This window comes from Solanum stenotomum, chromosome 11 (assembly GCF_019186545.1).
Source record: "Solanum stenotomum isolate F172 chromosome 11, ASM1918654v1, whole genome shotgun sequence".
Taxonomy (NCBI): domain Eukaryota; kingdom Viridiplantae; phylum Streptophyta; class Magnoliopsida; order Solanales; family Solanaceae; genus Solanum; species Solanum stenotomum.
In genome coordinates this window covers 14,256,938-14,313,174 of record NC_064292.1, presented here as the reverse complement: position 1 = coordinate 14,313,174, position 56,237 = coordinate 14,256,938, and the positions used below count along the sequence as shown (strand labels likewise).

Below are 56,237 nucleotides of genomic sequence, written 5' to 3'. Positions count from 1 at the left end.
CAAAAAAAAAAAAAAAGAGAAGAGTTTGGGCTTTTTTTTTTGGTTGACTTTTAGCCAAGTGGCGGCTATGCGCATCTGTCCCAAAGTGAGTAGTAGTAGTAAGACTTTCTCAGTGGAACTAAAAAAAAAATTGGGATCTTTGTTTTGGTTGACTTTTAGCCACGCGCGACGGTTATGCGCATGTGTCCCAAAGTGACATATATTTTTTGGTAATAGGTATACTTGAGAGAAAGTAGTAGTAGTAAGACTTTCTCAGTGGAACTAAAAAAAACAAGAGTTTGGGCTCTTTTTTTTTGGTTGACTTTTAGCCACGCGTGGCGGCTATGCGCATGTGTCCCAAAGTGACGTATATTTTTCGGTAATGGATAAACTCGAGAGAAAGGGTTTTAGTAGTAGTAGTAGATAAAATGTTGAAGTGAAATTACATCTACAATAAAAAAAAATATTCAAAAAATATTTTAATAGATAAAAGAAATAGAGGATCAAAAAATTACAATCAAGTTAAAATGAAGAAGGAAAAGGGTGTGAATATATGATGAAATTAACTTTCAATATCAAATGTATTGTATTATATAATTTGAAAAAAGATTAAAATAAAATAAAATAAATAAGTAACGAATTTAACAAATTTTTGGGGGTCGATAATCGCCACAAATAATATTAAATTGTGGTGATTTTCTAACCTCCTTAATAAAACCATCACAAAAAAATTTATATTGTGAGAGTCAGAAGAAAATGTCACAAAATGAATTATAAATGGGATTTCTAAAAACTCCCACAAATTAAGTATTTTTTTTTGTAGTGAATTCTGGACATAGGTATGAACTGTATGTAGTAATAAATTATTAATGGTGGACAGCTTGAAAATTAAATTTTGCACCTAACTTTCTATTTTCCCTGAAAGTAAAATATCTGGGAATATAATAGTTGTATTATAATTATCTAACAAGATATGAACAATATAGTACTATACATTTTTGAAATGAAGTGAAAAGGGATTAACACGTGGGTTGTGGTACGGTGGTGGAACTGCTTTACCCTTAACTAGAGGTCTCGAATTTGAACCCTGGGTATGGAGAAATTTTTGTTGGAAGCGTCACCCTCGATTAGACCCGTGCGCAATTCAAATTTAATCGAAGCTCCAATGCAGATTTTGAACCCTTAGTGAAAAACCAAAAAGAAATGAAGTGAAAAGGGAAGCTTTAATATTCGGTTGACTACTTGATTCTAAGCCGTCTTGGAGCTATAATGTGCTGCTATTCAATTCTTCCGTTCATATTAGTCATTACATATAAAAATGAAAAAATAAAACATTATTATTAATGGTGGACAACTTGTAAAAATTAATTTTTGCACCTAACTTTCTATTTGCCCTGAAAGTAAATATATGGGAATATATATAACACTATAATACTCCCTTCGTCCCATATTAGATGAACATCTTATTAAAAAAAATTATCTCACATTATCATTTATTAAATTAGGATAGAATTGATTTTTTTTTCTCATTTTATCCCTACAGGTATTATGGTCTTTGGATATTTAAAGAAATTTTGAAGATTCATAATTTATTTTTTCAATAGGCTAATTAATATACAAAGGGCGAAATAGTAAAGTTAATCAATCTATTAATGATTTCTTAATTATTATGTAAAATATAGAAAGTGCCCATCTAATATGAGATTGAGACAAAGATAGTAACTATCTAATTATCTATAAAAAATGAACAATAAAACTAGATATTGATATAAAGTGAAAAGGGAAGCTTTAATATTCAGTTGACCAGTTAATTCTAAGTCGTCTTAGAGTTAATTATAATGCTATTTCCATCCCATATTAGTCGTTGCATTTATAACTATGCATCGCATCCGTATATATCTCCTTTTTTCGTAACGTAGTTCATTTTGGAGTAATATAAAGGACATTGTTACCATACGATAGGAAAATAAAAATAATTTTATTAACTATATATGGTCATTTTCACAAGGACAACTAAGTTAATCTTATTTTAAGAATATAAAATATTAAAGGGTTAAATGGGATAAAAATAATTAATTTAATCTTGATTTTGAAAAAATAACAAGTTTGAATACTTATTCTTGATAATATTAATTTTACACCTAACTTTCTTTTTTCGTACTTAAAAGTAAAATATCGTAGAATATATAGTCATTCACTTGAGTCAGCGGATTTTTCAAAAACAATTATTGTCGGCCAAGAGCATTTTTATATTGAAAGGCCACAAAATAAAGTGTTGAATTGAATAAATTTATGTATAAAATATATTTTATATACTAAATTTGGAAATAATGATAATATTAAATATTTTATCTCGGATCTGGGGTGATGAAAATGACTACAAGTCAATAGGCAATTAATTTATTCATAAAGTCCCACCTCCTAAACCTATTAATATGCTACTAATCATATTGAAATTAAATTAGTTATAACATCTTGAATTACGATGTATTCTATTAATTTGATAGTTATAAGCTACAGGATATTAGATATCTTTCTTTTGATATGATTTAAAATTCTTTTATTAGATACTTAATTTTAATTGATTCAGTTCTTAAAATGAGTCTCTATTATTATTGTCGTCTTTTGTGTTCCCTTGATTCATCAATTTTAAATTGTAAAAGCGTTTAGAGAGTTTTTATCAAAATTCTACCAAAATATACTTAGTATTGTGGTCTACCTTCTACTTGTGACTCTTACATAATAACAACACAACATATGAGTTTTGGGCGGATAGAGTGTACACAAACCTAGCTTGCCTCTATCTCAAAGTTGAGATAAAGAGGTTATTTTCGATAAATTTTCGGCTCAAGATAAAAATAATTTAGAAGAAAAAGGTAATGAAAATTAAGTACAAGAGGCAATAATAGATAGGAAAAAAATAACAAATAGTATAGCAGAACAGTACAGTAAAATAATTCTGTAATTGAACTATATGAAACCATATAGAAAGCGAAAAATAAGAAACTACAAGAATAGTCCTACAACTACTAGTAACGACAACAAGAAAATGCAGTCCTTACTAGTATATATGGCCGCACTCCTACCTACTAACTTTTTTTCTTAATTTGTGTCCTCCACACCTTCTTACTATAACATTCTAACAAAAAATATATAAAAAATTAACTAAATCATATCGAAATCAAAGAGAATTCGAATGTCTAATTTTAATGATGTAAAGCAAAATGATAAAAAAATTTGATATGATACAAATTTTATAAAATAATTGATCGAACCTAACATTAACACCCCCTACCCTACACCTATATATCTAGATAGTATCTTTAATTATCTGTATTTCTTTTCTCTATTTTTCTCTATAATAGATACTTCACAGCAATGAAAAATCCAGGAGAAGCAAGAGTTGAGTAGAACAAAAGAAGAAACAGCCAAACCAAAGAGGTAATTTTGTTCACTTTCTGGTCTATGCTTAACACTATCAACTAATTAGAGTTCGGAGCCTAAAGGGCAAAAAAATTTGACAAAAAATTTAAAAGGGCACATCAATTTTTTTCAAAAGGACGCCGTTAACAGATCAAAATCACTACCCTATCAGCGATTTTGTCCAATTTTTTTTTTTCAGAAAATCGCTCCCCGTGCAGCGTTTTTGTGATTTTTTTTTCTTAAAAAAATTAAGTTTTATAAAAACGATTTTTTTTTTGGAAAGGCAGCAATTTTCGTTAATTTTTTTTTAAATCAATGTTGTTGCAGCGTTATTATAAATTTTGTGAAAACTTTTTAATTTTTCTTTAGAAATCGGTGGAACTTTTTTTAAAAAAAAAAAATCACTGCCAAGGCAGCGATTTTGGTGGAATTTTTTTTTTTATAAATATTGCTGCCAATTATAATTTTTTTAAAATCGTATTAAATATTATTTTTGATTTATCAACCAATTTATAAATCGCTGCTTGTCAGTGAAAAAAAATAATAATACGATTTTAAAAAAATATAATTGGCAGCGATATTTATAAAAAAAAAAAAAGGTTCCACCAAAATCTGTCAGCGATTTTTTTTTTTAAAAAAAATTGTTTTTATAAAAAAGCTTCCACAACAGCAATTTTAATTTTTTTAAAAAAAAAAATCACAAAAACGCTGCACAGGTAGCGAAATAAAAAAAAAGTTGGATAGAATCGCTGATAGGGCAACAATTTTGATCTGTTAACGGCGTCAGTAGCGATTTTTCCCTTTTGGTTAGAAAAAAAATTGAGGTACCCTTTTGGAATTTTTGTCAAATTTTTTTGTCCTTTAGGCTCCAAACTCCAATTAATTATAATATTTTGTACCTCAAATTAAAGAACATGTCGACTCAAATGAATAATTATTTTATTTATAAGATTCTTGGTCATTGTTATTTTATTTTTTTATTAATTGTCAATCCATATTTAATAATTTGATACTTACTTTATGAAGCCTTTAATTAACGAGGAAAAAGTAATTACACAATGTCCATATTATTTGATTCTCAACATAAAAATAGTTGTTAGAAGAAATTCACTTGATATTTTTTGTAGTTTTTATGGTTCTTTTCTTCAAAAGTAGATTCTGAAGAAATTTCGTCGATTTTTAAGAGCTCATGTGTTTTCAATTAATTTAATAAGTGTATCCTTTCTGATTTTTTTATTTTTAAAGTTCGATTTCAGTATTTTATGATATTTATTGGTTTGTTTTTTTTTCTTTTCGGATCAAATTCTGCAATGAATATAGTGCGTTAGATTAATAGTAAAATAATAGCCATGTTATTTAGGAATTGAAATTACAAATAACGTGTCTTTAGTAGGAATTAGGTTTGAAAATATAATAAAATTCGAGATGAGTTTCAAGTCGTTTTTTTCTACTAAAAATAAGTCAACTTTTTTTCAAATATTATATTACCACTACCCGTTTAATATTAACAACTTGTAATGTGAATATATTGCTTTGGAATAATAGTAAAATAATAGCCATGTTATTTAGGAATTGAAATTACAAAAATGTGTCTTTTTGTAGGAATTAGGGTTGAAAAAGGGGATGGAACACTCCATTGAGATTACCTCAACAGATAATCAAATTCCACTGCCTCTTCAAACTGAAATAGATGAGGTATCTTTCTCTCACAACTATATCAATTAGTTTTTGATTTCATTAGCCCACTTTAATTTTCTTTTGGTAATTAAATATATAATTTTTTAGACTCTTTAATTTTATGTACATATTCACTAACCATGGTTTTAAACCTTTTGGATTTTTTAATTTGAGTGGGGTCCAGAAAGGATAAAGAAAATGGGTTGGGTGAGGTAAGTTTTAAAGTCATATGGCATTTTTAAAATTTAAAAACCAGTTTTAAGCTATTGTTTTTAATTTATATTGTTAACGAAAAAGGTAAAGATAAATATGCATAATTTGTTAAACTATGAAGAATATGTAATTGTTTGCTTATTGCATAGTGCTTTTAATGAACATTTTAAAATTTCTTACACTCTTCCGTTATAGATAGAAGAAGGAAGGGAAGTGCATCAATTAAGCGACACAAATGATGAATATCCATTAGGTTCGCAAACAAAGAAATGTATTGATAAAATGTTCGAGGATTTGGACAAATTATCTTTTAAATCGTGTACCATATTTAAAGTAAATATGCGACTACGTGAATCAAATCCAGATGCTTATACACCAAAAATGGTCTCTATTGGTCCTTACCATAGGAAAAATGCTCAACTTCGTCCAATGGAAAAGTACAAACTGTTGTACCTACGACGGTTTCTGAAACGAAGTGAGGAGTTCGATGAGAAATTTTGCATCAGTATGTTGGAGTATATGAAGGAGGAAGCACTAATGTGCTACGATGATATAGAATACCTCGATACTGACGATAATCATGAATTTTACCAAATGTTGTTACTTGATGGTTGTTTTATAGTTGAGTTTATTCGAGAGTGTTCTAAAAAATATGCAGAAGACGGAGAAGACAAAATTATCAATTCAGTTGATTACAAATATAATCAAATACTCCGAGACTTGTTGTTACTAGAAAACCAACTTCCTTTCTTTATCCTCGACCGGCTTCATTTCTTGACAGCGAAAGATGATGAACCATTGGAAAAATTGGCGATCACATTGTTTAGCCAAGTTGTTAACTTGGGATATATGTCAGAACACAGTGATTCATGTGTGATGAATTTAAAGAAATTTGGTATTGAAAGACGTGATATGAAACATTTACTTCAAGTAGTACACGTTGTTTCATGTCCGATGAATTTCGAGAAATCGTCAAACGACAATGACACCAAGTGGAATAAGGTCATGCCAAATGCAACAGAGCTTTCCGAAGCTGGAGTTAGATTTGCAAAGGTCAATCAAACGACAAGTTTATTTGATATAAAGTTTGAGAATGGCGGATTGATGACAATACCTTCTATTGATGTGGTAGATAGTACTGAAACCCTCCTAAGAAATTTCATTGCTTATGAGCAACAATCAACTGATTTACAATATTTATATTTCAGCAATTATGCAATTTTTATGGATCATCTTATCGACTCAAATAAAGATGTAAGTTTGCTTCGCGGTAAAAAAATCATAGCAAATTGGATAGGAGAGGACAAAGAAGTGGCTAACCTCTTCAACAAAATTGGAAATGGAGTCACTACATATTCCAACTTTTATTACAGAAAAGTATTCTTAGTAGCAGCTAAACATTGTGATGAAAAACCATGGAATAGGATGATGGCAAATTTGAAGCACAATTATTTTAGTAGTCCTTGTGTAGGAGCTTCAACTGTGACAGTCATCATACTCCTCATACTCACAACTATACAGACTATTCTAGCTATCATAAGTGCCTTTAAGTAAGTAGTAATTCTAGTGTTTCCTCACAACTCCATTCATGTAATTTTCTTATGAGTTTTTCATTAATTCTATTTTGTATTGGGTTTTTATAGCTAAATGTTAATTTGTTTATTTCAAGTATCTATCAATCTTGGGGATTACTAATTTTATGTCTTAATTAAGGAATTAATTATAACTGAATTACAAAATGAATTGTCTAAATAATAGATAACTTTTTGTCACAAAATCCTTTGATTCCTATATTTGTAGTTGATTATTTTTCGAGCCCCAAACGTAGTTACTTTTTATCAAAATATATTTTGCAATTTAGAAAAATTGCAAAATGCATAAAGCTTTTAGCTTGTTTTCCCTTTTTGGTTGTTGTAAGTTGTAACTGATCTGAACAATGGAGGATAAAAGAAGATCAAATTTTGGGTTTAGAAGTTCAAAAAGTTGATTTGCTACAAACGAACTTCATTTTCGATGGTCATATCTCAGAAGAATAAGAATATCGAGGGGAGTTTGAATCTAAAATTTGAGCAAGAGTCAATCTAGTTTTGGCATCAAATTCAGTCACAGTTCGTTGAATTTTGAAGTAATAGTCAAATCATATCAAATTTGTATAATAATTATATGGTAAGTTACATTTATGTAGTCACAAAAACTCCATCATGTTTTCTTCCTCTTCAAAAATGTTAACTTCCCTCCCTATATCACTTGAGTGAGAACAAGAACAAATAACTCAAAGCCCGGACGACGAGCGGAGGTAGTTTTTTTATTTTTATTTTTTATGCTTTCTTACTTGTTAGTTGTGTCTATTTTTTTAATACCTTCTTACTTTTAATTTTCTATTATATTGTGCCTCCACATAAAACAATAGAAATAATTGAATAAATAGTACTCCCTCCGTTTCACAAAGAGTGACCTAGTTTGACTTGGCACGGAGTTTAAGAAAATAAAGAAGACTTTTGAATCTTGTGGCCCTAAATTAAAGTTATGTCAAATGTACAAAATTGTCTTTTAATCTTGTGGTCTTAAACATGCCACGTGTAAAGTTGAAAGTAAAATGTTACCAAAAAAGGAAAGAGGTAATTCTTTTTTAAACAAACTAAAAAGGAAAGGGGGTCATTCTTTTTTAAACGGAGAGAGTATTAACTTTGTGATAGGATTGGCTATAACTTCAACACAGTATTACCGAATACCATACCAAATCAAAGTTTAATTTAAAGGTAACCGAATTATCGAACCAAAATTTAATAAGTTGATAGTTGATATCTATTTTTAACTACTAATTACCGAATTACCAAATACAAAATTCGAAAATCCCAAATTGAATACTGAATGTCCACCCCTAAAGACAAGTATAGTGAAACAGAGCATATTGTCAATTCTTGGATCAGATTCTTAAAGAGGAAAATCAACTACACAAAATGGTGTCTTCTCTCCAATCTAAGAAAATATATCGTAGACCGTCCTTTTCAAAATAATGCACCTATTAAAATTTTGAATACGCCTATGCACGTACCAATCTCATAGTCCTCATCCCCACTACCCTCAAACATCCTTAACCCCCATGCCGATCTTAATTGTGCTTGCTCAAATTTTGTACAAATATTATATTTAACTTATTTATCAAATATTAAAAATAAATAAGAAAATCACATACTTTTTCAGAAAAAATAGCAAATCTTCCATCATACTGAACACACATTAAAAGTGTTGTTCTTCAATTAATCTTGATATCAAATTTTAGAATAAATAGTGGCTTGAACACACACTCAAAGTGTTATTCTATGATATGTTTTACCCTAAAAGTGTCGTTCTTCAATTATACTTGATATCAAATTTTAGAATAAATAGTGGCTTGAACACACACTCAAAAGTGTTATTCTATGATATGTTTTCTTAAATGTGATGTTTATATACACTTTATTTTATGATACTAAAGCTTAATTTATCCTAAGATACTTTTCTCAAAATGCACACTATTTCATGTTAGTAATATAGGCAGGTTTGCAATTACACAAATTAAAGAAAAATTAATCTATATATAGCATATCCATATAAGAATTTTATATTCACCATCTCTCATACTTCTTCACCTTCATAAAAGTTAAGCAGAGCAAAAGAATTTAAGAAACTCAAGTACACTCCAACTAGTCCATTTTGAATCAGGTAATTTTTAGATGTCTTATACAACATTCCATCAAATACACTATAACAAATAAATAATTTTGTGATAATACTATATTATATTTAGTGACAATAATATTATATAGGTATTTAGTAACCAACATTCTAGATAAATGCCGTTAAGTAAGTATATAGTGATTGTCTCAATTGTACCTAAAGTTCCATCTCCTAAACCTACTAATATGCTACTCATAATGAAACCAAATTAGTTCTTACCTATTGACTTACAAGGTATTCTATCAATTTGAGTATAATAAGCTGCAAGATATTTGATATCTTTCTTTTAATATGATTTAAATTTCTCTTATTCGATGGATACTTAATTTTAGTTTAACTCAGTTCTTAAGCCCCTTTGTTTCAATTTATTTATCTTCGTTTAACTCCATATTTTTACATTACTGTAAAATAGTGGAATATAACTTTATTATTTTCGTCTTTCATATCTCCTTGATTCATCACTTTTTAAATTTGTAAAAGCGTTTAGAGAGTTTTTATCAAATAAAAATTCTTTGAAAGTATACTTAGTATTGTGTGTTCTAACTTCTACTCATGACTCTTACATAACAACAAAAACACAACATATCCAGTGTAGTCCCACAAATTAAAATGGAGTCTGGGAGGATAGAGTGTACACAGACCTTGCCTAAGATAAATAGGCTATTTTTGATATATTTTCGATAGTATAGCAAAATAGTATTATAATTGAACCACATGAAATCATAGCTAGCAATAAACTAAAATCGAAGAACAAGAAATTACAAAAATATATAGGACTACTAGTAAGAGCAACAAGAAAATGTTGTCCTGCTTACTAGTACTAGTATGGTCGCACTCTTGCTTATTGATCTTCAATCCTGATTTGTATCCTACACACCTTCCTATCATAACGTTTTAACAAAAAATATAGAAACTTAACTAAACCATTTTCTTAAAAGAGTATCTTTGTTTTTCTTTTGTCCGCAAAGAAGTGTCTAATACTCCCTCAAACTACCATTAATTAATTTTAAAATACAGTCACACAGATATATCTAATTATCTAGATCGCAAAGTTAAATCATATTAAAAGAATATGTAATTAATTGCTTATTGCGTAGTGCTTTCTAATAAACATTTTAAAATTTCTTACTCTATTTAATTAGTTACAGATAGAAGAAGCTGGGAGGAATTAAAGTGCATAAATTAATGGACAAAAAGGAAACAAATCATGATGAAGATCCATCAGGGTCGCAAACAAAGAAGAAATGTGTAAATCAAATCTTTGCTAAAATGTTTGAGGATTTGAACAAATCATTTTACAAATCGAGTACCGTATTCAAAGTAAACGTGGGGCTACGTCAATCAAATCCAGATGCTTATACATCAAAGATAGTCTCTATTGGTCCTAACCATAGGAAAAATCCTCAAATTATTAATTGTACCTATAACGGTTTCTTCAACGAAGAGAGGGGTTAGATGTGAAATATTGGATCGGTATATTGGAGGATATGGAGGAGGAAGCATGAATGTATTACGACGATATAGAAGACCTCGATACTTATGAATTTTGCAAAATGTTATTGCTTGATGGTTGTTTTGTGGTTGAGTTTATTCGGGGGAGCGGGAGCGTTGTCAAATGTCTCCAGAAATATTATTTAAAATAATAGATTTTGTTGATTACAAATATAATCAAATACTCTGAGACTTGTTGTTACTAGAAAACCAACTTCCTTTCTTTATCCTCAACAAGCTGCATGACTTAACAGAGCAAGATGCTGGATTACGATTGGAAACACTAGCGATCACTTTGTTTAGCCATGTGGTTAAGTTAATTGGGATATATCTACAATAATCGGATGGAGTTAAAGATATTTGGTAATAAAATTAGCCGTGATGTGAAACATTTACTTGAAGTAGTACACGTTGCTTCATGTCCGATGAATTATATTGCATGAAATTGTCAAACAACATTAATGACACCAAGTGGAATAAGGTCATGCCAAATGCAACAGAGCTTTCCGAAGCTGGAGTTAGATTTGCAAAGGTCAATCATACGACGACAAGTTTATTTGATATAAAGTTTGAGAATGGATTGATGACAATACCTTCTATTGATGTGGTAGATAGTACATAAACCCTCTTGTGAAATTTCATTGCTTATGAGCAACAATCAACTGATTTACAATATTTATATTTCAGTGATTATGCATTTTTTATGAATCAACTAATCAACTCAGATAAAGATGTGAGTTTGCTTCGCTGTAAAAAAATCATAGCAAACTGGATAGGAGAGGACAAAGAAGTGGCTAGCCTCTTTAACATTACAACTTCTATTGCAGAAAAGTATTCTTAGAAGCAGCTAAACATTGTGATGAAAAACCATGGAATAGAATGATGGCAAATTTGAAGCACAATTATTTTAGTAATCCTTGGGTAGGAGCTTCAACTATGACAGCCGTTATACTCCTCATACTCACAGCTATACAGACTATTCTAGCTATCATAAGTGCCTTTAAAGGTAATAAGTAGTTGTCTCAATTGTAATGTTCATGAGCTTATACTTTCTCATTTTATATATGTTTAATTTGTCATTAATTCAAGAAATTGTTGTTTTTATATTGCATGACCAAAATTAATTAGCAATAATTAATAAATTATTCTTTTTCAAAGAAGTGGCTAGCCTCTTTAATTTAACAAATCGGAAATAGGGTCGGTATTTATTCCAACTTCTTTTAGTATGAAGAATGCTTAAAAGCAACAAATATGACTACAACCCAACTAAGCAACTTAACGAAAACTAGAACATTTAAAGATACGGAAGCAGGTTTAAATGACTACTTGAAATATGAAGTTTCCATAAACTCCGAAAGTTTAACAAATCAACTAACATAACTATTGCGGAAATTCAACCTCTAGAACTTGAAAGTCATTGTACCAAACCTCTGTAAATCAATAAATCTAAGGAAAAGGGGTGCACCCCTAAACTAACATACGCAAAGTCTAACTAGACAGTTTGAGTCCGAAAAGAGTGGACTAAACAAGAAAGGATCCATGTCAGCCTGGAAGAACAGGTCACCCTTGAATTTGGTCTTCGATCAATGATCCCCTAGATAAGGTCTATCAGTAGCCGCCTAAGATGCTCTGTACTCAACAAAAAAGGAGCAAGTGCAGTATCAGTACACAACCACAGTATACTGGTAGGATCACGCGGCCACCGCAGTAAGCGAAACATAGGCAAACAATTATTACAACACAGTAAACACACATAAACAAAATACATAGATCAATTATCATTTCAGGAATAACATAGAGTTCCCAATATCAACGACAAGTAGACATGAATGTAATAATCACAATGGTCCTCTCATGGTGTCTTAATTGTATCTTAATTTAAGAGCAATTGCTCAAAAATGAAAATATATCACTGACTCATACACATGAATTATGAATATTGTTGCTGGCTTAGCTCTCTTTTTCTTGATTACTTTTGATTTTCCTTTTACTATGATAATAAATTACTAATACTTTTGAAAATGTGGGCTAATTAATTATAGTAAGTAATTAGTAGTATCATTCCTCTTTTATATATAAGTTGTAACACTCATCCTTCAAGACAAGCAAGAGGAACAAATTAATAAGGAATTAAAGTGATAATCAGCCAAATTAAAATAGGTAAATTTCTGCCTTTCTTAGAAGGAAAAAAACTTAAGGAATTTTAATAATTTATTGTGGATTTTCATCTTCTTTTTTTTTTTTTTTAATTATTGGAATTACAGTCTCAAGAAGGTTATGGCTCATCATACTGAGATTGTGCCAATAGATCAACTTTCTCTAAGAGAAGCTACAAAAGATGAGGTATCTCTTTCTATGCTAACAATTTGTGTGTATGTTAAAGAACTTGAATATTTTATTTGTATTAGTTGTTTATGCTAAGGGAGTGTTCGGTATGACGGAAATTACGTAGGCTTATTACTTGTTTTCTTGTATTTGATATGCGCGTGATTTTGGGCATATTTATATGCCAAATTACTACAAATTACTCATCTTTAACGTTAGTTTTAGGACATTATCTAATCTAACTAGCATGTGTTAGTTTAAGATTGCGATGATTGCATACTAATATACATGATTAGTGATTTTGCAGGTTACTAAGGAAAGAGATCGATTAAAAGAAGGAAAAGGAATAAAAGAACGAAGAGCGACAACATGGGCGCAGCAAGGGCGCGCCGCGCCAGGCATCTTTTGACTGAGGCATGCTTTTGGCGCACTGCAGGCACGCCGTGCCAGACCTCTTTTGACTGAGGCCTGCTTTGGGCGCACTGCAGGCGCGCTGCGCCAGGCCTCTTTGCCTGAGTCCTGTTTTTGGCACACTGCATTCCATGCGCAATTTGGTTGCACTGCCCCATTCCTGTGCGGAGTTTTGGCGAAAGTTGAAGTAAAAAGGACTCCTAGTTGAAGTAGAATTTGACTCTATTTTTCCTAATTACTATAAATAGACCCTTAGGGCCCCATTATTAGGGTTCGAACTTTTATTATTGGTGTGCAAGAGCAAGTATCATCCATTGTAATAGGTTTTGATCTTCTAACTCTTTTATTCTCCGAAAATTGCATGAACAATAGTCTTTTGTGGTTTTCTAAGAACATGAGTAGCTAAACGCCCTTGTTCTGGGGTTGTAGCTATGAATTAAATGTTGAATATTATTGGTTTATGAATTGATTTTTGGTTGTCAACACAAGTTACTTCTATATTTTTGTTTTACTATTTTATGCTTGATCACCATAAGATAAACTTAGTGTCTATTCTTAAAATCAAAAGAGGAGGGATTAGATAGACTAGAAAATATAGAGAGCTTGATCGACCCATTAGATTGAGGTGATTTGTGTTCAGGAGTGACGCCCGAACGAACAACTCGCTTGGTTACAAAATAGGATGAAATATAAATGCTCGCCAACTAATTTACTTATCCCCGCTCAACGATGTAGTTAGGTATCTAATTGGGGTAGGCAACGAGAGGTGTGTAGCCCAACTCATATAATTAACCCTATAAACCAGTAACTTGAAAATCTAAATCAGTTCTAAGCCAATGCTATGATACATGAGGTTCAATATATGCTGCAGCCATGGAATTGTCTTTTACTTGCTTGTAACGTCATATTTAAGTCGTTCAATCTTTGTTACTTTTATTCATTGCTAAATTAATCGTAGTTAACAATCAATCATTAACTCTTGAATAAGTTACTTTTACTTTTAGTTGTACAATTAAACAAATATAAATTGATCATAAGTCCGTTGGGAACGATAACTCGTTTCTTAAAAGAATCTATACTACTTGAGCGACCACGTACACTTGCGTGTATATTGAGGAGCAACAAGTTTTTGTGCGCAAAAAAATATTATCTTGAAAATATGTATATATACTATGACTTATGAGAGGTGAAGATGGGGTAGGGGGTGTGGAGTGGTGGAGGTGAAGATGAGGTATTGGAAGGTGGGGAGGACACTATCAATGTGGAATGTCAGTTGTGTAACTTGATTTTCCTACTTCTTAAGGAAAGTCAGTTTCCTCATTTTGAAAGACTTCTCAGCTAATAAAAATAGAGAAAAACAGTTGCGTACAAATGACATTCCACATTGATTATTCTCTGTCCGAGTTATTATTTAGTACTCCACTAATTATGTTTGTTTAAAAAGCAAAATGTATTACAAACAATGAAATCCGCAAATCAAATCTTTGATGAAAAATTCAAGTATTTGGACAATACATGTATCAAATCCGTGACCATATTCAGAGTATATATAGGATTACGAAAATTAAATCCAGATGTTTATACGACAATGTTGATCTCCATTGGTCCATACCATAAAAGGACTCATGAACTTAGTTCGATGGAGAAGTACAAATTGTTATACCTACAACGATTTCTCCAACGAAAAGAGGGGCTTGATGTTGAAAGTTGTGTTAGTGCATTGGAGAAAAAGAAAGATGAAGCACTAAAATGTTATGATGATAACCTTGACAATGATATTGTTGACAACTTTTTAGAAATATTGTTACAATTGATGGTTGTTTTGTGGTTGAATTTATTCGAGAGTACTATGCAACTGAGGAAAAAGAAGAAGACGACAATGACAACATCATCATCAACTTGGAATGGATGAAGAAACAAGTATGTCAAGACATGGCCTAATAGAGAATTGTATGACAAACATTGCACGTCGAGATTTGTTGTTACTAGAAAACCTAACTTCCTCCTAAATAGAGTGTGTTCCATCTCTAATTAAATGGGATAATACATATTTTCCCTCCTAAACTTGTATGCTTATTCTAATTATGAGTAGTGTAATTTATCTCCTTGAAATATAAAACTTCAATAAATGAAAGGGCACAAATGAAAAAAATGTCAAACATCCATCTTGAACTTTGAACGATATAATTATTTTGAACAATGAAAAAATCCTCAAAAATTCAGTTAATATGAAATATACTGAGTATTATTTAGGTAGAATTTTATACTTTCAGAACTCACTTTCACTTCTATTTCTTTTCCTCCTTTATACCTCTCCTTTATTTTTTTTTTACTTTATTTTATAATTTCATTATATTAACTCCATTTTGAATCTCTTATTATACTTTAATTCAAGATCAGTCCTTAGATAAGTAATTTGAATCGATATGATAAATATGTATTATAGGCTATATTTCTAAAGCAAATTATCTAGTAAAGTAAAATATCGCTCTCTTATTACTTTTATATATATATAAATAAAAAGGAGATAGAGAAATAAAATAGTGGGAGCTTAAATAATATGTTTGTACTTTTGTTGTGAGATTAAATAACCAGATCAACTACCCTATTTTGTAATATTAATTTTTTACCTGACTTTCTATATAGATTGATAGTAAATTATCTAGTGAAGTAAAATTATATCGCTCTCTTATTACTTATATATATCAAAAGGAGACGGAGAAATAAAATAGTGGGAGCTTAAATAATATGCTAGACTTTTGTTGTGATATTAAATAACCTGCTCAACTATCCTATTTTGTAATATTAATTTTTTACCTAACTTTATATGAATTGATAGTAAATTATCTAGTAAAATAAAATATCGCTCTCTTATTACTTATATATATCAAAAGGAGACAGATAAATAAAATAGTGGGAGCTTAAATAATATGGTAGACTTTTGTTGTGATATTAAAAAACCTGCTCAACTATCCTATTTTGTAATATTAATTTTTTTCCTAACTTTCAATATGGATTGATAGGAAATTATCTAGTAAAGTAAAATATCGCTCTCTTATTACTTATATATATCAAAAGGAGATAGAGAAATAAAATAGTGGGAGCTTAAATAATATGTTTGTACTTTTGTTGTGATATTAAATAACCAGATCAACTACCATATTTTGTAATATTAATTTTTTACCTGACTTTCTATATAGATTGATAGTAAATTATCTAGTGAAGTAAAATTATATCGCTCTCTTATTACTTATATATATCAAAAGGAGACGGAGAAATAAAATAGTGGGAGCTTAAATAATATGCTAGACTTTTGTTGTGATATTAAATAACCTGCTCAACTATCCTATTTTGTAATATTAATTTTTTACCTAACTTTATATGAATTGATAGTAAATTATCTAGTAAAGTAAAATATCGCTCTCTTATTCCTTATATATATAAATATGATTTTTAAGTCATGTTTTAAATAGTTTTACAAGCTTTATACATATTGCATGTGTCTCATTGCTTTATATTGAGTTCAGTTATTCATGAGTCGAACAGAGCCAATGTAAGTTCTCTTTTGTATCCCTTTCAAGCTTAAGTTGTGGTTTAGCTTTTCAGCTCACATACTCGTACATTCCATGTACTGATGCCAGTTGGCCTGCATCTTGTCATGATGTAGACGCAGGTACCCAGGATCAGCATCCAGCACGCCGTTGATCCAGATGAGTACTCCAGAGTCAGTGGTGAGCCTCTTTGCATTCCGGAGGACTCAGTTATTTTGTTCTCTTAGTTTTGTTTTGTTAGGATGTTGCGGCATCCATCTCAGTATTGTAGAGGCTTCATAGACAGTTAGACAGTCAGTCAGTTAGTATTGAGTCTCTCATCTATGTATATATGTAAATATTCTATTTTGAGACTCGAGTTGCCTTTTTGGCCAGATTTTATCAGTTGAGTTGTTTTATGACCTTTCTTTGTATTGAGTTATTCTGTTGAGTTAGGTTTCCGCTGAGTTAAGAAAGCCAGGCCAAGGGTTCGCTTGGGGCCAGCAATGGTCTCCGAGTGCCGGTCCCGCCCAGGGTGTAGGCTCGGGGTGTGACAATTCGAACGTCTAATTTTAATGATCTTAAGCAAAATGATAAAAAAAAATTGATATGATATAAATTTTATAAAATAATCGATCGAACTTAACATTGACACCCCTACCCTACACGTATCTAGATAGTATCTTTAATTATCTGTATTTCTTTTCTCTATTTAATAGATACGTCATAGCAATGAAAAATCCAGGAGAAGCAAGAGGTGAGTAGAACAGAAGAAGAAACAGCCAAACCAAGGAGGTACTAATTTTGTTCATTTTCTCGTTCTATGCTAAACACAATCAATTAATTATATTATTTTGTACCTCAAATTGAAAAACATTACTCAAATGGATTATAATTTTATTTATAAGATTCTTAGTCATTGTTATTTTTTTTAATCGTCAATCAATATTTAATTTAATGCTTTAAAGTTTAATCAATTTGAATTTGCAATAGAATATCTCATTTTGAAAGGTGAGTTTATTTTTAGGACTTAAACTTGAAGCCTTTAATTAACGAGGAAGGAGTAATTACCACTTAACAACTTTTGTTGTTTACTCATAGTTAATTAGTTGTGTTCTTTTTTTTTTTATTTTGAAATGGTGTACCACCTACAATTTTAATTTTATTTTACACAATGTCCACCTTGTAGATTATACCTATTGAATACTTGAATTATGTTAAAATGTTCCTATTAAAAAATTCGCTCTCGTTATTTTTTTACTTCAAAAGTAGATTCGGAAGAAATTTCGTCGATTTTCAAGGGCTCATGTGTTTTCCATTAAATAATATGTGTATCCTTCCTGAACTTTTTATTTTTAAAGTTCAATTTCAATATTTTATGATATTTCTTGCTTTGTTTTTTTTCTTTTCGGATCAAATTCTGCAATGAATATAATGCTTTGGATTAATGATAAAATAATAGCCATGGTTTTTAGGCATTGAAATTACAAAGAATATGTAATTATTTGCTTATTGCATAGTGCTTTCTAATAAATATTTTAAAATTTCTTGCTCTATTCGGTTACAGATAGAAGAAGTGAGGAAAGTGCATCAATTAATGAACATAAATGAAGATCCATCAGGGTCGCAAACAAAGAAATGCATAAAACAAATCTTTAATAAAAAGTTTGAGGATTTGGACAAATCATCTATCAACTCGTGTAACATATTCAAAGTAAACGTGCGACTACATAAATCAAATCCAGATGCTTATACACCAAAGATGATCTCTATTGGTCCTTACCATAGGAAAAATCCTCAACTTCGTCCAATGGAAAAGTACAAATTATTGTACCTACGTCGATTTCTGAACGAAGAGAGGGGTTCGATGTGAAATATTGGGTGGGTATATTGGAGGATATGAAGAAGGAAGTACTAATGTGTTACGACGATATAGAAGACCTCGATACTGATGATAGTCATGAATTTTGCCAGATGTTATTGCTTGATAGTTGTTTTGTGGTTGAGTTTCTTCGAGAGCGTTGTCAAATGTGTCTAGGTGGAGAAAACAAAATAATAGATTTTGTTGATTACAAATATAGTCAAATACTCCGAGACTTGTTGTTACTAGAAAACCAGCTTCCTTTTTTTTATCCTGGACCGGCTTCATTTTATCACAGCGAAATATGGTGAATTATCATTGGAGAAACTGGCGATCACTTTGTTTAGCAATGTGGTTAACTTGGGATATATATACGGCATGAAGACATATGATCATTACAGATATGTGAAACATTTACTTGAAGTAGTACACACTGTTTCATGTCTGAAGAATTTCGAGAAAAGGTCAAACGATGACATAACCAAGTGGAATAAGGCCATGCCAAATGCAACAGAGCTTTCCGAAGCTGGAGTTAGCTTCATTAATGCTAAAATTTCAGACGAAAATCCGGATAAAACAAGTTTATTTGATGTAAAGTTTGATCATGGATCAATGACAATACCTTCTCTTGATGTGGTAGATAGTACGGAAATCCTCTTATGAAATCTCATTGCTTATGAGCAACAATCAATTGATTTAGAATATTCATATTTCAGTGATTATGCAACTTTCATGGATCATCTTATCGACACAGATAAAGATGTGAGTTTGCTTCGCCGTAAAGGAATCATAGTGAACTGGATAGGAGAGGACAAAGAAGTGGCTAACCTCTTCAACAAAATCGGAAATGGGGTCACTGTTTATTCCAACTTAAGGTACAGAAAAGTATTCTTAAGAGCAGCCGTCACTGTTTGAAGCACAATTATTTTAGTAGTCCTTGGGTAGGAGCTTCAACTATGACAGTCGTCACACTGCTCATACTCACAACTATACAAACTATTCTAGCTATCATAGGTGCCTTTAAGTAAGTAGTAATTCTAGTGTTTCCTCACAACTACATTCATGTAATTTGCTTATGAGTTTTTCATTAATTCTATTTTGTATTGGGTTTTTATAGCTAAATGTTAATTTGTTTATTTCAAGTATCTATCAATCTTGGGGATTACTAATTGTATGTCTTAATTAAGGAATTAATTATAACTGAATTACAAAATGAATTGTCTAAATAATAGATAACTTTTTGTCACAAAATCCTTTGATTCCTATATTTGTAGTTGATTATTTTTCGAGCCCCAAACGTAGTTACTTTTTATCAAAATATATTTTGCAATTTAGAAAAATTGCAAAATGCATAAAGCTTTTAGCTTGTTTTCCCTTTTTGGTTGTTGCAAGTTGTAACTGATCTGAACAATGGAGGATAAAAGAAGATCAAATTTTGGGTTTAGAAGTTCAAAAAGTTGATTTGCTACAAACGAACTTCATTTTCGATGGTCATATCTCAAAAGAATAGGAATATCGAGGGGAGTTTAATTTGAGTAAGAGTCAATCTAGTTTTGGCATCAAATTCAGTCACAGTTCATTGAATTTTGAAGTAATAGTCAAATCATATCAAATTTGTATAATTATTAGTATATGTTAAGGTACATTTATGTAGTCACAAAAACTCCATCATGTTTTCTTCCTCTTCAAAAATGTTAACTTCCCTCCCTATATCACTTGAGTGAGAATAAGAACAAATAACTCAAAATCCGGACGACTGAGCGGAGGTAATTTTTTTATTTATTTATGCCTTCATACTTGTTAGTTGTGTCTATTTTTTTTTTTAATACCTTCTTACTTTTAATCTTCTATTATATTGTGCCTTCACATAAAACAATAGAAATAATTGGATAAATTAAACAGTATCAACTTTGTGATAGAATTGGCTATAACTTCAATACGGTATTACCGAATACCATACCAAACCAAAGTTTAATTTAAAGGTAACCGAATTATCGAACCAAAATTTAAAAAGTTGATAGTTGATATCTATATTTAACTACTAATTACCGAATTACCAAATACAAAATTTAAAAATCCCAAATCGAATACTGAATGCCCACCCCCAAAGCAAGTATAGTGAAACGGAGCATATTGTCAATTCTTGGATCAGATTCTTAAAGAGGAAAATCAACTACACAAAATGGTGTCTTCTCTCCAATCTAAGAAAATATATCATAGATTGTCCTTTTCAAAATAATGCACCTATTAAAATTTTGAATATGCCTATGTACATACCAATCTCATAGTCCTCATCCCCACTACCCTCACATCCTTAACCCCATGCCGACCTTAATTGTGCTTGCTCAAATTTTATACAATTATTATATTCAACTTATTTATCAATTATTAAAAATAAATAAGAAAATCACATATTATTCAGAAAAAATAGCAAATCTTCCATCATACTGAACACACCTTAAAAGTGTTGTTCTTCAGTTATACTTGATATCAAATTTTAGAATAAATAGTGGCTTAAACACACACTCAAAGTGTTATTCTATGATATGTTTTACCCTAAAAGTGTTGTTCTTCAATTATACTTGATATCAAATTTTAGAATAAATAGTGGGTTGAACACACACTCAAAATGTTATTCTATAATATGTTTTCTTAAATGTAATGTCTATATACACTTTATTCTATGATACTAAAGCTTAATTTATTCTAAGATACTTTTCTCAAAATGCACACTATTTCATGTTAGTAATGTAGGCAGGTTTGCAATTACACAAATTAAAGAAAAATTAATCTATATATAGTATACCCATATAAGAATTTTATATTCACCATCTCTCATATTCCTTCATCTTCATAAAAGTTAAGCAGAGCAAAAGAATTTAAGAAGAAACTCATGTACACTCCAACTAGTCCATTTTGAATCAGGTAATTTTTAAATGTCTTATACAACATTCCATCCAATACACTATAACAAATAAATAATTTTGTGATAATACTATATTATATTTAGTGGCAATAATATAATATAGGTATTTAGTAACCAGCATTCTAGATAAATGTCGTTAAGTAAGTATATAGTAATTGTCTCAATTGTACCTAAAGTTCCATCTCCAAAACCTACTAATATGCTACTCATATTGAAACCAAATTAGTTCTTAACTATTGAGTTACAAGGTATTCTATCAATTTGAGTATAGTAAGCTGAAAGATATTTGATATCTTTCTTTTAATATGATTTAAATTTCTCTTATTGGATGGATACTTAATTTTAGTAGACTCAATTTTTGAGCTCCTCCGTTTTAATTTGTTTATCTTCGTTTAACTCCATATTTATACATTACTATAAAATAATGGAATAGAACTTTATTATTTTCGTCTTTCATATCTCCTTGATTCATCACTTCTTTAATTTGTAAAAGAGTTTAGAGAGTTTTTATCAAATTAAAATTCTACGAAAGTATACTTAGTATCGTGTTCTAACTTCTACTTCTGACTCTTACATAACAACAACAACACAATATACGTAGTTCCACAAAGTGGAGTCTGGGATGATAGAGTGTACACAGACCTTGCCTGAGATAAAGAGGCTATTTTCGATAGTATAGCAAAATAGTATTACAGTAAAATAATATTATCATTAAACTATATGAAATCATAAATAGCAATAAAAATCGAAGAACAAGAAACTACAAGAATATATATAGTCCTATGACTACTAGTAAGGGCAACAAGAAAATGCCCTTAAAATTTGTCCTATGTTTTTCATTTAAGTACTTATACTAAATATTATACCGATTGAATACTTGTATTATGTATAAAATGTTCCTACTAAACATGTTTTAGACAATAAAGTTTTTAATGGCTTGATTTTCACGTATTTGACATGAAAATTGTTGTTAGAAGAAATTCTATCGACATTTTTGTAGTTTTATTGAAATTAAAAAGAATGTGTTTTTTTTTTTGTAGGAATTAGAATTGAAGAAAGAGGGATGGCACACTCCATTGAGATTACCTCAATAGATAACCAAACTCCACTGCTTCTTCAAACTGAAAAAGATGAGGTATCTCTCTATCAATTTAGTTTTTTTATTTCATTAACCCACTTTTCTTTTGGCAATTAAATATAGAATTTTTTAGACTATTGTGATTTTAGGTCTACTTCATGATCCTAACATATTCACTAACTATGGATTTTTTTTAAAATTTGAGTCGGGTTTGGAGGGGTAAAGAAAATAGGTCGGGTGAAGTAAGTTTATAAAGTCTTGTTGACATTTTATAATTAAAAAAAGCAGTTTTAAGTTTTTTTTTTTTTTTTTAAAAGATCATCTTGTTAACAAAAAAGGTAAGTATAGATAATTTGTTAAACGATGAGGTATATATGCACAACTTCTTTAAATGTAGATCAAGGAAACAAATGATGAAGATCCATCAGGGTCGCAAACAAAGAAACGTGTAAATCAAATCTTTGATAAAATGTTTGATGATTTGGACAAATCATCTTTTAAATCGAATAGCATATTCAAAGTAAATGTGCGGCTACGTGAATCAAATCCAGATGCTTACACACCAAAGATGGTCTCTATTGGTCCTTACCATAGGAAAAATCCTCAACTTCGTCCAATGGAAAAGTACAAACTATTGTACCTACGGCGATTTCTTAAACGAAAAGAGGGGCTTGATGTGGAATTTTGCACCAGTGAATTGCAGATACTGAAGGAGGAAGCACTCAAGTGTTATGAAGATATAGAAGATAATAGTCATGAATTTTGCCAAATGTTGTTGCTTGATGGCTGTTTTGTGGTTGAGTTTATTCGAGAGCGTTGGTATGAGGTAGAGCAGCTTCCCAAAGAAAAAGACATGATTATCATTACTAATGATGCAAGTTACATATTCCGAGACTTGATGTTATTAGAAAATCAACTTCCTTTCTTTGTCCTCGACCAACTTTATCACTTGACAAAACAAGATTATGAATCACCACTGGCAGTACTGGTGAATAATGCGTTTACCCGTTTCGTAGACACGCTAAAAATATTTCGTGCATCCTTTAGACTGATAGGAAGTATCACAGGAGATATCAAACATTTACTTCATCTAGTACACATATTGTTATGTGATGGGAATCCACCGAAAAATGTAGACCATCACATAACGTATCATAAGGTCATGCCAAATGCAATAGAGCTTTCCGAAGCTGGAGTTAGCTTTGTAGACGTCAGCTCTGATACCACAAAATTATTGGATATAAAATTCGTTAATGGATTGATGAGAATTCCTTGTTTTCGAGTCGAACATGGTACAGAGACCCTCCTACGAAATCTCATTGCTTATGAGCAACAATCAAATGTACATCCTTCATATTTCAGTGATTATGCAATTTTCATGGATCATCTTATCGACTCAGACAAAGATGTGAATTTGCTTCGCCAGAAAGGAATCATAGTGAACTGTATTGCAGATGACAAAAGCGTGGCTAGCCTCTTCAACAAAATCGGAAATGGGGTCGTCCCGACGTATCCCAACTTCTATTACGATCTGGAATTCAGACAAGCAATTGAATATAGTGAAAAACCATGGAACAGAATGAAGGCAAATTTGAAGCATAATTATTTTAGTAGTCCTTGGGTAGGAGCTTCAACTATGACAGCCATCATACTCCTCCTACTCACAACTATACAGACTATTCTAGCTATCACAAGTGCCTTTAAAAGTAACAAGTAATTGTCTCAACTCATGTATTGGGTTTAATTTGTTGTTGAATGCTAATCCATCAGTTTAATTATTTCAAGCCTCTATTAATTTTGAGGTTTATTAATTATGTTTCTCTTAGTTTATTTTAATAGTAATTAATTATTTTTAGTTGAACATTTTTCAGTTAGTTTTCTATCGAAATATCACTCTGCAATCAAAACCAGAAAAATTAAGTGTATCAAAACAAATTGCAAAATATATAAAGGACTTTTCGTTTTCTTCCTCTCTTCAAAAATGTTAACTTCCCTATATCTATATTTTTGCTAAGTAAGTTCTGTTATTGTTGGTAGGGGTGTAAAAAGAATATGAAAAATCGATCGAACAAATCGAATCAAATCGATTTATGTTATTTTCTTCAATAAAATCGTGAACTTTTATTTAAGTATATAACCGTCCCGAACAATTGGGATGGTCGTTTTAATTTATGAAAAAAAATGAATAATTTCCGAACCGAACCGAATAATATGTAAATATATTTTATATATTAACAATATGTTAAATTTAATATATAAATATATTTTGTAATATTTTTTCAAATATAAATATAACTTAGGTCCTAAGCCTCTAGTGACTACAAGATTTTGGGTCTTTGCTCTTTAATTAGCCTTTACTTAATTAGGTTTAAAACTAAAAGATATTGTAATAGATACTCTATCGAACAATACCAAACACTCCTATTAAATGTTAAGATTAAACAATACGGTAACAACGTTTTACATTCTTGTTTTCTTGGTGAAGAATTAAAGTGCTTCTTCAAGAACATATTTGTGACAAAGATATTTTAATAGTAGTATATTTTGAGGTGATATTATAAAAGTAAAAAAAAACACAAAAATTAATCGAACAGTATCGATACCGAAGAGAACTGATATGATTGGGATGGTTTTAAAAAATTTAAGTAACTTTGGTTATACATTATATAATACCCGAAATATTGGGATGGTGTAGTTTTAAAAATATAACAGACCAAACGTCCCATTTACATATGTCCTTGGTATGTGGTAGAGCCACAGTCACTTAAGTCTAACAAGCATATAGCAAAAAGATAGAGAATACGATATGATTACTATTTGATATTTAATTAATTAAAATCTGAAATATGTATTGAAAATACCTCTAAATTTGGTATGAATTATTACTTTAGGCTCCCAACTATTCACAGCCTTAAAAACACCTCTCTATTTGATTACACGGATTTTAAAAACATCCCTCTTATGTCACTTATCATCCACCCATGCATCTATGTTAAATTATTTGCTGACGTGATATACAGTTATTCACCATTCGACCATAGAGACATACAGCTTGTGAGTATCACCAAAACCTTGAAATACAACGGAATACAAGTTGGAAAATGGGAGATAGACACTGAGTAGCAATAGACATAAAAGTAAGAACAAATAATCTGAAAAAAGAATTACGATTAGACAAGGCAAGAGGAAATGAAAGTTGCCATTATCAAAAAGGACAAAGATGTATTAAAGAATTCGAAATTTCCCACTAAGCCAAAGACTTTTTTTTTTTTTTTTTGGGAATATCTCACTGGCCCTTGATTGACGATATCTAATGTGGTGATTAAATATGATGATTCGTGATTGTGATGGTAATGGTAGTTAGGTATGAGCAGTAAGTTGGAAACCTGTATGCACAACGGAAGCATATCATAATCATACTGCTTACATAAATAATAGACAACAAATAGTTTATGCTAAAACATATAAACTTTCTAAAATTTAATTCAAGATTTACCTGTTGAAGCGTGAACAAATACCTTCAAGCGAATTACAAGCTAGTCCACAAACTGGACGGGAGTTCTGCGGTCTTCTACAGTTCACTTCCGAACTCTCAATAGTTGGGTGGACAAGTATCGTATATAAACTTATTCATTAGAAGAATTACAAGAAAAAGCACTGACATTTAGTGACGGATAAAAAATCTTGTCCCTTAAATGTATATGTAGATATTATTTTGGTCCCTAATTCTTGATATTATAACAAAAGGGCAAAATATGGTCTCGATACTCCAAATCAAATGGGACAGAGCATCATTTTATAAATTTGACTCTAAAAAAAGAGGGAGATAAATAAAGAAAAAAGGTAAAGGTAAACTTGAAGCGTGAAAAATTAAACCTACCTCGATGTCTCAAAACCCCTAAAATCAACACCACCTCTCAGATGAGCATTTTCAACAACGCTCCTCTGAGGTTCTCCACAAACACAACGCTCCGCTGAGGTTCTCCAAAAGCCTCTGTTCCTCATCCCTTCTACTTCTGGTCGAGATTGGAGCTATGTACAGACTGTACACCATTGATCTCTTCAAATCTCTCTGTTCGGTCAGATCTTTTGTTTATATCTACCTCAAATTTTTCTTTCTATTTTGTGTTTTTGCCTCATAGTTTTGTTACTCGTTGATCTTCAAGAGGAGTAAAGTGATATTCCATATTAAAATTATTTTAGATGATGTTTCTTATTTTCAAATGGCACTGATTCCTGAATTAGAGTTATCTTTGCTATTAAGATCTTTATTCTTCAAGAAAAAATTATTATATGAGTTAGGGTTATCTTTGAGATTATGATATTGATATTGAAGTGGGTGCACATGTTTAGTGTTTCAGAGAGATTAAACAATTGCAATTTCCTCAACTCATTTTTTGATTTATGTTGTTATTGAATGTTCGGCACTTTAGCAGTTATAGTGTTATTATATGTTCTCCACATGTTATAGCATTGTTATCTATACATATTGGTAAGTGATTTATTTGAGCTCTATGAATTTAGTGAGGTGGGGTTCAACATTATCAAGAATATTGTGGGAGTTTGCTCAAAAAAGTTGCAGTTATCCACAAAAAAAACTATTGAATGGGAAAAACAACAAAAATTAATAGAGGTAATTAGGACCGTTTATTCATTTCTGATTGTGTTTTAACAGAGGTAATTAGGATATGATTTTAGTAATAAAATTAGTCCACAAACTGTTATTTAATCAATACAAGTTAAAGAAAAGTTATATATGAGATTATATACTCTAATAGATTCAAAATTCACAATATGAGGTCAAAGAATTATTTAAGGATCTAACCTAGTGTTTTAACTACATTAGTGAACTCTTATTTTCTAGCCTTTCTTATTGCTATATACTTTTTCTTGTCTCTGTGTATCTTTTTATTGCTTGCAAGCTTATGAGCACTTCCATTTAGCAGTAACATTATCAAATTGTCTTCCTTTATTACGTATGGCGATAATTAATGTTCCTTGTTCAAGAATCATGTTTCTTCATGGTTAAAATTACATGTTCATGTGTGCTATGAAAGAGTATAAGATTACATGCTTTTTCATGGTTAAAATATACACATTTGTAGGAAAAAATAACTAGTTTCAAAGTTGGTTTTTTGATAGTTTATGCATTTATGATTGAAATCTAAAAATAACTAGTGTATATTTGCAAAACTTTTAAAGTAGAGATCACATCTTATTTGATAAATTTTAACCGAATAAAATCTCTTATAAAAAGAAACTACTTTTTGTTTTTTGGGAAATCTTGTGAGGTTTGGTCTAATTCATTTCCTTGGTTTTAATTTTATTAAGTGAAGATATGGATCTAGCATCCATTTATATGGTATAATAATCTTGTCATGTATAAAAGAATTAATGGTAGGACCAAAGCTTACTAGTTCTCTGCCCCACTTTAGCAATTGAAGATTATCATTGAGAATTTGGTTTACTACTCCAGAACAACTATGCACGAATATGAAAGAGATGTAATTTATGATCTCCACGATTTTTTCAGATCTTTCATCTTTTATTTTGCTATGACAATTTCGTTGTGTTCATTCAGGAGTATAAATATATGGATGAATATGAGGAGGAAGGTGAAGAACAAAAAGAGGATGAGTGTGGTAAAGAGGAATATGAGGAGGAAGAAACTGAAAAACTTCCAAAAGAGTTATTGGAGTACCAGGAACTCCGATAAATGACTGAAAAAGATATCAGGAAACAGAGGAAGACAAGAAATTAAGAAGGCATTGCCAAGGGACAAGTGAGTGCCACTAGTGTGTTTCTGTTTTTGAAAATTCTTATCTTTTTTTTTTGGAATCTAAGTAATTCATCATGACAATAAAATCAATCTACTATAATTACTTATCAATATTGTTCAACACTTGGTTGTATTCATAACTTCGGAAATAAACTTGATCAATAAACTAATGTTGTCATCTCGAGTTTCAAAAAAGAGGATGTTGAACCAGTTGTTCATATGATGATTGCTTCAAGCACAAGTGCCATTATAAAACTAATGAAACTAACTTGCACACATTTAAGTCAACCAGACAACTAATTGACTCAAGGTTCTGAAATTTTTTAAACAACTGGAGCATTGAGAATATAGCAAGAATTTGTAAGGATTTTCATAGAATTACTCAAAGAGAACGAGTCTTTCGATATAACTATAAATGCCTTTGATGTTTCTTTTCTTAAGAAGGCCCTTGATCTTTAATTCTCTCCAACTCTTTCTTTTGATATCATAACACAAACAACATAAAACACCTTACTTCAAGTTTAAGATGAAATGTAATAGCTTTTAAGTGTTAGACGTTTTATCTTGGGAAATAGAAATTGAAGATAACACAGAGAATATATGGACTTATTATTCACACTGCATATATGGAATGTTATATGTAGTCACGAAGACTAATGAATGTAGAGCAAGGGATAGCCTTACATAGATATAAAAAAGCGTAGCATTCGACCATTGAATTGTGTCTATTTTTATTATCTAGCTTATCATAATCGCAACTACTTGTGTCTGTCTCGGCTCTCCCCCAAACTGTAAACAATACAGACGGAGAAGAGCTTTTTTTTGCTGGTTATTATGAAGAGGAAATGGAAAGGTTTTTGGTGGTATGTGTCCTGCCACGAGCTACCCCCGAGACGCGGACACGGGACCTAGGACCACAAGTGATCCCAAGCTAACCCTGCTGGCATGATCATGAGCATACTAAATATAATAAACTGATGCGGAAGCTAAATCATAAATAAATCTGAAAAGATAGGGAATATCCATATACTATAACTGAGATAAATGAAAATTGATGAGTTTAATACAAAGAGGATATTAACTCAATATTAAGTTGAATCTAACTATGTCTGAAAATAGCCTCTAACTGACTAGAAATGTTGGGATAGGCCCCAGCTAAGTCTAGCAAAACTGAAACTAAAGGACTAAAATACTGAAAAGAAACTCATGACTATTGTCCTCGGAGAATGAGGACTCACCACTGATTCTGCTGAACTGGAGATCGGGAACCGATCTAAGCGTGATCTGGATGCTGAGAACCTCACATCACGAGAAGATGTAGCACACGTATGCATTAGTACTTGATAAGTACTGAGCATGTAGAATAGAGTAAAGCTGAAATAACATATAACTGAACAAATCAATAAAGCAATGAAATAATCTGAGCATGATATAGATACTGAATATTGAGCTAACTGAATGCAATGACCAATTTATAACACGCTGAGACTGAATACTGAATATACTGATAAATGGTCAATGCAATAGAATCTGACTGAGCTGTGGGAGCTACTAATAACCGACATAAAACCACATGAGCTAAATGTGGAGTCCGATGTATGCATCCCATCGAGAGGACCCAATATACCCTGCCAGAGGTATAGAGGCATACTGACATGATCACTAAACTGATGTTGCCCACAGAGGGGACTTACACCTACGTGGCTCGTAGTTCTGGGACTATATGGGTACGCTGAACCTTAGTATAACTCGGTATTATGCTACTCCCAATGAATTAAGTGGTTAACTGGTTATGACTGAATTTCTATAAATATTGGATAGCTCAAAACTGAACATGCAAACTGAGAATGCAACAATTAATCTGATAATGATGCATTAATAACTGAGGCATGTATAACTGAATAACTGAGATATCTAACCTAGCATGTGTAATTCAAGAACTAAAGAAATACATAGCCAGGGTTCTGAAATTCATTCAAGAAACGATGTAATAACATGATAATCTGATTTGGAACATGTTAATAACTAATTCATGGTGATCTGCTGTAATTCTAGAAACCCTAGGTCTATTCATAATAAGGGAATCAAGAAACCGATTGAATTCTAGGGACCTAATGAGCGAAAGGAACCCACTAGTGAAATCCCACATACCTGGTGACGAATTCCACGGAGAAATCTTTCGCTTTCGGGGCTGGAACTGATGGAACCTTGCTGCGTTCTTGAACTAGGGTTCTTGACCTTTTTTTCCTCTCTTGCTTCTAATTTTCTAAGTTTTGATTAATGATTTTGTCTCAAGTAAGTTCTAGTTATATTTCTAGGCTTAAACTGACTAAAACCTCATGATTTAAGGTCTAAACGACGTATCTTAGGGGTTAAACGAAATAGGAAAAGACCAAAAGACCCCTGACTTAACTGTTGTCGGAGTGACTGACGAACGGGACTGACGAGCCGTCATTCAATCGACGGTCCGTCGATTGGAATCGTCGGTTGAGTCTGCCCGACAGGGGTTCACTAAAATGGGATTAATATTTTACTCGGAGGTCGAAATTTAGCAAACTTGGTGGCGTTGGAAAGAGGATTCAATTATCTATCTTACCATAGGTCATGGGACACCTAATTCATTTTGTGCTAAGAGTTATGACCATCTGAAGTTGACCCATCAATAATTTTCAGCTAACTAGCTGCTAACCCTCATCTACAGTCAGACCTACGGACCGTGGATCGAATGACTGTCCGTGCTAGTCGACTGTAGTTTGTGTCAGAGGCTGGGTAAAGGAGGTCTCGATCCACGGACATAGACCACGGACCGTGGTATGATCTACGGACCGTGGGTCTGTCCGTGAGTCGGGACTTAGCCAATTTTCTGAGCTGGTTTGGGGAGGGGTTGCAGTGGTGAACCACGGACCACCAGCACGGGCCGTGGTCTGACCTACGGTCCGTGGATGGCAACCGTGGGTTGCACCTGCAACTTCTCAAAATCTTTATTTTTGGTCTGTTTCGGATACGGGGTGTTACAGTATGTTCGAGTTGGGGGAGGGGGACAATATATGCATGTGCTATCATTATTTGGGCTACGGATATATGTTTTGAGAATATAAACCAAAAGGATTTCCAGAATTGCAATGGTGAGAACATATATAGATGGGGTACCACCACGACTGCTGTTATGTCCCCCCTCCCCCCTCAATCTCAAGAGTTCCAATTCTTGCTGAAGCTTTTCATTTTGCTGCATGACAAAAAATTTCTCATCTGTCAGCTTTGAAATTAGTGCCTTTGTCTCCAACGAGTTGTCTTGTTGCTCATTATACGACCTTGATATATTATTATGCTCCGATATATTTACAGTTCAAATTTTGAATACTAAAGCCGTAGGAGAAGAACCTTCCTCGGACCCCTGCCTTACATGTAATGGCACTTGAGGAGGAACATAAACAACTTTCAACTTGCAGTCCTCCACATAATTCCCCAACTCCTTATTGAACATCTCGGGAGTAATGTACTTTGCAGTAGTTCAAGGGCCTGCAACAACACTTTGAAGCAGGAATTTATCCTTGCATTGCATGTATAGTAGAGCCTCTTTATGCCGTTGCATTGTAATTATGACATCGTTGGAAGATTGAGGCATGAAAATTCCAGTGTTGGGCTTTACATAATACTTCCTTTGATTTATTGTCTTTTCCTTGAAAGTAACATAATTATTAGACTTGTTCTTCCTAATATCATTGTTGCACTCTAACATCACCACACTCTCTAGACTCTACTTGTATGATTACACTAGGTTTATTGATTGACAAGTGCTCATTGAATCTTGGGACATCTATTATGCAGGATAAGGAGTTGATTGAATATATCCCAGTGCGATCAATCACTAACAAGCATCTATCTTGAAGCTATCAATTATATGAACTGGGTCAAAAGTGTAAGAATCCAAAGAAACGATGCCCTTATATTGTTAATTACTATTATGAAAATACATCAAGTTTAGATATTCTTTTTGACCACAAACTACATTTGATTTCAGTTGATGGACATGACCATCAAGGTTCTACGTGGACTCATTTTGTTTTATAAGTTATTCTCATTATTTTTTTTATGATCCTTGTTCTGTATTCTCATGAGTAGGGTAAGCTTAATGGATATATGAGAAAAGAGTACTTAAAAACCTACTTTGTGAGTTCTCTTGTGAGTTGTGACTTGTGAGTAAGCTTTTAGGTTTCGTAGCCGAGCGTAGCAAGGGATTCTCCAAAGAGAAGATAGCCCTCTAACAATATTTTGAATGACTTTGAAGCGTTTGAGTTAATTTTGTTGTTCAATGCTCTAGGAATCTAAAATATAGAACGCAATATATCTTATTTCTTATCAACACTAAAATATAGTGTGATTTGGTTGTGCACATAATTTTTTTTCTAATAGAATTTATTTTGTATGTTTTACATGATTTGGAGACATCCGTTTTCTAGTCAAGAAGCAAGTTGGAATACTTTAAAAAAATTGACAAATTTATTATCTTTTTTTAAGGATTGTATGGAATACTTTAATAGGAATTTTAATTTTTTTGGCCAATGAGTTGCGTAATAGTCTTGTGACCATATTTTTGTAAACACTATTATTTGTGAGATGTTAATCAACACTTCTAATTAATATATTATCCAGAATCATTTTGTTATCTATATTATCTAAGAAAAGCATGACAGGAAAAATTACGTGTTATTTATGTGCCACATTTTCTAGCCATAAATCATCTTTAGGGACCAACAGTGTGTGAGTCCTTAAAACTGTTTAAGGACCAGGTTTTTTGTCGTGATAACCTTTTAGTGTCTAGATAAGCTCGTCATGAAATTTTAAGGTACCAATTGATTGTTTTGTGTAAGGACCATAATCATGGTCCTAAAAGAGTTTTAGGGACTAGAACTTTACATGGTCGCAAAAACGTTTTAAGTACTAGCACCTAAATCTCGTCCCTATTGATCTTTAGCGACTGAGCCAATAGGGGCGGCTGGCGACCAGAATTTTCTCATCGCTAGTGACCTTTAGAGACCAGAATTAGACCTTTTGGGACCATATTTCTCGTCCCTAGTGGCCCTTTTACTTGTAGCGAATTCGTATTTATAGAGATTTCTTTCATTGTCCAAGAAATAGAGAAATGTCTTTCCTTAAATAGAAAAGATGTGTATTTTTCCCTTTTCTTAGAATAGAAAAAGACATGTACTTCTCCCTTTCCTTAGAATAGAGAAATACACATATTTCTCCCTTTCCTCCTTAGTATAGATTATGAGTTCTAGTTAAATACGGGCATGGTAGGGACCACATAATTAATTACTGAGGCTTCCTATTATGGAAATAATTTTAAATAATTAATTTGAATTATTCTCACCATAATAAATTACAAATCATTCCACTAGAAATTCGTAATTGCACTCCTCTATTTATATTTTGAAATTTCCCATTAAACACATATGTAATTTCCCATGTTAAGATTACATATACTAATCAATAAACTAAATTACTGACATTTAATTCAATGATCAATTTCCTTTCGAGGACTGCTTAACTTATTTCATGTGTCGGATTCAAAAATCTACTTGCAAGGTTTGACACGATGAAAAACTTATAAGCTTCTCAAAAAGGCATATCATCAATCTCTATATCGAGACATGGATTCCGTCAACTCACTTATTATTTCACCAATATATATTATCATCATCCAATCTACCTGACATATTGATTAACCTTAGAATCTCACCTTTTAATAAATCAAAACGATAATTTATACAGATCATAAAGTTATATCAGGATTAAGAATACAAGTACATTTAATAGTTTAGAGAATATGCTTTTCTCAGTCAGTCTAAAACAACTATCTCTACTCGGTCCCGTTCAATACATACAAAACGTACTAGCACAAGAAGGTGGAACTATACCATTCAAATAATCAAGATAAACTACATATAATCTTGTGCTACAATCGTACCGATGTCGTGCCCAATTCCCATCTTAGATTGTGAACAAAAAACGTTATACTTATAAGAACCGATGATTTAATCCTCTGTGTATAAGCTAAAACTCTATACACTAAATCATCTGCTATATAAGTAAACAAACACCATAAACGAATATATGATCTATTAAAAATAAATAAATAATTATTCTATAATAAATGTTATATATAAATACATGATTAATAGTTTATATCCCAACATAGTACTCATTCAGCTAATAAAGATTCAGTCATTTGTCACTCTGATTGTCTTACGAGGAGATTCATGTGTTGATTGTTGGTGTGCCCCTAATTTCTATCTCATTTCGTTCATCTTCTTTTTTTTTTCTTTCCATTGTTTTGTTGTTGTAATGTGATTTGTTATGTTTGTTAAAGTTGCAAGAATTTTCCAGTTTATGTCAGAAGATTCAGTACTACTCACTACTAGTTATCTAATTTAAGTTAAAGAAAGTGGAATTCGGAAAATATTAGTTTAGAACTCAGTAACTTAAAAAGACTAAAATTCTGAGAGTTTAATTACAAAAGAAAAATGAAAACAAGAAGGAATTTTGACAGGTTCCTAGTTTCCACTAAAATGGCTCATGTGTTTTCTCCCTCTTGTTTTTACTTGGTCTCCTTCATATGGGATTCTTTTCCTTTTTTTCTAACCCGCTCATATTTGATCCAACCTGCCCATTTTAAGTCACCGCTCTTGACATCCCAGCTCGTTCCACGTGCTTTTACTTCCCTCTTTTGCCATTGTCCCAATTTAGAAATGGGAGGCTGAATATGAACAACAAGAAGAAAAAACAGAACAATTGTCATAAAATAAAAATGAACCAAAGTCATGTAGGATTGGATTTGTTTGTATACTTACCTTTGCTATTATCAAATAAGACTTCACATATGCTTGTAAAGCTCCACCATATTTAATTTCTCTTCAACATCTTTCATTCTCTTTGGAATCTCCTTCAGCTCTGGACAAGCATGGATATGAAGACCTTTAATGAGAGGCATGGCACTTGTGTCTAAATGCCATCGTTCTAGGTTTGAAAGATCATAAAGACGAAGGGACTCTAGTTGACTGAAGGTGTTATTGCTGCACATTATTTCTTTTCCTTTATAAGCTTCTTGTAATATGAGATCTTTTAGGTTTGGCAACTTTCCCAAAATAGGCATCGGATCCTCCATGAGTCTTGACTGCCAAAGAACCATCATTGTGATGGAATTTGGAAACAGAGGCAGTTTCTCTACTCTCCCTTTTAACCACAATTTCTGCAGATTTTCACAAGAATAAAGAAATTCAAGGGATGGGAATGGAGATGTGTATAATTCATCACGTTCACAAAACAATCTGAGAGTGCTAAGGTTTTTCAAGCTGCTAATGTTCTTTAGGGAGTAAGAGTTCCAAATACTACACATGGTTAATTCTCGAAGGTTGACTAAATCAACAGGGTCAACATCTTTCCACTGATCACAATAAACGCCTTTAAGAACTTGAAGGCTAGTGAGTTTGCTTAGATGTTTCAGAGATTCTGAATACCGAGCATCTAAATGTCCTAGATTTATTAGGTCAGCTGTCTCTTGGGGTAGTTTGCAAGAGTATCCATTGACAACAAGTGTCTGTAGATTCTTGAGGTTGCCAATGGAAGTGGGAAGATCATGGATACGACCTCTCAATCTTAAGAACTTGAGGTGGTACAAACTTCCTATGGCATCAGGAACTAAATGTGGCTGTGGATTCTTGTCAACACACATCTCCAAGTATAACACATAGAGATGTTGGAACACACTACTGAAATTTATGAGACTCATCTTACGATCGAAGAACATAATTGACCTCAACTTTAAGTTAGAAAGATCAAGGGAGGGGTACCTTTCTCCTTGACTATGAATGACATGTCTGATACATAAAGAGGATATGGAGTGGATTTTTGGATCATAAATGCCAAAGAAGTTTACCTCCGATGCCTCTTGTATCGCAAGATCATGGAGTAAATCATGAACCCTACATGCAGTAACTCTTTCCCAAAATGTATGTACAACTTGTATCAAACTTCGTCTTATCAGCTCATTCAAGTAGCCTTCAGCGACATCCTCCATTCTTTCTTCCCCTCTTGGTATGAAACCCTCCGCCATCCACAACCGTATTATGTTTTCAGCCTCGATCACTTGATCTTCTGGAAAAATACCAAAGTAGAGAAAACACTGCTTGAGCGCAGTTGACAAATCATTGTAGCTTAATGATAGTATGGAGGAGATTTCAATAAATTCATCTTCAACATTGATCTTCCAAAGGTGATCTTTCACCTTTTGCCATTCATCTAGCCCCTTTTTATGCGAAAGTAGTCCGCTCAATACAACAATTGCAAGAGGTAAGCCTCTACACTTTCCCACCATATTCTTAGCTACCCTCTCCATAGTGAAGGTCATTGCTCGAACATCAAGTAGTTTCCTACGAAAGAGATCCCAACTTTCTTCTTGGGTTAGGAAACGAAGTTCATAGACAAAACCTCTGTTATCTGCTCTTTCAGCGACATCCTTTTTGGGCGTGGTAATAATGACTCTGCTGCCATTCTTGCTATCCGGGAATGCTCTTTGCAAATTCTCCCATACTTCTTTCTGCCGTACATCATCAACCACCACAAGGTATTTGCGTTCTGTTAATAGATCACGAAGATAAATTTCTAGATCTCCTTCTGGCATGCTTTCCAACAAATCTAGAGTTACCTTGGTGCGACCTTGGATGGATTTTATGATAGTCGAAAGAAGATCCATTGTGTTGTACTCTTGAGAAACACATATCCAAGCGCGTGTTGGGAAGCTAGAGGCAATATTAGGATTGATGTAAAGTTTTCTGGCAAGAGTGGTCTTGCCTAAACCGCCCATTCCATAAATGGAGAGGACGCTTCGACGAGGCTCTGCTTTGAGAAGTTCATATACCAATGTTTGTACAACATCCTGAAGTCCAACAAAAATGTAATCCTGGTCATCCACATATGAGGTAGTTCTCCTCAATGTTCTAACCTTATTACTTGTCCCTTTTCCTGCATTATAATTGATAGTATTTGTAATATCATAAATCTCTCGCTTCACAGAGATATCCGTGATTCGTTGCTTGAGTGATTGGATCTCTTTGGTGACATTGTAGGATTTCTTCCTACAGATGCAAGCGCAAACCTTGAGACAACTAGCACATTTACCAGCCTCGATGCTATAAGTCTTGAGTATAGTAATAACGTCATAAGCAATAGAGTTGATCTCAAGCACCCATTGTTCAACTCCTTCATCTCCACTTCGCTTTTGTTCTGCATCTTTGAGGAAAGACTGCATTAAGAGAAGCTCGTTTCGCAGCAATGTAACTTCTTCTCTTAGATTTTTACGCAGGGAAACTTGTTGTATGAGTAGATCACCCAATTTTTGAACTGCAAATGATACCAAGGCCTCAGCCATATTTTTTATTGAAAAAAAGAGGGGTAGGTAGGTGTATGGAAATTAATATTTTTTTTTAAAAGGTAAAGTGTGTATGGAATTAATATTTTTTGTAAAAGGTAAACTCTGTATGTAATTAATATTGAGAGTTTGATAAGTGATGAATATTGTTAACATGGAATTCAGTATTTAAAGCTTAAAAAATCCGACAGGGGAAAAAGTTGTAAAGTAGAAAGATGATAGAGTTAGAGGTTAATGATAAAGAAAAGTATATATTCTCCACTAAGTGCAAGCCAAGAATTTAAAATTGCATGACACAAGTTATGCTCAATGTAGTGGCAAAGCCAAAAATTTCGCTAAAAACGTTCAAGATTTAATATATGTATGAAAAATAATTTTTGACATATATATTTTGTACAATTTTCTATATACATAGTATAATTTTTTGACGAAGGATGTCCGACTGAACACCCTGAGCTATATGTGGTTACGCCACTGCTTAATTGGCACAAGTTGTGTGTTAAGACAAGAAATTATGTCCCAAGGCACAAGTTCCACCAGGGCAAACAACTACAACAACAACAATAGACCCAATGAAACTCCACAAGTATGCAAACCATACCACTACCTCATGGAGGTAAAGATTGTTTCAGAAAGGCTCTCGACAATAAGTCTCCTAGGGCAAATATCACGATATTTATGTACTTCATACTTTATTTAAAAAGACATATCGTATTAGATTAAATTTTATTATTCAGAAGAGTTGGTTTAATTGTTCCTCCACCTATATCACTTTTAGCTAATTAATTATATTCCATTTGCTTTATTTTATCGAAACATGTTTGGCTAGGTACGCCATTTTAATCAGGACTAGAAGATTTTAAAATTTTTGTGGTATCAATGTGGTTATAAAATCATATTATTAATAGTAAAATGAGAAATTTTAAATTTAGTATGTTCAAATTTCATCTTTAAATAATAGATACCTTTCTTTTCTTTTTAACTATCCTTGTTTGGGGAATCTATTGGAAAAAAATTGATGAACAAGACTTCTCATTTTGAAGATGCGTTTTGTGACTTTGAAGAGAAGAAATAAAATATTCGATAAGTCAGCACAAATTAATTTGAATTCAGCCTTGGAGGTTATTCCATAAAGATTTTGTAAGAGCTTGAAGGTCAAGATCTCAAAATTGATTTGTTGAAAACGAATTTTGTTTTGAATTGGTGATTTCTCAAAAGAACTGAAACGTCGACGAGACTAATAATATAAAATTTGAGATTATTTGGGTAAAATTTGAAATAGTTTTGGACTGAATTTTTAATTATAGTTCATCAATTCAAAATTACAGTCAAACTACAAATATAATGACTAATTAAGTAGTATAAGTTTGCTTAATTGCGTAATTTTCCCTATTTATTTATAAATGATTAGTTAAAGTTGATAATGTACATGTTTTTTAAAATATCATTTTTATAAAAGTAAAATCCTTGTGCAAATGTCAAACAAAACATTTTATCGATCATATTCATTTATGCAAAACTGCAACAGAGTGATATTGATCTTTGTAAATTATAATTTATTTTATATATTTATCTTCACGACTATTAAAGAGACTAAAGTAGAACGTCACATATAATACAACACAACATCATATAAAATAATATGTAAGATTATGGAGATTATGATTAAATAAAGTTTTGGATACTACTCCATGTATGTTTTCCTGGGAACATAATACAACAACAATAATAATATATTTAGTAAATTATGTTCTGGCAAGGCTTCACGAGCCAGGTTCACGAGTCGTCATCCTCACCATGGGTCGTTTAGGCCTCCGTGGGAGGGGCTTCTGCAGGCTGGCCTTGGAAAACTAATCATGAGGGCTCCCACGGACAGTGGTCCCCTTCACGGCCTGTCAAGGGCTCCGTGGAGGGGTTCCTTGGTCCAGTTTTGGCCTGTGTGTTTTCCCCACTACTCCTTTCCACTCTTTCTCAAATCTGAGGTGTTACAGTTTCAGGAAAAACAGTCTAAAGCAACCAAGAAGCATCACAACGTGGAACTCTTTCTTAGCAGTGAACTGGGGCAAATTTGCTAAAGAGGAAAATCAAACTTGCTAGTAGAGGTCAAGGATCTACTCTCGAACTTATCTCCATCTACGTCCCACGAATACGTGATATATATGTAGGTTATCCAAAAAAAATTACCATTCCCACTGATAAACCTCAACTCATGACCTCTCGAGGCTAAAAATCCTTTAGTGTCTCTCTCCTCAAACTCTCCATGTACGTATATTTTTTGGTTGAGACAAAATTGGCTACTAAGTCAACTTCTTTGCCCAAAGACTCTTTCATCATCTTCGATCAAAGAGGGGCAAGTTATTGACACCCAATTTTGTCCCTTCTTCTTTCTAATTTATTTTCTTGAGCTTCTAAACTACTAATAAGCTGAATATGCTACATTTTACTACTTTTTATCACTATTTATTGTTATTGTTATTATTACTACTATCCTTTTCACTATTCTTAAAATAACTGATGTCTTATCAACACCAATATTCTTACTTCAATATCATCTTCCTCACAATCGATTGTTATTATTTTATTTCGAGTTTCTTGCTCACTAAATTTCTTATATAATGTATATTATACTAGTCACTAAATTAGAAGCTCAAATGAATTAACTTAAAAAAGACCCAAAATGCTCTAGCAATGTAACACCTCGCTATTTGAAAGAACTAGAAAGAGTCGTTTTTGAAAAGAATGAAAAATCTTGAAAATTGGAAAAGTTATGTTAAGTTTGAGTTTTTGGTCAACTTCAAACAACCATAACGCCTAGCTCAGGATGAGTTAGGTGTGCCTCGAGATACTGTAGGAAAGATCTTGGTATTATCTTTCCAACGCTGCCAAGTTTGTGCGATTTCGAGTTCGTATGAGGGAGATACGCCCATTTGAAGTTGGGTTGTTTGGATAAGGAAAGTCTAATCCGGATTTTAGAAAGGCATTATGGTATTTTCCATACCCTATTATTTTAATTTCATTTTTGGTAATTAAGTTGGGGTCTAAACTGATTTGGTTCAGTTTACGCTTTTCAAAAAGAGTTAGGGTTTTGAGATAAGAGAAAAGAAGAGGAGAAAAAGCAAGGTTCGTCGATTTCTTGGAGATTTTTGTGTGGATCTACGAGGTATGTGAGATCACATAGTGTTGGGTTAGCTAACCCACGCGCCAATCATGATTCAATTCAGCGAAGTTGTATTGTTTTGAAAGCAAATCTTATGAGTTCTTGATGATAATTCGTTTGAAATCTTGTGGGTTCTTGTTGTTGAAGTTTCTTGAGTATGATTCATGCAATTAGTTGTGATTTCGAGTAGAATCATATGTATTTTGAGTACATAGTCGATTCTAAGTGTTTGGGGAAAGAACCAAGTGAAATTAGAGGGTTTAGAGTTGAAAAACAAAGAAGAAATTTCGTCAAAAATTTGGGAAAGGGCTGGGGCGCTGCGCCTCTCAGTGCTCCCCAAAGCCGTCCCTGAAATCTTATCTTACCTCTGGGGCGCCGCGCCAACCAGAGCGCCCCAATTCAGTCTCTGAATTTTACCCTCTGGTGCCCCACGTCTCTCAAAGCGCCAGGGATGCCAGTTCTCCCACTTTTTCCCCCTTCTTTCCGTACTAGTTCCTTAGCAACGTACCTATGTTTTCTAGTTGATTTCTACACTCTAAGGTACGTCTAAACATCATGAAATCATCCATAAACATGAGATCATTAACCTTGAATCCATAATTCAATTCAAGGAAAGTTACGAGTCAAGTCAAGAGAAGTTCATAGAGTTTTCCAAAAGTCTTTTACAAACATTTTAACTTTGTTTTTAAGACTTAAGCTTTGAGTTGAGTAAAGAGTAAGAGTAAAGTTCATTTCTTCAAAGATTATACGGGAACTAAGTATTCCCAAGAGTTAAAATATTTTCACATTTGAGAAAGAAAGGAAACACCGATTTCCAAGAGAGCCTTTAAGCTAGTTTTTGAGTAATTATCTCAAATCACATAAAGAGTTTTGTTTTTAAAACATATGAGCTGAGTATATTTTGGGAGTAGTATTGAACACCGATATGGGGACGTGCGTTCATAATAACTCAAGTCTCCATAAACCATGTAGCCATCATGGGTAGAAAGGATCATACTTTTTAGATGATTCCTTAGTGCTTTTTAGCATAGACTAGTGGATCCACTTAGTTGAGGAGTTCTATATGACGGCAAAGTATAGGACAGTTCTGACAGCGTGGGCGAGACGTTGTATCATCACTTAGGCTCATAGTGGTGATTTTCGGTTAGAGAAACTCCCACAATATTATATTACTTTATTATATGAGTAAACTGAGTTGTTATTGTATCTCTTTAATACATTGAGTTATCACCTATTGTTTTAAATGCTTTGTATAAGCTGCACCATTATTGTTGTTTTCACTTTGCATTTGAGTTGAGTTATTCATAGGTTGAATAAAGCCAAGGTAAGTGTTCTTTTCATATTTCTTTCAAGCTCATGCCTTGTTTAGTATTCCCCTTGCATACTCGTACATTCAATGTACTGATGTCATTTGACTTGCATCATTTTATGATGCAGACACAGGTAACCAGGATCAGTATTTAGCTCCTCGTTGATCCAGTTGAGCACTCAAAATCAGTTGGTGAGCCTCTTTGCTTTCCGGAGGACTCCTTTTACATTGCTTTAGTATTTCAGTTGTTAGGATGATCGGGGGTCTTGTCCCGACATCCCTCTTTGTTTTAGAGGCTTCATAGTTGAGTAGTCATAGTTCTTTAGTCTTGTATTTCAGATGTTTTACTATAAGACATTGAGTTGCCATCTATGGCTAGTTTGAATGTTTTATCCTTAAACGTTCTGAGTTTAATTTGAGAAAGTTGTTTTATAAATGCATTTGATCCTTGTAATAATGCTTAAAGTCTTCCGCTGAGAGTCTAGTCAGATCAAGGGTTCGCTTGGGACCAGAAATGGTTCTCGAGTGTCAGTCCCGCCCAGGGTGTAGGCTCGGGGCGTGACAAGCAATTCATCCAATTCGGCTATATTATACCCATTTTTTAAAGTTAAGATCTGTCCAATTTTCGGATCATTTTTTTTAAACCTCAAATAACTAGGGTTCTACCTCTAACAACGCTAATTTTCTTTCTCACGCCTCCTTCCATTTTCAGCAAAACAAAAGTTTATCAACCATGTACAGAAGTTGAGTTTTAATTAGCAGTGTTACTTAGAAGCCTATTTATTATGAACCATCAAGATGTTCATCACTGTTTATATTTATTTCTGATCGAATCTGAAAATACCCGTTACTTTCACAAGTATTTATTTATTTTATTTAAAATGCTGAGATAGTTTATAAGAATTTGGTTCACAAAAGTTTTTAAAGCTGAATAAAGGTTGGATTTCTCGTTAAGTGATCAAGAGTTGAGATTTTATTAATGTTAAATGAAAGAAATGTTACCAGAGAACTTGATGGAGTTGTATTCAATACCTATTCTTGGTGTTGAAAATCACTTTTGTTAATGTCAAACTATGCTAATATGTGTTGGATCATTGTGATCTTAAGTTTATTTTTAAAAATACATGTTGAATGTTGAAAGAATTCTAGTTTCTTACTCTATTTACAATTTTGCATATGATTAAGAGATAAATTATTGTCTAATTTGTGTCTCTTTCTTTTCTTGGTTTACATGTACACCATCGGAGTCGAAGAGTCCTACTTTAAGACTCAACGTCCCCGCAATACTCAAAATGTGCATTACATCTATGTGTATCTCTCGCTCTCTAAAAACTCCATTCGAACAATAAATGAGGGGTTCGGAGGAAGTGGCCGACATTCCTCTCTCTATTCTTGTTAAATAGTTTTGTGTATCTCTTATGTGTTTTCTCTACTCTTAACTACTTACGTGTTATTTGTATTTATTACTTATTGTGTGTGACACTTTATGTTTTGAGTATTCTAGTGACAATTAATTCTCTCGAGTAGCTTAGAATTTGTTAATAACCTAACATGAAAGTGTTCTAGTATAATAATTTAAACTCGACTGCCTTTTTCTTCAAATCAGTAACTTAGCGTGTAGATATAATTTGTTAGCCCCCTTTTTCTTTTATGATAAAGAAGTTTCTATCAGTCAAATTCACCATTTCTTTTTTCTCTTTTTTAAAAATATTTTACTACTACATACTTTAAGTTTTTTTATATAAGTATAGAATACATTATATGCCCTCATAGTTGTTATTCCACTGCACACTAAGCGAGTTCTCTTCTTTTATTATATGCCCTCATAGTAACCCCGTCATTAATTTTTATTTAGATAACGATAAAAACTTTCTAATAATATAGAATACATTTTTATTTCTTAATAATTTTTTATAAATTGAAGTAGGATAAGTATTTTTCCACTGAAAAAAATTCATTATTAGGAAAAGAACGTGTTTAAAAAAAAAACAAAAAAAAAATATTTAATTGAAAAAAGACAATTTTGTCTTATTAAGTAACAATAAGCGCATTCTTATTCAAACTATTGAAGACAATGATATTTTTGGACCAAATTATCAACTAAGGACATTTTTTTGTTCTTTTCACATAATTTAAGAATATTTTTAACCCTTTTTTCGTTAATTAAATCATCACAAAATTTTTTTTAAAAAAAAGTTGTCTTCCAACACATGTTTCCACACACTAACAAAAGCAATAAAACAGAAAGAAATTAAACATTGAAAAACCAAAACATAAGAAAAAACAGAATGTTGAAATAATCCAACTTGATTGATGCTTGTTTAAGCCAAGTTGATGAAGGTGAATGTCTTCAAGTGACAGCTTCTTCTCTGTTGATTTAACACAAATATTATTTTTATATAAAAGAAAAAATAAAGAAAGTTATGTAGGATTGAAATTTGTTTAGTTTGTATATTTACCTTTCCTATTATGAAATACGTTTCACGTCTTTCATTTTCTCTGGAATCTCCTTCAGCTTTGGACAGCGACTGATAGCAAGACTTTTAATGAGAGGCATGGCACTTGTGGCTAAATGCCATGTTTCTAGATTCTCAAGATCATAAAGACGAAGGAACTCTAGTTGACTGAAACTGTTATCACTGCACATTATTTCTTTTCCTTCATAAGCTCCTACTAATAATTCGAGATTCCTTAGGTTTGGCAACATTCCCAAAATAGGCATTGGATCTTCCATGAGTTTTGAGTCTATAAAAACCATCATTGTGATGGAATTTGGAAACACAGGCAGTTTCTCTACTCCCCCATCTAACCACAATTTCTGGAGCTTTTCACAACAATTAACAAATTCAAGGGATGGGAATGGAGATGAGTTGCCATACTCACCCGACAATCTGAGAGTGCTAAGGTTTTTCAAGCTGCTAATGTTCTTTAGGGAGTAAGATTTGTTAATATAATGCATACTTAATTCTCGAAGATTGACTAAATCAACAGGGTCAACATCTTTCCACTGATCACAAGCAACACCATCAACAACTTGAAGACTAGTGAGTTTGCTTATACGTACCAGAGGCTCTGAATACGGAGCAACTAAATGTCTTAGATTTATTAGGTTAGCTGTATTGGGGGGTAGTTGGCAAAATGATCCGTCCTCATTGACAATGACAAGTGTCTGTAAATTCTTGAGGTTGCCAATGGAGGAGGGAAGATTATCAATACCTCTCAAGCTTAACAACTTGAGGTGGTACAAACTCCCTATGGCATCAGGTATAACACCACCTTCTTTAATATCCAAGTACAACACATACAGATGTCGAAACACATCTATATGTTGGAACACATTACAAAAATCCCGATTGAAGAACATAATTGACCTCAACTTTAAGTTAGAAAGATCAAGTGACAGGTACCTTTCTCCTTGACTATGAATAGCATGTCTGATACATGAAGAAGATATGGAGTGCTTTCTTGGATCATAAATATCAAAGAAGTTTACCTCCAATGCCTTTTGTATCGCAAGATCACGAAGTAAATCATGAACCCTACATTCAGTAACTCTTTCCCAAAATGTTTGAGCCACTTGAACCAAGCTTCGACTTATCAGTTCATTCAAGAAGCCTTCAGCGACATCCTCCATTCTTTCTTCTCCTCTTGGTACGATGAAACCCTCTGCCATCCACAACCGTATTATGTTATCAGCCTCGACCACTTGATCTTCTGGAAAAATACCAAAGTACAAAAAACACTTCTTCAGCGTAGCTGACAAATCGTTGTAGCTTAATGATAGTATGGAGGAGATTTCATGAAAAGAGTCTTCTTCAATGTCCTTCCAAAGGCAGTCTTTCACCTTTTGCCATTCGTTTAGCCCTTTTTTATGCGAAAGTAGTCCGCTCAATACAACAATTGCAAGAGGTAAGCCCCTACAGTTTTCCACCATTTCCTTAGCTAGACTTTCCATTTCTGGAACCATTGCTCGAACATCAAGTAGTTTCCTACGAAAGAGATCCCAACTTTCTTCTTGACTTAGGAAACGAAGTTTATGAACAAAACCTCTGTCGTCTGCTCTTTCAGCAACATTCTCTTTGCGCGTGGTAATAATGACTCTGCTACCATTCTTGCTATCCGGGAATGCTCTTTTCAAACTCTCCCATGCTTCATACTGCCATACATCATCAACCACCACAAGGTATTTGCGTTCTTTTAATAGATCACGAAGATAAATTTCTAGATCTCCTTCTGTCATCCTTTCCAACAAATTTAGAGTTTCGTTGGTGCAACCTTGGATGGATTTTATGATAGTCTTAAGAAGATCCATTGTGTTGTAGTCTTGAGAAACACATATCCAGGCGCGTGTAGGGAAGCTAGAGGCTATATTAGGACTGGTGTAGAGTTTTCTCGCAAGATTAGTCTTGCCCAATCCGCCCTTTCCATAAATGGAGACGACCTTTCTACGAGGCTCTGATTTGAGAAGTTGAGCTAGCAATGTTTGTACAGCATCCTGAAAGCCAACAAAAGTGTAATCCTGGTCATCCACATATGAGGTAGTTCTCCTCAATGTTGTAACCTGATTACTTGTACCTTCTCCTGCATTATTATTATTGATATTTGTAATACCATATGTCTCTCGTTTGCGAGAGATATCAATGATTTGTTGCTTGAGTGATTGAATCTCCTTGGCGACACTGTAGTATTTCTTTTCCTTCCAACAGATGCAAGCGCAAACCTTGAGACGACTAGCACCTTTACCAGCCTCAAAGTTGTAAGTCTCGAGTATAGCAACAGCGTCATTAGCAATAGAGTTGATCTCAAACACCCATTGTTGAATTCTTTGATCTCCACTTTGTTTTTGTTCTGCATCTATTAGGAATGACTGCATGAAGAGTAGCTCATTTCTCAGCCATCTGATTTCATCTCTGAGACTTTTACGCAGAGAAACTTCGTGTATGAGGAAATCACCCAATTTTTGTACTGCAAATGATACAAAGGCATCAGCCATATTTTTTATTGAAAAAAAAGAGGTGTATGGAAATTAATATTTTTAATTTGTAAAAGGTAAAGTGTGTATGGAATTAATGTTGAGGGTTTGATAATATTGTTAACATGGAATTCAGTATTTAAAGCTTAAAAACAATCCGACAGGGGAAAAAGTCTTAAAGTAGAAAGATGATAGAGTAAAGAAAAGTATATATTCTCTACTAACTGCAAGACAAGAATTTAAAATTGAATCACACAAGTTATGCTCAAGGCATAACTTTAAAATTGCGCGACATCACAAGTAGGATCTGGAGAGGACAAAATGTATGCACACCGTACCTCATGGAGGTTATTCCATAAAGATTTTGTAAGAGCTTGAATGTCAAGATCTCAAAATTGATTTGCTGAAAACGAATTTCATTTTGAATTGGTGATTTCTCAAAAGAACTGGAACGTCGAAGAGACTAGTAATATTAAATTTGAGATTATTTTGGTAAAATTTGAATTAGTTTTGGACTGAATTTTTAATTATAGTTCGTTGAAATTCAAAATTACAGTCAAACTATAACTATAATGACTAATTAAGTAGTATAAGTTTGCTTAATTGCATAATTTTCCCTATTTATTTATAAATGATTAGTTAAAGTTGATAATCTTTAAATAATAGATACCTTTCTTTTCTTTTTTAATTTTCCTTGTTGGGGAATCTATAAGAAAAAATGATGAGATATCTTTCGAAGATGCATTTTGTTACTTTGAAGAGAAGAAATAAAATATTCAATAAGTTAGCACAAATTAATTATTCCATAAAGATTTTGAAAGAGCTTGAAGTTCAAGTTCTCAAAATTGATTTACTGAAACGAATTTTGTTTTGAATTGGTGATTTCTCAAATGAACTATAATGTCGAGGAAACTTATAATATAAAATTTGAGATTATTTGGGTAAAAATTGAGTTAGTTTTGGATTGAATTTTAGTTTTAGTTCGTTGAAATTCAAAATTACGAATTGTATCAAAAATTGTGTGATAATCATACAATGACGGATGAGCTATATGAATATTGTTTGGTATGTTATTGTAGTTGTATTTTTTTTCTAGTATCCCATCTCATGTATGTTCGATACTTGTATTGAAGTTTGACTATTCTAAATAAAAAAAATTGTCTGCCTTTTAATTAATATTTACTCTGTTGTTTAAGTACTTTTGGACCGATGGAAATTAAATACGAACGGATTAGTATCTCCTAATAAAAATGCTAATCTATAGATGATGCCAAAGAAAAAATGAAATTAAGGTCTTCAGATCAAAATGTCATGTTACTGTAACAATCATTGCTTGAGTTTTAGGCATTTTGCTGTGCTCTTGTAGAAAACAGGTCTATGAAATAAGTTACTATGGTCGTACGTACTTCAACTTTGAGTATCTGAAGTGCAAGTTTAATGACATAGCAAGTGAGGCGGAGTATCTTAGGTCCGTTATTCAAGGTAACGGGGAGACATATAGGAGTATGTCACACAACATATTGGACCAGAGCGGGTGAAATGAAGGCTCACTTAAGAGATCGTGTGTGATAAGAATTAATGTGTGGCTTAAGGGTAAATTCTAATGAGCGGTGATTAGACCTGTTTTGTTACATGGGGTTGATCGTATTGGGCAGTCAAGAATACACAGGTTCAGAAGATGAAGGTAGCGGAGATGAGGATGCTCAGATGGATATGTGGGAATACCAAGAGAGAAATCATTAGGAACGAAGCTATTTAGGGCAAGGTGAGAGGCCACCATGGAGGAAAAGATGACGGAAGCAAGGCTAAGATGGTTCGGACACATGACGAGTAGGTATATATGAAATGAACCCTCAAATAATATGTCTAATTTGAATTACTATATTTCGTCTTGAAAGAATAATTCAAAATAAGAGTAGGAGATCAAATTTATTTAGGGTTTAATATTTTAAGTCACGTCTAAAATGAGATTTGTAGATTATATATGAATAAATTTTCAGGATTCGAAAATTTATGAATTTAAGAATTTTTTTTCGCTATTGTTTAAATAATCATTTTAACTATAAAAAAAAATTGCATAGTAAAATCATATTACTTACTTATTCTTTTTGTAGTTACAAGAACGTCATTTTTTTTTTTCATATATTTCATCTAATAATTAACTTCTTTTCTTTCAAAATGTGTCTTTTGTAGGAATTACAATTGAAGGAAGTAATCAAAGAAGGGTGACACACTCGATCAAGATGACCTCAAAAGATGACCAAATTACAGAGGCGTATCTAGGAGGGGGTCATCGAATTCACGTGAACCTATGCTTCCCTCCCAAAATCATATATAGTAGTGTTATATTTTTTAAACATATTTAAATATAGATGTGTAAACCCACACAAAAAGTATCATATAATGACGTGGGATGATAATTGAGTACCTCTCTAAGTGAGGTTAGAAATATGAATTTCTTATCTATCTTGTTTTATTTTCCTTTCTAAAATTGGGTAACACCTCTCTAAGTGGTTTGGATGGATAAAAAATTATTTTGAACCTATAATTTTAAAATTTTAATAATTTTCAGTGATAAGAACCTAATATCAAACCGATCAATTTATATTTATAATCCACCTTTTCGTAATAGTACACCCATCATCTAAAAATCTTGGATATGCCTCTGAAATTACACCACTTCCTCAAACTTCAGATGTTGTCCAAAAGAAAATTACAATATAATTAAAGTGTCAATTACAATAAATAGCAAAAGAAAATAGATATAATTATTGTATTACACAAATCTAAAAAAAGTTGTTTAGATGATGGTATCGACAAAACACTCAAAGCAGATAACGTCCTATTACAATTTACAATATGTAAGGCGAAAAAAGAATATCTCTTCCCTAAATAAAGAATGAGAATTAGCCAAACTATTGCTGCATATTAATTCTGTCTAAATGATGAAACTAACTTTACCATCTTGTAAAATAATTGGATGGATAGTTGTCATTTACCTTCGAGTAATTTGGTTGTCATATAAAATTTAGTTTTTCAACTTCCTTTATCCATTTGAGGAAAATGAGTGGTATTTATACTATTTTATAGTAGCTCAATTGGAGAAGTCTAAAGGTTAGACTAATTTTAAATGTCCTACATTCATCTATAATGAATGTAGTGTGCATTGAATTTCATCTCTTAAAATTTTTCATGCTTTGACAAAAACGTAAAAATATTTTGAGTAAAGTACGGGTCATTCTCATTCATATATCTTACTTAATTCCATCATTAAATAATTTAATGCACATTATATTGAATACTTTTAAAACCGATTCCATCTATATCTAATTATTAGTTATTAGTATATATATTTGGTTTTGTAAAAAAAATAAATAGAAATGTGTTTTGAAGGGTAAAAAGGTATTTCAACCTTTCATTTTAATGTTCGCACTTTTAGTAAAAAGGGCAAAATAGTAATCCAACTTTTAACTTGAGGTCTTCCCACTTTCAGTAATATATGATATGATATGATATGATATATGATGATGATATGATTATTGGAATTACAGTCTCAAGAAGGTTATGACTCACCGTACTGAGATTGTGCCAATAGATCATGACCAATTTCCAGTACTAATTGATCAACGTTCTCTAAGAGAAGCTACAAAAGATGAGGTATCTTTTTCTATGCTAACATATATGTATTAATAATAATAATTAATAGAGAGGGAACAAGATAAATTGTGTGTATGTTAAGGAACTTGAATATTTTATTTGTATTTGTTGTTTATGCTAAGGGTGTGTTTGGTACAACGGAAAATATGTAGGCTTATTACTTATTTTCTTGTATTTGATAAGCGGGCAAGAAAATATTATCTTGAAAATATGTGTATATATATACTATGACTTATGAGAGGTGAAGATGGGGGTAGGGGATGTGGAGTGGTGGAGGTGAAGATGAGGTGTCGGAAGGTGGGGAGGACACTATCAAGATGGAATGTCAGTTGTGTAACTTGATTTTCCTACTTCTTAAGGAAAGTCAGCTTCCTCATTTTTAAAGACTTCTCTGCTAATAAAAGTAGAGAAAAAGAGTTGCATACAAATGGCGTTCCACATTGATTATTCCATCATACTGAACGCACCCTAAAAGTGTTGTTCTTCAATTATACTTGATATCAAATTTTAGAATAAATAGTGGCTTGCACACACACTCAAAGTGTTATTCTATGATATGTTTTCTTAAATGTAATGTCTATATACACTTTATTCTATGATACTAAAACTTTATTTATTCTATGATACTTTTCTCAAAACGCACACTATTTCATGTTAGAATATGTTGCTTCATGTCCGAGGAATTTCGAGAAATTGTCAAACGACAATGACACGAAGTGGAATAAGGTCATGCCTAATGCAACAGAGCTTTCTGAAGTTGGATTTAGCTTTGCAAAGGTCAATCATATGACAAGTTTATTTGATATAAAGTTTGAGAATGGATTGATGGAAATACCTTCTATTGATGTGGTAGATAGTATAGAAATCCTCCTGCGAAATTTCATTGCTTATGAGCAACAATCAATTGATTTACAATATTTATATTTCAGTGATTATGCAATTTTTATGGATCAACTAATCAACCCAGATAAAGATGTGAGTTTGCTTCGCCGTAAAAGAATCATAGCAAACTGAATAGGAGATCACAAAGAAATGGCTAGCCTCTTCAACAAAATCAGAAACGGGGTCACTCCTCATACTCACAGCTATACAAACTATTTTATCTATCACAAGTGCCTTAATTGTCTTAATTGTATTGTTGATGAGCTTATGAGTCATCATTTCTACTCTCTCATTCTATGTTTAATTTGTCATTAATTCAAGAAATGGTTGCTTGCACACACACTTGCGCTATTCTCCACTTGACTTAGGGGTGATAATAAAGCAGAGCAGATTTAAATATATTTTTTTTCAAAATTCACGCAGAGCGGAGCTGGGCCGTGTGGGTAGCGAGTTTGGGATAAAAGTTCTTTTGGATTTACGATTATTAACATGTTTAAAAGAGTAATATAAAACTGCATTGTAAATGCTAGGCTAATATATTGATTTTAGTGGTTAAACAAAAATATTAAGCAATTAAAAATTGAATTCAATCACAATTAACTAATACCAATAAAAATTTAACATCTTTGTTAATGTGCATTATTAATTACCGCTAAAAATTATTTTTGTTGTAGTGCGCCCTGTTTGACATCCCTAATTCGACTAACAAAATTTTACTAATTCTCCCACACTGTCACGCTCCGAGCCTATAACTATTGTTGGTCCCCAAGCGAACTCTTGTCCTGGCTGAGTACTAATAGTAAACAATTTCAGTCACAGTTAGGGGTGTACATGACTGGGTTGGTTCGGGTTTTTCAAATATCAAATCAAACCATTTGTGTTGGATTTTTAAATCTATAAACCAAACCAATAAAACTCGGGTTTTTCAACCTCGGGTTTTTTGGATCTTCAAGTTTTTTCGGTAAAGTATTCATACAAACATATAATTTACTTGTACTTCAAATATTTCTTTAGCCCTACCAAAATACAACTATCTAAGGTGTTTCTTAAGAAAATAACACAAAATATGATATGAGTAATGACACTAAAATATCCAATAAAAAAATAGTAATAATGAAATCGCGTAAAACAAATATTGCAAATTAATAAGTCATAATGAAAATGATCATAATTTAAAAATACTAAATCATGCTAAAATAAGTTTAATAAGTATTACTTACATGACTAAATACTAAAGGAAATTAAAATTAGATTATGTATTTGAATTGTCTAAATCAATGTAAAACCAAAGAATAAATATTCAATATTATTGTCATTCTTAGTGTTGAATTGATTTTCTTTTTGCATTAGTATTAATTTGATTTTGATATAAGCTTTATTATAATTACCAACATCTGTGGACTATAATCTTTATTGAACCATTCATAATTCTAAGTTTCAAACTTGAAATAATATATTAAAAGATAAAAACTATGAAAAAGTATAAGAAATATTTAAAAATTATATCAAAGTAAATATTTTTATGAATAAAATAAAATTTTAAAACTATATATATAATGTCGGGTTGGTTTGGTCTTGGGTTGGTTTTTTTAGTTAAAGCCAAACCAACCCAAATATAGTTGGGTTTTTTTCTAATACCAAACAAAGTCAAACCAACCATTAGTCGGATTTTTTTCTCGGTTTGCGGTTTGATTCGGTTTTCGGTTCGATTTTGTACGCCCCTAGTCACAGTTCATTGAGGGGAGTTTGAATCTAAAATTTGAGTGAGAGTCAATCTAGTTTTGGCATGAAATTCAGTCACAGTTCATTGAATTTTCAAGTAATAGTCAAATCACATCAAATTTGTATAATAATTATATGTTAAGTTACATTTATGTAGTCACAAAAACTCCATCATGTTTTCTTCCTCTTCAAAAATGCTAACTTCCCTCCCTATATCACTTGAGTGAGAATAAGAACAAATAACTCAAAGCCCAGAAGAGAAGGAGGACGAGCGGAGGTAATTTATTTTTCTTAATGTCTTTTTACTTGTTAATCTTTTATTATATTGTGTCTCCATAGAAATAATTGAATAAATAATATTAACTTTGTAATACAATTGGCTATAAAGTTTAATTTGGTACGGTATTAGCCAATACCGTACCAAATTAAAGTTTAATTTATCGATTACTGAATTACCAAATCAAAATTTAAAAAATTAATATTTGATATCTATTTTTAATTATCAATTACAGAATTACCAAACTCAAAATTTAAAAATCCCAAATCGAATACTAAATGCCCACCCCTAAAGGCAACTATAGTGAAACAGGGAATATTGTCAATTCTTGGATCAGATTCTTAAAGAGGAAAATCAACTGCACAAAATGGTTTCTTCTCTCCAATCTAAGAAAATATATTGTAGATCGTCCTTTTCAAAATAATGCACTTATCCTATTGAAATTTTGAATACGCCTATGTACCAATCTCATAGTCCTCATCCCCGCTACCCTCACATCCTTAACCCCCATGCCAACCTTAATTGTGCTTGCTTAGATTTTATACAAATATTATATTCAACTTATTTATCAAACATTAAAAATAAATAAGAAATTCACATATTTTTCCAGAAAAAATAGCAAATCTTCCATCATATTGAACACACCCTAAAAGTGTTGTTCTTCAATTATACTTGATATCAAATTTTAGAATAAATAGTGGCTTGAACACACACTCAAAGTGTTATTCTATGATATGTTTTCTTAAATGTAATGTCTATATACACTTTATTCTATGATACTAAAACTTTATTTATTCTATGATATTTTTCTCAAAATGCACACTATTTCATGTTAGTAATATAGGCAGGTTTGCAATTAATCTATATATAGTATACCCATATACATTTTAATATTCACCATCTCTCATATTCCTTTATCTTCATAAAAATTAAGCAGAGCAAAAGAATTTAAGAAGAAACTCAAGTACACTCCAACTAGTCTGTTTTTAATTAGGTAATTTTTAAATGTCTTATACAACATTCCATACAATACGTTATAACAAATAAATACTTTTGCGAGAATATTATAATTGTTACTATATCATATTTAACGACAATAATATAATGTAGGTACTTTTAATAACCAACATTCTAGATAAATGTCGTTAAGTAAATAGTAATTGTCTCAATTGTACCTAAAGTTCCATCTCCTGAACCTAATAATAGGCTACTTATATTGATTACATTGGTATTTTATTAATCTGAGTAGTAAGTTTTAAGATATTAGATATCTTTCCTTTAATGTATGATTTAAATTTCTCTTTTTGGATGTATTTTAGAAGACCCAGTTCTTGAGCCCCTTCGTTTTAATTTGTTTATCTTTGTTTAACTTCATATTTTTACATCATCGCATGTAAAAAAGTGGGATAGAACTTTATTATTGACGTCTTTCATGTTTTCTTGATTCATCACTTTTTAAATTTGTAAAAACGTCTAGAGAGTTTTTATCAAATTAAAATTCTACTTAAGTATACTTAGTATCGTGTTCTAACTTCTACTTGTGACTCTTACATAACAACAACACAACATATCCAGTGTAGTCCTACAAATTAAAGTGGGGTCTAAGAGATAGAGTGTACACAGACCTTGGCTCTACCTCAAAGTTGAAATAAAGAGACTATTTTTGATATATTTTCGATAGTATAGCAGAACACTACTACAATAAAATAATATTATAATTGAACTACACGAAATCATAGATAGCAATAAAAATTGAAGAATAATTAAGAAACTACAAGATTGTACAGTCCTATGACTACGAGTAAGGGTAACAAGAAAATGCAGTCCTACTTACTAGTATGGTCGCACTCTTACCTATTAATATTCTACCTTAATTTGTGTCCTACACATCTTTCTATCATAATGTTTTAACAAAAAAATATCAAAAATTAACTAAACCACAAATTATGAAGTAAAATAAAATAATAAAAAATTTATATGATATAAACTTTATAAAATAAGCAATCGAATCTAACATTAACCGAAGCCCTACCCTACACGTATCTGGATACTATCTTCAATTATAATATTTGGCCTTAAATGTTTGAAAAATGTTTTTCAAATCAACTCATTTTCCTCAAATTTAAGAAAAATATCTTCCCTTCCAAAATTAAGGAAAACATTTTCCTAAACTTTACTTCATCCTTTTAATATTTTTTTTCTTACCCTACCCATACCCCGTACTAGACACTCCCCATTCAAAAATAATAATTAATTTTTTCAAATTTTTTTATTTTTAAATTTCAAATTCCAAACCACCACCACCCCCTCCTAAACAAAAAAATAAATAATTTAAATACTATTTTTGATTTTTTTTTTCATATTTTAAGATTTTTTTACCTCACACAATCCCTACTACGCCTACCCCCCCCCCCCCTT

The 56,237-nt window shown here is 32.0% G+C and overlaps 5 protein-coding genes and 1 pseudogene across 5 annotated transcripts; 2 read left to right on the top strand and 4 right to left on the bottom strand.

Annotated features, from left to right (window-relative positions):
- Positions 1-3,368: 3,368 nt before the first annotated feature.
- Positions 3,369-6,992, top strand: LOC125845581 (putative UPF0481 protein At3g02645). Its single transcript, XM_049525121.1, has 3 exons — positions 3,369-3,420; positions 5,005-5,097; positions 5,488-6,992. Exons 2-3 carry the CDS (start codon positions 5,026-5,028, stop codon positions 6,844-6,846), a joined length of 1,431 nt encoding a protein of 476 aa, XP_049381078.1. The 5' UTR covers positions 3,369-3,420; positions 5,005-5,025; the 3' UTR covers positions 6,847-6,992.
- A 15,627-nt stretch (positions 6,993-22,619) lies between these two features.
- Positions 22,620-28,350, top strand: LOC125845676 (UPF0481 protein At3g47200-like). Its single transcript, XM_049525219.1, has 4 exons — positions 22,620-22,691; positions 23,032-24,347; positions 25,655-25,688; positions 28,216-28,350. Exons 1-4 carry the CDS (start codon positions 22,620-22,622, stop codon positions 28,348-28,350), a joined length of 1,557 nt encoding a protein of 518 aa, XP_049381176.1.
- Positions 28,351-29,171: 821 nt separating this feature from the next.
- On the bottom strand, positions 29,172-32,160 carry LOC125845675 (vesicle-associated protein 1-2-like; annotated as a pseudogene).
- Positions 32,161-34,933: 2,773 nt separating this feature from the next.
- Positions 34,934-36,260, bottom strand: LOC125845590 (disease resistance protein RPH8A-like). Its single transcript, XM_049525136.1, has 2 exons — positions 35,268-36,260; positions 34,934-35,173 (listed from the first exon to the last, which is right to left on the bottom strand). The coding sequence occupies exon 1, from the start codon at positions 36,221-36,223 to the stop codon at positions 35,291-35,293; it is 933 nt and encodes a 310-aa protein (XP_049381093.1). The 5' UTR covers positions 36,224-36,260; the 3' UTR covers positions 34,934-35,173; positions 35,268-35,290.
- An 18-nt stretch (positions 36,261-36,278) lies between these two features.
- Positions 36,279-37,843, bottom strand: LOC125845674 (disease resistance protein RPP13-like). Its single transcript, XM_049525217.1, has 2 exons — positions 36,353-37,843; positions 36,279-36,293 (listed from the first exon to the last, which is right to left on the bottom strand). The coding sequence occupies exons 1-2, from the start codon at positions 37,841-37,843 to the stop codon at positions 36,279-36,281; spliced, it is 1,506 nt and encodes a 501-aa protein (XP_049381174.1).
- A 6,716-nt stretch (positions 37,844-44,559) lies between these two features.
- LOC125845573 (disease resistance protein RPP13-like) lies at positions 44,560-47,302 on the bottom strand. The gene is made up of 2 exons (XM_049525107.1): positions 44,769-47,302; positions 44,560-44,678 (listed from the first exon to the last, which is right to left on the bottom strand). The coding sequence occupies exon 1, from the start codon at positions 47,300-47,302 to the stop codon at positions 44,777-44,779; it is 2,526 nt and encodes an 841-aa protein (XP_049381064.1). The 3' UTR covers positions 44,560-44,678; positions 44,769-44,776.
- Between the last annotated feature and the right edge of the window lie 8,935 nt (positions 47,303-56,237).

What these genes read in the sequence shown, in the direction of transcription:
- LOC125845674 (XM_049525217.1), bottom strand. Translation starts at nt 37,843, where the DNA reads ATGGCTGAGGCCTTGGTATCATTTGCAGTTCAAAAATTGGGTGATCTA.
- LOC125845581 (XM_049525121.1), top strand. Translation starts at nt 5,026, where the DNA reads ATGGAACACTCCATTGAGATTACCTCAACAGATAATCAAATTCCACTG. An exon ending in TTCAAACTGAAATAGATGAG is followed by an intron (nt 5,098 to 5,487) that starts GTATCTTTCTCT and finishes CTTCCGTTATAG; the next exon opens with ATAGAAGAAGGAAGGGAAGT.
- LOC125845676 (XM_049525219.1), top strand. Translation starts at nt 22,620, where the DNA reads ATGGCACACTCCATTGAGATTACCTCAATAGATAACCAAACTCCACTG. An exon ending in AGTGCCTTTAAAAGTAACAA is followed by an intron (nt 24,348 to 25,654) that starts GTAATTGTCTCA and finishes CGTGATATACAG; the next exon opens with TTATTCACCATTCGACCATA. An exon ending in ACCATAGAGACATACAGCTT is followed by an intron (nt 25,689 to 28,215) that starts GTGAGTATCACC and finishes GTGTTCATTCAG; the next exon opens with GAGTATAAATATATGGATGA.
- LOC125845573 (XM_049525107.1), bottom strand. Translation starts at nt 47,302, where the DNA reads ATGGCTGATGCCTTTGTATCATTTGCAGTACAAAAATTGGGTGATTTC.
- LOC125845590 (XM_049525136.1), bottom strand. Translation starts at nt 36,223, where the DNA reads ATGTTCTTCGATCGTAAGATGAGTCTCATAAATTTCAGTAGTGTGTTC.